Source organism: Vanellus vanellus (assembly GCF_965231255.1).
Source record: "Vanellus vanellus genome assembly, chromosome: 3".
Lineage (NCBI taxonomy): Eukaryota > Metazoa > Chordata > Aves > Charadriiformes > Charadriidae > Vanellus > Vanellus vanellus.
The window spans coordinates 106,860,000-106,932,088 of record NC_138907.1 but is presented as its reverse complement, the minus strand read 5'-3'; the positions used below and the strand labels follow the sequence as shown (position 1 = coordinate 106,932,088).

Genomic DNA, 72,089 nt, shown 5'->3' with positions numbered 1-72,089 from the left:
CCTTTATCTTTAGCTAGGTCTGAAATACTCGGTAATGAATGCCGTTCTTAACATCCACCAGAGCACCCAAAAGATGCTGAAACGAATTATTTCCTTATTTCTCAGCCTTTAGTAGACAAGATGCAATGTAGCTGTATATATTGTGAGAACGCGCCTTTTATTTCAGAAATGTGCTTTTCCCCTCCTCTCTGCCCTAACCTGACTGCCAGCATTTGTAGAAGTTTCTGCATTGACGATTACTTGGTTTTCTCACTCTTTTTTTTTTTTTTTTTTGTTAAGGTTTGAAAAAAAGGTAGAAGATATTGACCAGAACCTGGATTTCACAGCTCCTGAAATTTTATATGGCTGCATTCAGATGGGATCCTTCTCTTGGACTTCTGATTTCACAAATTAAATGGGTGATGTTTAATGGCTTAATGTGTAATGGTGAAAAGTTTGGTTAACAACCTGCTTCACAACTATATAAATCTCCACATGGTGTGAATTCACTTCTCATTTTCAGCTCCCACTGTCATATTAAAAAACCAAAACAAAACAGCAAAATATGGAAATCATCACTAGTAATGCAGGACTTGCGCTATCCTGTGTTCAGATGTCTCCGAACTAGGTAAAAGAAATGCAGATCTCAAACGCCTCACAGATATGCTACCAGAAGCAAAAATCTTTGTGAAGTCAGAGTTTATACAAGGAAATGGAATCAAGACTATGACAGTAGACATTGCAAAATTTAAGATTGGTAATTGATATACTCCATAGGCAATGTTATTTCTGTTATCCTATATTTTTCGACACTTTTCTCTAAAGTATAAGCTGACAGATTTTCCCTGTGACTTCTACAGATGAAAATCACCAGAGACTTGGCTCCTGAACCATCTCTTATACTAAGGAATACCGCTTGGTTTTTGCGTTCCTCATCTTTATTTGTAGTGGTAGGAAGCCTTTAGCAAACAGGTGGGTCTTGTAGTCTGCTCCAAAGACAATCTCACCGTGGTTGTGTCTAATCTTTTTGTTTCTCTATCTGAATCAATTCACAAGGGGATTTAGAAAAATGCTCTGAAAATACTAGTAGAGTATACAGTATTACTATATACTATATATACTACTATACTAGTAGAGTATATATCATGCTGACAGAGTAAGCAAAAGCTCAGCAGTGCAAAGAGCATGAAGAAAACAACATGACCTTGTGTTTTTGTAACATATCTGAGGCTGTGAGAGCAAGGAAGGGAATAAAGCTTCTTTTAAAGGAGATTTAAGATTTTTCCTTAATGGAGGAGCTTGGGTGCACCAAGATGAAACCACAGACTGAGCATCAGAGCAATCCTGTTTATCAGAGTGCATGATAAAAATCCTGCAATAATCAAGCTACTTTAGTGATGGGATTCTCACGGAAAAGAGTGCTAGCCACAGCAAACATCGCCCAGAGTAACAAGAACTACCAACAGAGTGATATATCTGTTTCCACATCAGGTGGATAATACTATTGAGCTCTCTTGTATGTCTGCTTTAGTACAATGTTTAATTACATACCACATACAGCTCTTCCCAAGCTGCGCTGAGGAGCAAATCAAGGCAGGACACTGAAGGAGGCTCTTATCTGTAGCAGTCTAATTTCCTGAGGGAATAAGAAGGTCTCCAGTGAATGAGGCAGGGTACTTCTGGAACAAAAAAGCTGATCTCAAGCTTAAGGCAACTGAATCTTTTGCTCACCCTTGTTGCTTCCAGCCTCCCAGCAACTGTTTTCTGTCTTTGTTTCTTCCACAGAATTCCTGTGTGATGCCAGGCTCCCTCTTAACTAAGTATGATCACTGTGTTCCTGTTTTCTGTCTAAATGCCCCTTTGTCCCATCCTAAGCCAACCAATTCGGTAGACTTGCCTCAAAGGCATGAGAACTTTATACCTGAAGAGAAAAAAAGGCTGTCAGTACATTTTACCTTGAGAAAACAACTGTATTTCTCTTTTGCTCTACTCTTAGTAAAAAAAAAAATCGATTTCACTGAAAATTTCCAAACTAACAAAAATTAGGAGGAGCACCTGACACTTATGCTATGACTGCATTAGTAAATAAAATACTCCAGAGACGGTTCTCTATCACTGAGTAGCCAAGTATCACAATAAGGTTTGCAGGCATACTGCTAAATTTTCTTACTTCCCAAAACAGAATGGCCACAGCCTGACTGTCTCCCTGGCTTGTGCTGACCGAACCATGCCCAGACACCAGCTGGGAGACTGCTGGTTTGCGTGGGACAAAATTTTGGCAGGATGTAGGCTAACAATTAATAGTATTGGCAGTCAAGTGCCCTGGCTGTATTTAGCCTCATTGTGTAAACATAGTCTCCAAGTTTCATAGAATTCATAGAATTGCCTAGGTTGAAAGGGACCTTTAAGATCAGCAAGTCCAACCGTCAACCTAACACTGCCAAAACCATCAGTAAACCATGTCCCTTCTTTTAAACACCTCCAGTCATGTTGACTCCACCACTTCACTGGGCAGACTGTTCCAATGCTTAACAAGCCTTTCTGTGAAGAACTTCTTCCTAATATCCATCCTAAACCTCCCCTGGTGCAACTTGAGGCCATTTCCTCTTGTCCTATCGCCTGTTACTAGAGAGAAGAGGTCGAACCCCACCTCTGTTACAACCTCCTTTCAGGTAGCTTTCAGAGAGCGACAAGGTGTCTCCCCTGAGCCTCCTTTTCTCCAGACTAAACAATCCCAGTTCCCTCAGTCGCTCCTTGGCCCCTCACCAGCTTCGTTGCCCTTCTCTGGACACGCTCCAGCACCTCAATGCCTTTCTTGTAGTGAGCGGCCCAAAACTGAACACGGTACTCGAGGCGGGGCCTCACCAGTGCAGAGTTTCAGCTCTGATGGGTGTAAGTACTAACGTTATTAACAACTGAGAACAGCATCTGATCATGGAAGTACGATACATCTGTAAAAGCAGGCAGAGATGCAAGTACTGATCATCCTGCCCTGAGTTACTTCTTCTTTAGGGGCTCTTTTCAAACAGCAGTTTCATGTATTCTTTTCATGAAGTTGCCATATGAGTTTTATAACTTTTAATTGAAGCACTCTGGGATCAGGTCATTCATTATTTCTATTTCATTCAGGTATTAAAAAAGGGAAACACATAAGAATTTTTGTAAGTAAAATAGTTTGAAGTCTGCCTTCCTATGACAATATCACCCACAGTGCTGTGGATGATTTACATTGATTCCACATTTTCAGTTAATTACCAGTATCATTAGGATTTATTCCATGAAATGACAGTAAAGCTATATTTGTATTAAGTATTTGATTAAATCTCCTTCTGAAACATTTGGTGTTTAGACATGGTAATAACAGAATAGCAGATTTTAACATTGTTTAAGCATTGTAATTCTGCTGTTGCTGTTCTTAATACCTACCATAATAAAAATACCACACACCTAAACAGCACTTTTCTCTGTGAAGGATGCCTAAACATTTTACAAACCATCCATCATTCTTCACTACAGATACGAAGGCTCTCTGGAATTGCCTCTGGCATGTGATTAATGGTAACAGGTTCAAGTCAGTCTGAGTCAGAAAATAATTTCATACTACACAAAATGGGCAACAGTTTACATATCCAGGATAAAGTTATCTGAATTAGAGTCTGAAGCAGTCTTTCAAACTAGTATTTCAGCACTTTCAGAAAAGCACATGGATTGTTTCACAAGTAAAATTATTTAGGACCACACTTTTCATCATACATTCCTCTTTGCTGGCACAATCGCCTTCCTCTCATTTTGAGGCTGCCATTAATTGTTAATTCCGGGGCAAGGTTATCGCTTCTGGGTTGGATAGTACACACACCTAATACCTGAAGAAATAGCTGCTGGAGCTGCGCTGTTGTCTTATTCATCTGGCTGACAGCAGGATCAGACTTGCACCACAATCACCAGCACTATCTACAAGACTCTGCTTTCTGCGCAATGTGCTGGATGGATGTAAACAACTTGGTTGCTGGGAGTTGTTTATCACACGGTCTGAAGTGACTTGTAGCAGCTACAAAACAAAGCTACCGAAAAAGATAGCTAATATTACTTTAGATAAATGTTTGTTTGTTTGTTTTAAAATTAGAATTTAAAGCTTGTAATGACAATTCCTAAAGGGTATAACACACTTGACACCTCAATTCCCTTACGCCAACACATTTATGGGCAGATTTCATAATGTATATGGGAAGTGACATTATTAAAAAAGCACATATGAAACTTACTCCAGAGAAAAGGCAGCTTTCAAGCAGAATACTTATGCTAGATCAAGCCATTTGATGGTGGCCCACAGAAGTTTAAGTAACTTTACCAAGGACAATCAGTGAGATAATAGCTAAATGAAAAAGAAGATGTGACATTGCATATATGATAAACGTGAGCAGTGATAACTTCAAAGAGGGTAGTTATGCAGGTGGATAAATACAAATAATTGATTAAGGAAAGACAGTATGACATATCTTTCCATTGTGAAAGTGGAGCTGGGATACAGCATATAACATTAACGAAAAATCTCAGACTACATTTATGATTTTAAAAAAATCCCACTAATAACTAAAAGTTTTCTGAGGACATCAAGCTACTGAGTTACTGTATTTGTACATAAACAAACTGTGCAGATTTTCTTCCTAAGTATCTACATGAGCTTATGTCTGCAAGTCAAGTGAAAACCTACTAACAATACATCAAACTCATTTTTGTTTCCAGATGAGAGAAGACGGAGGGACATTTGGCTGAGACATCAGACAACACAACAATTAACAGCATCATTTCAGAGCTCACTGAATCTGGATGACATCTTACTAGATCTCTTTTGTGCTTAACGCTTACTTGTGAGTGAGGCTATGTGCAACATGTTACACTGTTTCTCTCTTCAAGTTACTTTAGTTCATTTCACACTCAAGTATGCAAATGTCCTCAATAATCTACAAAGCTTCAGGCCTGATTCTTCAAGGCCTTGCACTTTTATAGCAATAATCCACTTCATGGATGACAGAAAATAACAGATGACACCACAGCCTTGGAGCCTTTTCTGTGCTAGGCCTGACACTGATACCTCTCCAAGCCAACCTATGCTATCTGATCTTGGCTTCTGCGGACAACTGATTACTTGGGGATTACTAGAATGAACGGGGCTCCCATCATATCCCACACACATTGGAAATTTGCCTTCTAATTTAGAATTGCCAAGAAGCTTATCATGTTCAGAGGGAGAAAGAAGACCAAGTTATTCAGTAGAATAAGAGACACTTTCTGAAACTCAACTGAAATCATCACCCCAGCCTGGTAAGTGAGTTTGATTGCCAAGGGAACCTCCCCCATGACATTTCTGGCCTGCTTCCTCCTCACACACCATTAAGTTGAGTTACTCCTGACTTACTCCAGTGGTGACCTAGAGAAGTGCGCCCTTTGATTCCAAATTCACCTGGTTTAGAAACTATCAACCAAGGTGATCCAGCTGATCTTAACCAATGAGAAAGGAACTGAAGCAAAAGGAGTTTCATGGACAGTCCAGCTGAAAATGAATTCATAGTCAACCCTCACAAGCAACTAGAGTGCTAGCAGGGACTGTAAGTGAAATCGTTCCGTTTCAAGTATACATTGGAAGCAGATGCTATTCAGCAGTTTTTATCCTGCCGGGGGCAATTGGGGTACAGCTTGAGCACAGATGTTAGGCTTTGTCTCCTCTGCATGGACCTGCCCTCTCAACAGCAAACCTTCTATTCTCAACCAGTTGAACCTGTGCATAGAAACAGCCTGTTGAGGAACACCAGCAAAACTTTCACAACACAAATGCTCCTTATCTCCTACCTCCTCAGTTTGGAATTTAATCTCCAGGATTGGTTCCTCAATGCACTGCACTATATTTGGTTCCATGATATAGCTAATTAGACAATTTGACATTAAGACAGTGTCTTAATCTTCTTGTGCCTTAATGTGCTTCAACAGTTCAAGCATGAGCTGTTTGGCTTTACTTCTATTTTACTTTCAAATCATCCTATTGTAAGCTTTAGTCAGATGTGTAAAAAAATACCTGTGATACCGCCAAAATATTTTCCTCCTTTCACCATAAATATTATAGCCCAAGTCCTTAGGTCCCAACATGTAGTCTTGGGAAGCCAGTTATACCTTGCAAGGCTTGGGTACTGGAATATTCTCTGCAATTTGCAGAGCAAAAATAAAATGCCTCATACTACTGTGCAACAAAAGGCTTCAAATAAGGCAGGTACATTAGTTAGTATATGCTAAAAAAAACCTGATTTCTGAGGGATTTGCATGTGTTTTATGTCAAGCATGTTTTTGGTTGAATCATTGTCCTTTGAGATGTACTCGCCTAAGAGTTAATGTACCGCCTACACCAAAGAAGAGGGTAGCTCATGTAGACATGTATTCAACAGGTCTGCTCTTGTTCAACCTGAAAATCTCCTTCTCTGCAGACACAGAAAAGTTCCTGGAACGTAGCTTTGCAGTGCCCAGGAGAGTCTTCCTGCTATTCCCAGATATCCTTGATTCTCTTCTTTCCCTGAGTGAAAGGACCATTTGAGCTTTACCCGGAGTCTTCTGCTCTTGATGGCTGTGTCAGGAAAGGCGAGTGCACAGAATCTCTCTTATATGCAGACACGTTATTCACCAGACAGGGACAACAAAATTGTTCATATCTGAAAGGGGGCAGAAAATAAGCAGGTATTATCATTCAGAATCAGACAGAGATATGTCCTGAAATACAAAGGCTCACATTAGGATTTTTTTCTTCTCTGTGCACTGCTGCCACCAAGAAGCTTACAATATCTTATAATTACCTCCTAAGGATGGAAAAAAAAGGCATTTTCGGGAAGCAGACATGACTACAAAGTCATTTTTACAGGCTTTGGAAACTACATTTTGAAAAACAATAATAATGCCATTTTTTAAAGATAAAAGTAGATCCAAGGACAGTCCTGGGAAGGCAGGGTTGACACACCACGTGTTTTGCTGGATTCAGGTTATGAATGCTTTGAATATGAATAAATGCTTATAAGAGTTAAGAATGATTATTGCTGCACATTCATAAAGAAGTCCCTTCCTTCTCAACAGTACTAATAGCATCTGCAGTGCTGAGACTCATAAAGCATTACTGTTGGCTTTCAGGATGATTCATAGGCCTATTTTAACAGAGAGAGGTATCTTACATAGCATTGGGAGTCAGCAGTTCCTCCCTTCTGATCTGGGCTCTGATACAAAATTTTCTTTATAGCCTTGAGCAGTTCATTTAATCTTTCTGCCTCATACTCCACATCTGTGAAATATGAAGTTACCGTATTCAGCAAACAGTAAAGAAAGGTCATGGTTTCTCCCCTCCAAAAATATTTCCCTTAGGACATACCTCACCTCAAAGTCACATGAGAACTGAAAGTTATCCTGTGGATTTTGAACCTTTTAGGCTGGGTTAAAAGGTGGCCTGTGCTTGATGCTACAGAATTTCTCTCCACAGAAATACCTACTGGTGAGCTCAGAACCTGAATCCCGGATACACACCCTATCTGACCATAGCACAGACCCGAATATAGACAATTCGGATGCTCAGTGAGCTTCTGCTTGAAGGTGGAAGGAAGAGTACACTTAAAAGACAATATAGATGCAGCTCTTGCAGTTGGGAAGAGGGCCTCAATGCCCAAATCTCTACTCCACTGTATGATTTTATATTAAATAAATAAATAAATAAATAAATAAATAAATAAAAAGCAGGCCTCTCTGTTTCAGCCATAAGCACTGCTGTAGTTTAGTCCCACAGAAAACTCTGCAGCGTGCCAATTCAGTCAATGCCCACTTTGTTTTACAGGAAACTAGTCCATAGCCCAGACTAATATTCTACAAAACAAACTGGATTTTTTTTTCTTTCAAAATACTAGCAGTATTAAAAGGATAGCTCCATAGCCCAGAAGAATATTCTACAAAATGAATGAGATTTTTTCTTTCAAAATGGTAGCAATATGAAAAGTATACATTTGTGACTAGTCTAAGAATTTTACTTCACATTTTGTTAATCCTTAAATACTCCATTCTTCTAGTCCTTAAAGGTCCAAAGTTCCCATTTGCTGTAGAAATCATATTATGGTATCACAAAACTAATGACTCATCAGCAGTCATGGGATGTTGACAGATATGGGATGCTCCATAAATGACACTATTGGGAACCTGGCAAGTTCAAATGAGAGTGTACTGGGTCTGGCTGGGATGGAGATATTTATCCTAAAAATCACCACAGTAAGAAAGATATTAGATATTCAGAAAAATTATCCTAAACCAATGAGCAGTGAGGATTAGGGAATTTTCCCTGAGCAGCCGTGAAGTCCTATACAGATATATCCATGCTATTGCCCCAACATGGTATCTCAAGTCCATCAGGAAAGGAAAAGGAACCGTCAGCATCAAAAATCACATCCTTCTGCTCCTCCGCACTGGCTAATGACATCAACCAAACCAAAAATTTTAGACCATTGTGAAAGGGGAAAAGCAGCTGCAATCTCTCATCCCATACTAACGCCACAATTTCATCTCTCTGAAGTCTTTCAGTCTTTTTTTTTTTAATTAAATGAGTCATACAACATAGTGTCTACTACCCTCTGTGGGACAGCTGGAAATGAAAATTTGATTCTTAAATTCTACAAACATATTTCACCATAAAACCAAACGGCTCTCAAGCTCTATGCATACAGTGATTTGTTCAGGAAGTTGAGGAGCAAAGGAGTGGAGCCTTTGACCTTAAGACCCTCTGTAATCATCCAGTCAGTAAAAGCTACATTTAGCCTTTGTTCAGATTGATGAAACTCTAATAAATACTCTTTCATGGAAGGGCAGATTCTAACTCAGAGTAATTATAAGCTTTTCTATTAGATTTAGATCAGTTTCTCTAGGTCCTATATCTTGATAGCAGAAACATATGGTACTCTAAGTACACTTTATTTTTTTCTAATTTCATGCAAAATCTCTTCTAAAAAACAATCTCTGTGATTCTCTTTCATTCAATTCCTTGAGTAATATTTATTTTTACTCGTTGAGAAACCACTATTTCTAATGTATACTGTTGCCATCTAGTGTCAAAAAAACAGCGGTGTATTTAAAGTTCCATTTTGCATTTTTATCAGATTAAGCACATATTTGTATGTCTCCACTAATCTTTAAATTAGTTTGATTCTCTTCTGTACCCATTCCCTTCACCTTATCAACCATCTGTGATAAAGGCCACCCAGCTTCTACGATGTCTACTAAGTTCTCCAAGGTCAGCTAGTGGGAATCAGTGTCCTGGTTTCAATTCTGTTGGGCCACCGTAGTCATGGTATGGCAGTTGGGAACTATGATGGGAACTGAAATTGTTCCCCCAAAGCTGAGAGGAATGTGGGATGTCCTGCAGGAAAATGAAAGGTGATCACAGAAGGAGTGAATCTCACCTAACTAGACATAGTTACAATTTACCTTTTAGGCTCCCTCTTCAGTCATTGGAAGGACACAAGCACGCTCAGGAAACAATTCATCTCATCCTAAAAGGTGTAAACCAGGTCAAATTACTGATGTGCCTTAAAATTGCCCATTCCTTCCCCCCAAGAATACAGCCAGCATCAGGCAGCAAGCTCAGGTGGAGATACCTAAACTAGAGATGGCTATAGTCAGATAAGATGAATCCTACCTTAACTCTCTCTCATGAGGTTTGAAAAGAATTTACTAATTGTCCAAATTTGGAGTTGAGCCTGTCATTTACATAGCCCTGTTCAGAATATTCCTCATGAGTGGTAATGAGATTTTCAAGTTATGTGCTCACTGAGGGCATCTAGTACCCTCTGAATCTTTTCCAATCATTTCAAGAGAGGTCTACAGAAAGCTAGAGGAAGAAGGACAATTTGATTCCATAACTGATTAAAGCGAAGATACAGCAAAGCTGCCAAGACAATCCCTTTAGATCTGGAACCCCAAAGCACAATACAACACCATAATTCATCATAATGGCAAATAACTGGAGAATAGGGATCCAATTGTGGCATTTTCCTGTAATATTTAGACAGACAGCAGAAAGGTTTTTATTTTTGGTTTGTTTTTTTTTTTTTTTTAAGCCAACATTTTTCATAGAATTGAATCTACATTAAAAGAGAAATTTTGGCTCACCCTAGTCCACTGGAGTCTTGCCACTGATCTCAGTGAGACCAGGACTGCATTCTCAGTGTTACCGCTGCCTAGTCTATCAAGTAGCTCAAACTTATGGAGGACAGTGACACATGAAGGAGCATATGAGGTGAAAGCTTAAGCCAAAAGAAAGAGTGTCTTGGAAAGAGTAAGATTCAAGAAATGTGCAACTTTTTCCTCTCTTTTTTGTCAAGTGTTCCTGTCTATTAAACGTACGCTCCCAGGTCTCATAATTCCTGTGACTCTCCCCACATGTGTTTAAATGTCTGTTAACACAGTTAGCTCTGCTTCCATATGGCACAGCAGTGGCACTTAGTTGCTGTGATTAACTCTAAGCATTGGCTGAGAAGGTAAATGAAAAGACATGCTTTCTGCTGAAGCGATTTGTCAGTGAAGTTCTGCAAGCCATATGTTTCTCTATCTTCCTCCAAATATTTGTGCTGATGTTGCTAGAAGGCGATTTCATCCAAGGAAAAGGAGATGCGTGATAGATTGTGCTGTGATAGATTAATGAAAGTATATAGCACTTGCCTAATACATTTTCATCCTCTGAACTCAGTGCTTTACAGACACTGTACTGCTGCTGCCACTAGAATTCATCAGACTATTCCTCCCACCACCAGGACTGCCAGTTTGTGGGGCCCATTACATTCTTGCAGTGTAGGAAGCTGTGAAGGCTTTGCTAACGTCTATCTCCTGGTGGACTTTAGGCTCAAACTATGTACATAATAAATAAAATTGTAAAAAAAAAAATAAAAAATCAGATCAATGGCTGGTACTGCATTAAATTAAACGGACAGCCTCAAGTAAGGGCAAATAATTTCAAATTGGTTTTAATTCAGTAACTTTTCTGACATGAAAATGAAATAAATTCTCCAGGCTGGCATAGACATATTTGAAAAATCCAAATCCTGTCTTTGTCTCTTTACGTCTATAATTAACCTTCTGCCTCTCTTTCTACTACACTTATATCAGCTGGGATACAATAAATGGTGAGGATAAGGATGCGCTGGTCTCAAGTAAGGAGGACAAAAACCATACAGAGCACTCTCTTACCTGTCTCATTCCTCCTTCTTCACCCACAGGAAGGTTCTGCCAACTTCTGGATTTGTGTTATGAGCAAATATGCAGGCAGTTCAACTGCCTTAGCCCTGAAGAAGGCTGCGAGACCAGAACATTCCAAGTACAAGGCTTTGAACCAGGTCCCAGGAAAATCATGCCACATTGCTAGCCATGTTGACTAATCAGTTAGAGCATAATTACAGGTGAAAACTGCCTTCAGCATCCTCATGGGAAAGGCACTGGACTTAAGACAGAGTTCTCAGTGCTAATTTACTTTCTGTGATCTCATGAAAAGTACTAAGAGATGAACGTTCTAGAAGGGCAGCGGCTGCAGGAGCCATGGGATGTGATTGAGGCTGCGCTGAGAAAGAGATGCGAGCTATTTTGAAAGTGTACAGCCCAAATCTTGTACCCATATCCCCAAACACTGGGGTCCACAACCTGGGGGTTCCACTGATTCTTGGGTGCAGATATTTTGGCAAATAGCTTTTCCAGTGTGACAGAACCATAATGTTATGGAATAACATAACCTGTATTCAAGAGACGATGCAGCTCCTTCTTAACTTCTTACACAACAGCAGCATCTTGGGGCCAGTCTTCACCCTGCCAAATTCTGACTGAAGTTACTGTGTCCAGTTCATCTCACGGATATAACCGCAGCAGCACCACTTTATTCCGGTTACTGTCATGAGATTAACACTCCCTAAAACAGGTAGTTTCCATAACAATCATGGAAGTGACTACCAAAGGAATAAGCATCCAAAACGGTAGTTGTATCCAGATGAAACTTCATCTGTCACTAAACGAACTCAACCTAGTCCAGCTTTTCCCCTGCCCCTCTTACCTCTACTATGCCAAATACATTTTGTACAGATTCCAACTCTGGAGCTGAAAGATCTAGTATCTAAGTTATAAATGACTTCTTCCCTCATATTTTTTATTTAATTAAATGAATAAAATATAAGTGTGCTATAAAATAGATACACAAAAATAGTCCATGGCATGCATTTACAGTTTAGAACTGTCAGCAAATTTAATCAGGAAATGATCTCCCTAATATAAATGAATACAGGAAAGCGATTAACTGTTTTTAATTTAGCAACAACAAATTGTAATCTCTCTCAGACAGGTAAATCAGAATGATGTGCTAACTTTAATGATCAATAGGTAACTGCTGCATCCTCCCAAAGTTGAAGAATTAATTTAAAGGTAGATACTAACAGCGACAATTAATTATTAGTACAATCATAAATACATTTTGTTAAGCATATTGATTTAAATGTGATGAAGATCCCATAGAACAGAATTATACGGGGTGCAATCCTGCTGCCATTATCTACAAAAAATTCCTTTGAGCTTCAGTAGTTTTCACAACTGGTGGCATAACGGAATGGGACCTTTGTAACAATCACAGAATATATTTACTAGTAGACAGTAAATTATCCATGGCCCAGCAATGTGCCCTTGTTGCCAAAAAGGCCAATGGAATCCTGGGCTGCATAGGGAAGAGTGTGGCCAGTAGGTCGAGGGAGGTCATTCTCCCCCTCTACTCTGCACTGGTGAGGCCACAACTGGAATACTGTGTCCAGTTTTGGGCTCCCCAGTTCAAGAGGGACAGGGAACTGCTGGAGCGAGTCCAGTGAAGGGCAACTAAGATGATTAAGGGATTGGAGCATCTGCCTTAAGAGGAAAAGCTGAGAGAGCTGGGACTCTTTAGCCTGGAGAAGAGAAGGCTGAGGGGAGACCTTATTATGGCGTACAAGTATCTAAAGGGTGGGTTGAAGGAGGATGGAGCCAGACTCTTTCAGTGGTTCCCAGTGACAGGATGAGGGGCAACGAGCACAAGTTGGAACATAGGAAGTTCTGTTCAAATACAAGGACAAACTTCTTTACGGTGAGGGTGACAGAGCACTGGCACAGGCTGCCCGGGGAGGTTGTGGAGTCCCCTTCTCCGGAGATTTTCAAGCCCCACCTGGATGCAGTCCTGAGTAATGTGCTCTGGCAATCCTGCTTTAGCAGGGGAGTTGGACTAGATGATCTCTAGAGGTCCCTTCCAACTCTGAAAACTCCGTGATTCCGTGATAAAGGATCTGACTGGGCCATCTTTGAACAAGCTAGCTATATCTTTAAACAAACTGGCTACATCTTTACTGTACTTTATAGAGTGCTCCAAATTCCAGTTCATCCCAAAGACCTACTGCCAGTGACTGCTAACCTCCCCCATTACATGAATTCTTTAGCTTTGGTAAGGGGAAACAACTACCTATAGACCATGAGAGACAGCATATCTTTCAGATTTACATGCTGCCCTGACACGCAGCCTGCATTCTGGTTGTTTTCTACGAAGGATCCTCAGGAGTTCTCCTTTGTTATCTTTTTGCAAGGGCAGCTGGAACATCCAGAGCCTGCACAGCGCCAGATCCACACAGCAGGCAATGCGCTCTGTGGGATGCTTTAAGCACTGCACACACCCAAAGTTTCCTCTGGGGAATACTAGTGGCATACACCAGAGAGATTGGAGATGCCTGCTACATTATGTCAGACGTAAAAGAATGGCATTTTGCCCTAAAATTCATTTTCCAGATGTTTAATATGACAGTGTGGATGCAGTCACTGGGTACCATTTTGTTTTCTCAAAGGGTCCCCAGGATGATCTAGATGCTAAATACCGTATCTTCAAAAAAGCAGAGTATGACCACAGTCTGGGGAGACAATACTGGTCCGGGGCAGCCTTTGTTCTCAGGTCAGAACTGGGAAGAACAAAAACCTCCACAGAACCCAGAAACCAGCTGAAAGGAGACAGGCCACCAGCCCACAGCTGTCTGCTGTGTGTGCAAGTCCTTTGGTTTTTTACTGAGGAGCAGTGTGGGACGTACACTGTCTGAACCCTAGAAAGTCAAGTTAGGAAGAAAGAAGCAGGAGAAAGGGAAGAGAAAAAAAATAGCCGAGGAAATGCGGTTCCTGTTCCATTCTCTGAGTTTTAAAGACATTTTCTTATCCTTTGGGTACAGATAGGTGATCATTGCTGCAGTAAATGTTCGTTTAACTAGGGTGCTTGCAGGAGAAAAATATGTAAATGATTTTTTGCCTCTAGATGGTGGGTAACTGTACACCTAGCTCAACAGCATTCCCAATGCTATCAGCAAGACTATTCACATTGTTTATTGCTATTTGCTAGCATCAGTTTCCAACTTGAAAGGCACATTGCCCACTTCCTGCTGTTTCTCTAGGCTAATATGGGTGTTAATGAGCCAGTTTTATGTTAAGAGGCTTTAAAAATGATTTAATTCTTTGCATATTGCTTGTGTTCAAATAATGAATGAATGAAATCTACGTGTCTTCCAGCCCTATGTGTTTCTGAAAATGGCTGTGGTTAGTTTAATTATAATCCTCCTTTTTCTGTCAAAATGCTCCAGGAAAAAGAATTTTGCTACACACAAGGTCTTTAACTGTTTCCTAAAAATTCCTATCCGTTTCCATAGATTTTATATATATCTATAAAATCATAATCCAAGTTTCCAATAAACATGTAAAGATGTACACTCAGAATTAATAGTTCTAAACCTTGCTGAGAACTGGATAAACAGACTGCCAAGGAGTCTTGCTCTGTGTAGCAGAATAGTCCCAAGAGCTATGCAGAAATCTATTTGTGAGTGAAGAAAATGCCGCTTTTGTTTTTTCCTTCTTACAAGGTAAAACGAGAAAAAGATAAAACCACCAAACCACCAAGGAAACAAAGCTGAAATCTGTGCAGATCTTCCCTGACTGTTTTTAGTCCTAGGCTGGCACTGAATTTAACTATAAAGTTTAGAACTGTAGTTGCATACATGCCGTTGCTTTTCTTCTGTATAAACAAGCGTGATTCATTTCCTTTGAAATAAAGGTCAAAATCCTCCTTGACTCCTTTGGGGCTTGGATGGCACTTAAGGAAGGCAAAGTAGTGTTCATATTAATACAGTCAGCAAAGAACAAATACCCAAATGCAGGAAGTTCAACCCATAAAGCTTTACTGGACAAACTCACAATCACAATAAAAAGCTGGCTTTTCAGATTCTTCAGTAGGAAATGTGAATTTAGGGATTGTAATTACATGGTGAGCAATACTATGAATAAGGATCATAAAAGTATATTGTGCTCCTATTTCACAAAATAATTTCACTCTTTAAGACTTCCTCTGTTTAGTCCTTCCAAAGGGAAACTTTTACAACTACAGATCACATAGGATTACTAATCATGAGGACTACTAAAGATGGGATATAGAATTACTGATCATGTACTAATCTCTGATAGATTTTTGAGTAGCTAAATTAGCTGTAAATATACAATATATAGAGTATATATTATAAAGCAATCTCTGTAATAGTCAACCTTCAGGTTTTGTTTTCACCCATTAGAGTCACTTATCTTCACATCTTTCCGTGAAAGGATAAAATTATTCTGAACCACATCACTCCAATACCTTCCCAGCTAAAGGCTTTGCCAGCTTGCTTGCTGTTTCATCTTTGGGTCAGATTGATAATCCACTGGTGCCACTCTCCTTCAAGAGCACTGCAAATTACTCTATGAAAACCAAAACCAAACCCCAAACATTATGTTATTTATAACCGCAATTTATTTCTCAAAAAAAGCCTAACAGGCAGGCTTACATGTGCGCAGACTGCCAAAAACACTAATTCCCAGCTGCTGTGAGGAGGTGGTGCATTTTAAATATGACAGTGACTCCTTCTGGCCAAAGCCATGAACAGCCTGAGCTCAAGAACGAGCAATGGCTTGGAAGAGAAAGCCATCATAACTCAGAACCTCCTGAGAAAGGAGAGAGTGAAAATGAGAGGTTGCAAAGTCAGTACAGGACACCTGAAAGGGAGGAAAGTGTAAACTGTATCTATCCATCTACCTGTCACTATTAATGGCAGCCATAACACATCTCAAAGAAAGTAGCCATTAAAACCCAATCTGATACACAAATGTCTATGATGACTCAGTGCCCCAAAGCTGCTAAAACATCACTTCTTGTCAAAAAGTCACACACTTTTGTTCTTGTTTCAAATCTTAGAATGAGGTAATAAACATAACCCTTGGTACTAACTACGTTTGTAATAAAAAATGAGCATCAGGGCACAGCCTGCATCCCACAGAAGCAGACACACATGCCAGCAGAATTTACAGTGTTCCAGTGTTCTTCATGTGATTATCCCAAAACCCTAATTCTTCTACCTCCCTCTACAGAAATAATTGGTTTTATATCAGCATCTCCCCTTCTTCCTTGTTCCTCTTCCCCTCCTTTACACTATCAAAATTGCAAGACCATAAGACATGGAAACTGAAAACTACCAAAACCTCAATAAATTAAGCCATTCAGTTCAACATGCAAAATTTACCAGAGAAAAATTTCCAGTAAGAGTGGAAAATTTGGCATGGAATGCTACAGGCTCTTCAGGAGAGACAGGCAAGGGAAACGAGGAGGCGGTGTTGCCTTATATGTCAAAGACCAGCTGGAATGCATGGAGCTCAGCCTAGGGATGGATAAAGAGCTGACTGAGAGCCTGTGGGTCAGGATTAAAGGAAAATCGGGAGCAGGGGACATTACAGTGGGGGTCTGCTACAGGCCACCCGACCTAGACGACCGAGCGGATGAAGCCCTCTATAGACAGGTGGGGGCGGCATCACATTCACAGACCCTGGTCCTCATGGGTGACTTCAACCACCCCAACATCTGTTGGAAGGGTAACATAACACAGCCAGGCATAGGCAATACAGGAGGTTCTTGGATTGCATTGATGACAACTTCCTTCTCCAAGTGGTTGAAGAGCCAACAAGGAGAAGAGCTATGCTGGACCTTGTTCTTACCAACAAGGAGGGGCTGGTAGACAGTGTCAAACTCAAGGGTAGCCTGGGCTGTAGTGACTATGAAATGGTCGAGTTTGAAATCCTTGAGGCAGCAAGGAAAGCGTGCAGCAAACTGACCACCCTGGACTTTGGGAGAGATGACTTTGACCTCCTGAAGAATCTGCTTGGTATGGTGCCATGGGATGAAGCACTGGAGGGAAGAAGGGCCCAAGAAAGTTGGTTAATATTCAAAGACCACCTCCTCCAAGCTCAGGAGTGATACATCCCTACAAAGAGGAAGGCAGGCAGAAAAGCCAGGAGACTTGCATGGATGAAGAAGGAGCTCCTGGACATGATCAAAAGCAAAAAGGAGGCCTATAGGGAGTGGAAACAGGGGCGGGTAGCCTGGGAGGAATACAGAGGAATCCTTCGAGCAGCCAGGGATCGGGTTAGACAAGCTAAAGCCCAGATAGAACTAAATCTGGCCAGGGACATTAAGACAAACAAAAAATCCTTTTTTAAGTATGTCAGCAAGAAAAGAAAGATTAGAGAAAATGTGGGCCCTCTCTGGACGGAAATGCAAGAACTCATTACCCAGGACAGAGACAGAGCTGAGGTACTCAATGACATTTTCCCTCAGTCTTCACTGGCAAGGACTGCAGCCGCACTGCAGAATGCAAAGGCGAAGATTGGGAAAATGGGGAACCACCCACTGTAGCTGAAGATCACATGCAAGATGACCTGAAGAACTTGACAGTGCACAAGTTCATGGGACCTGATGAGATACATCCACAGGTCCTGAGGGAACTGGCAGATGAAGTCACTAAGCCACTAGCCATCATATTTGAGAAGTCATGGCAGCCTGGCGAGGTTCCTGCCGACTGGAAAAAGGGGAAACATAACCCTGATTTTCAAAAAGGGAAATAGGGAAGACCCGTGGAACTACAGGCCAGTCAGTCTCACCTCTGTGCCTGGCAAGATCATGGAGCAGATCCTCCTGAAAACTCTGCTGAGGCACATCGAAAACAAGGAGGTGATTGGTGATAGCCAGCATGGCTTCCCAAGGGCAGGTCATGCCTGACAAATTTGGTGGCCTTCTACGAAGGGGTTACAGTGGCAGTGGATAAGGGAAGATCAACTGATGTCATCTACTTGGACTTGTGCAAAGCGTTAGACACTGTCCCACACGATATCCTGGTCTCTAAATTGAAGAGACATGGATTCGACAAATGGACCACTCGGTGGATAAAGAACTGGCTGGACAGTCGCACTCAAAAGAGTTGCGGTCAACAGCTCGATGTCCAAGTGGAGAGCAGTGACGAGTGGCGTTCCTCAGGGGTCGGTACTGGGACCTGTACTGTTCAACATCTTTGTCAGGGACATGGACAGTGGGGTCAAGTGCACCCTCAGCAAGTTTGCCGATGATACCAAGCTGGTTGGCGAGTTACACACACTGGAGGGGAGGGATGCCATCCAGAGGGACCTGGAAAGGCTGCAGAGGTGGGCCCAAGCCAACCTCATACAGTTCAACAAGGCCAAGTGCAAGGTCCTACATCTGGGTCAGGGCAATCCCAAGCACAAATACAGGCTTGGCGGGGAAAGGCTGGAGAGCAGCCCTGAGGAGAAGGACCTGGGGGTGCTGATTGACGAGAAGCTCAACATGAGCCAGTAGTGTGTGATCGCAGCCCAGAAGGCCAATCGTATCCTGGGCTGCCTCAGAAGAAGTGTGGCCAGCAGGTCCAAGGAGGTGATTCTGCCCTTCTACTCCACTCTCGTGAGACCCCACCTGGAGTACTGCATCCAGCTCTGGAGTCCCCAACATAAGAAGGACATGGACCTGCTGGAGCATGTCCAGAGGAGAGCCATGAGGATGATCCGAGGGCTGGAGCACCTCTCCTATGAAGACAGGCTGAAAGAGTTGGGGCTGTTCAGCCTGGAGAAGGCTCCGGGGAGATCTGATTGCAGCCTTCCTATACCTAAAGGGGGCCTACAGGAGAGCTGGGGGAGGACTTTTTACTAGGGCATGTAGCGATAAGACAAGGCGGAATGGCTTTAAACTAGAAGAGGGCAGGTTTAGATTAAACATTAGGAAGAAGTTTTTCACTTTAAGGGTGGTAAGGCACTGGAACAGGTTGCCCAGAGAGGTTGTTGAGGCCCCATCCCTGGAGGTGTTCAAGGCCAGGCTGGACGTGGCCTTCGGCAACCTGGTCTAGTGGGAGGTGTCCCTGCCTATGGCAGAAGGGTTGGAACTTGATGATCTTCAAGGTCCCTTCCAACCTATGATTCTATGATTTTCCAGTTCTGAAATATAACATAGGTATAGTATCAAAGTAGTTGAAGTAAGAAATTGGTTAGCTTGTTTTAGAAATTACTCTTGAGTCTGCTATGTCAGTGGAAAGACACACTAATTTTAAGGGTCTTCAATCAGATTTTTTATTGTATAAGAATTTTTCTCTTTCTTTACTATACATCTCCAGTTCACTTTAGAAAGGAACCCTGAAACAGGACATTTATGAAGCTGGAACCACACTTCTTTGATACCACTGAGCTCAAGTGCAGTAACTGAGTGTATGTGTAAACTAAGAACACATTTATTTTTACCCTGAATTACTTTGTTAGGATTCTCCATCTCATGTAGACAAAGCATTTAGATTAAAATGTGTTTATTGGCTTCCATTACATTTTTGATAAATCAGAGAGCCTGATGCTATTCTCACAGTACCATAAGCAAGACAATATAAGCTGACTAATACAGCTATTATTTAAGGGTGCTTCATCTGTATAAGCAAAAACTAAGTACAGTTTAGTATTTTTTTTAAATGCTTTCTCTTTTATTTCCTGAATGGATGGGTTTATCCAAATGATGTTACTGTTATATCAAATACAGCTTCTGCTGTTGAGATAATGACAGTTACCGATAGCACTACTAATTTATTTTGGTTTTATGCAATTCCATTAAACGGTCATAACACAAGCGTAGCTAGATGAGATAGAAGCACACCATGGACAGACGTTTTAATTATGAGTAGATATACAAAAGGTCTGTAGGGAATTTCATTCTGTTTTTCAGACCACTTCTCCAAGGTCATTTTTAATTCTTAGCATATCTTTCCACATTCTTAGAGATCCTGCCAGTTTCCTACTATCTACCAATTTACCACGCATACATTCTATACCATATACCAGCTCACTAAAGAGATTATGTTGGTTCCAGAATTTTCCACCAGAAGTTAAAGTTAAATTTAAAAAATAAAATGTCTTGATGTCTTGTTTCTATTTTTTTTTTTTTTAAATAGACTCTGTATTTGCCCTTTGGCAGTTCTGCTGTACTTCTCCAAACCTCCGTATATTTTCCACATAACTGCTAGTATCTTTAAGATTGCTTACTGTCTGAGGAACCCAATTTATCAGGTCCAGCCAAAGTGATGAACACCTAATTTCTCTACATACACTCTAGCTATCTTTCTCTTTCCCTGAAAACCCCTATTTTTCTCCATGTCTGGAAACCCACTCTTTGCAGCTAGCAGTCCAGTTAGCCATCTCCTTTAGCTGAGCATTTTAGTAAATACCAATGCGTATCACTTTGTAGAACAGTAGACAAACAGTTTAATACTTTTCTTAGCCTTCCCAGTACCTCCAGTAGTTTTCCTTCAGTTCCCTCCAGGCAGATTCAACTACATCATACAGTCCTGTGACGAAACGAGAAAAAAAACTTCACTGAGAGGTTCAAATTAACAATTTATTTGGACTTCACTCACAGGTCCAATTTTCGTCACTATTGCAAGTTCTGGGTGTACAATGATGATTACACTATTGCAGTTTAAAAGAAATTAGTGGGATACACTATTGCAAGCTACAAATGATCCCGACAAGTAACAACACAAACCACAAGCGCGCTGGATATTAATACCTTAAATGAGTGCACCAATTACAAACTTAATAGCATGCCATATACCGTATGTATGTTTCTTAGTCACTTACCCTCTCTCAGGTCAGGTCGCTCAATCCCTGGGAAGTTACCCTGTACAGCGTTCTGGACAGGGGGGACGGATCTCCTACAGGCCAGCTGCATCGTTGGAGGATTCTCCATTTTTCTCCCCAAACCCTGCAGTTAATATTTCCTGACTCTGTGAGGGTGTAGGATTATGCCTGAGTGGATTACACTGTCTGGGGGTATTTACCTCTGGTGGTGTGACAGCCAAGTCTCTGTTGCCAATTTGTGATGTCTGGCGCTCAAAGTCACGGGAATAGTTGTGGGATGGGACTCAGGGCATTTCGTTTGTTAAGGGCCATTTAGTTTCGGTTCTTATATGCAATCTTGAGATAACCCCGGGCTGAGCTGTTTTGCAGCTCCCCCCAAGTTATCTCTGCATAGACAAGGCAAGGCCGAGATGAAGCTGAGTGGGATGACAACTCCCTGCATCTCACCTATTGTGCTCTGAAACCGGTTTGGCTGAGTGCTCCCATACAAGTCCCCTTCATACACTGATTAAGCGTCTCTTTAAAATTAATTAGATTTCTTTGTTCCAATTATTCCTATGGGAAAAGCTGAGAGAAAGAAGAGAGGAAAAAGAGAGAGAATCTCTCTCCTATAACAATTAGGTATCTTCTCATTTATAGACTAATTTTATATCTATTTTAATTACTACAACATTGTCCTCAGTTTCAATCCATTTTCTCCTTGAGCTGTACGTGCCTCACTTTTGCTGCAGCAATCGCTTTCTCTTACGAACATATTTCAAGCTACCAATCCAAAACAATTTATTGGTTGTATGGAGAAATACCAATATGGTGAAAAGCTGGTAACTTTACAGTTACCAGTTACAGCTGGTAACTTACCAATATGGGAAGTCCGCTTCTAAAAACTGTTTTTTCTGATTAAAGGTTTCAAGTAGAAGGTTAGAAAATCTCTTGCCATCCTTCATTAGCATAAAAGTAATGAACCTCACTTGTCTAAGTAATTTCTATAGCTTGAATTGCCATGAAATTCCACCCCATACTGCAAATCCCCAAACTATTTCATTTCCTTTCTAGTTATCTCTCTCATATATAGTGAAAGCTCACATTGTTTGAAAAATGAAAATTTCTTTTCCAAAACTTACTTTTGACCTCACTTTTCCCTCACTGCGGATGAGTTAGTTGCAGTATCCAACCTGTCATTGATCAAACAGTGTAATTTCTGTTGGTGTCCCAGCGCTTTCAATTAAAGATTTGTCTCAAGATATGGTACATGCTGTTTTTCAGATTGTTTCTCTGGAGTTTCACTAAAATCATGTTTTCCACTGCAACATTGAAACTTCTTTTATTTCTCCCTTAATGTTATTTCCCAGCAAACTGTTTCCATTTTTTTTTCCTAGAATAATTACTAGTTTTCAAAAGTCTTTGCCCTACACTATATAGTGTTTATTCCAACCAAAATAAATCTGGGTTTACACTCAACAGCGCGTTATTATAAAATAAACCATTTTTAATATTAAAAGTCTACATCCAACATTGATTTATGAATCTTTGCTGAAAATAATTACATCTTTGAATGTAATTGTTAATAACCTACTGTGTATCTGTGAATTCTTTCTTTCTTTCTTTCTTTTTTTTTTTTTTCCCCCACAAAGCTCATACGTTCCTTTTCATAAAGGCTTCCCATTCCCCTTTGGGGAGCAACTTGTCTGATTACATTTCCATCCCTGCAGAGTGGGGGGCCGAGAGGGATCCCAGGGCCAGCAAAGCAGGGGCTTTGCCAGCCAGTGCCTGTCTACATGAGGCAAGCATATGAGGGCGGGCTCACGGATGGTGGCCAGCTTCAACCAAGACTCCAGATCATCAGCCAAGTGGTGAGGCAGGTCCAAGGTCAAGCCGAGAAGTCAGCCTGCAGGTCCAGGTCGGGACACAGCTCAGCAGGTTTCGTGGCCAGGCCAGGCTGGTTCCCCACAGGGCTCTCAGCAGCCTCTTTCCACTGTCCCTGGGGGGAAGGGGGCTGCCCTGGGCTGCACCACCTCCGAGCTGGCCGAGCCCCAGCAGCCAAGCCTCCAGCACAGGGGATGCTCTCTAATCCATCTATAGTCATCCTAACGCACTTAAATATTTATTGTCTCATAATTTGGGGAGAGTAATAAACACAATGAAGGAAGAGAAGCAGCATTACCTCTTGTTTTGGCAGTACTGATGATAAAGATTTAGAAAAAAAATGATGCCATCCACAAAAGAAACTTCTGTAGAACGGTGTAATGCACTGGAAATCACACATTAAGTAATATTTAGGACAATGAGGATTTTGTCCAAGATCTGCTTTTTTGTGCAGGTCAGAAGCTTTCTTGAAAAATGAAACTATAAGCAACTGACTCCTTGGAAAAATGACAACTGCTTGGGTTATGTGTTCTTTTCCAGTTTTGTTTTACCTATAAAATACTATGACTTCTGTCTTCATTATTGTCATGAGCTCCCTTCCGCTGTCTAAGGATTTTATTGCTGCTGCGTCACTTTCCTGTTTCTTTTCGTTAGCATTAAATGTTGCTAAGTAACCAAATCAGGCTGGGGTATTATTTGGCATAACTATTCTATTCTTTAAAATATGTATAGAGATTACTCAGCAAAATGAAGATTGCTCTCCCAAAGGAAAGGAGGCCAACTGCATCCACCACAACCCTCATTTTCAGATGATTTTTAAGAAAAAGTGAAAGGGAATCCTATAAACGTGATGTGTATTTCCAAACCCGGTAGTTCTGGAAATACGCACATTGATGAAAAATTGCTTCACTTTCCCCATGAGGTTAACCTAAGCCACCCTAAATAACACCACTTTGGTTTTAATCATGTTTCTCAGCTCTTACAAGCAAAGTAACCTAAAAGTAAAATAGTTTGACTTTCCATCAGCACAAGCTCATTTAGAGAATTCACCTTTGCTGTACCTTATTAAATAGAAATGATAATTTAAGCAATTTTATAGATAAGAAATTGGAAAGATCAAATTTACCATTTTATTTAGCTCTCCTAATTTCATGTTAATGCAGCAATGATCTAGACTGTCTCATCTGTACTACTCATATGGACCTACTATCAACAACAAGGGTAACCATCTCGATTGCAAACAGGAGATGATCTGGGTTTAATGCCATCTCCACTTTACATCTCTCTGAAATAATCAAAGCCAGTAATAGTCACACTGCAGACCAGTTTGTTCAGTTTCCACTGTGAAGGTTAAAATTGTTTCAGTATTAAAATAGAGAAGGTCCAGATGAAGACTGGGACATCAGAACAGAAAAATTCACAAATAACTTTATGAAGAATGTCTGAAGCAGAAATTCTTAAGAATTGTGTGAGTAGCTCAATGTTGATTAGAATTGTCTTAAAAATTTCCGCATTCCATTATGCTTTTTTTATGTTTCAAATACCCCCAAAATGAATAACATTTTCTTTTGTACATTTTTAACATAGACTTGCACTACACATAAAAAATATTTTTAAATAAATTGCTCAGTCTTAGAACTTGAATCCCCCAGATGAATTTTTCATAAGTAGGAACTTGGACTCTCAAGATAACAACTATTCTTTCCATGGGAAATATCTCTGAATTTGCTTGCTTGAAAATTTATCAGCCTTAGTTAAAAAAAAAGGCAGATGGACAGAAATCATAAATACTAATTAGTAAAAAGGCATCTGTTAGGGAGCACAGAGCTAAAATTACACTTGCAATAGAGAGGATGGCTCAATACTAACTACAGGCAATAATTACTTTACATCTGTGTGTTGACTTAGCACAAGATTTTTATACATTTGGAATTTAAACACATATACACAGAGTCTTATACCAAGTGACTCTGTACTACAAAAAAAATATTAATACCACATTGTTGCAGCTCACTCTAATGTATAATTAATATAAATATGCTGAAGCCAGCAGGTAAAATACTATGATAGCTGGATATGAGTAGCAGTGAATATTCAGGAAGGAGAGTTGTCATGGAAAACCTCAATTACTTATGCACCTCAGCTATTAATGACTTTATTAAATTTGCAGCGCAAGTCAAAAAATGTGACTGCCCAAGCTGGGAAAGCACACTTGTTCTTGGCCTTCTAGAACCTGTACCGTAAAAGAGAAAAATGGTACAAGAAACACATCACTTCCTCTGCTTCCTCCTTCCACATTGCATCCTTCCTAAGGTGTGAGGTATTCACTCAAGGTACCATCCACCAGATGGGCTTCATAAATAAGGGAGTGTGGAGGGTTGACCTTGGCCGGCTGCCAGGTGCCCACCCACTTGCTCTAAGTCTCACTCTCCCTCCCTCAGCAGGACAGGGGGAGAAAATAAGATGAAAAAGCTCATGGCTCCACATAAGGATGGGGAGATCACTCACCAATTACCATCACAGCTAAAACAGACTCAGCTTGGGAAGATTAACTTAATTTCTTGTGAATTAAAAGTAGTGAATTATTAAAATAGCATAGTGAGAAACAAAAACAAAATGAAAAACACCTTCTCCCCAATGCCCTCTTCTTCCCAGACTCAACTCCACTCTTTCATTCCTGAGTTTTCTGCTGCCTCCTCCCCTCCACGAGTGCCACAGAGGGATGGGGAACAGGGACTGGGGTCAGTTCATAACACACTGTCTCTACCACTCCTTCCTCCTCACGCTGTTTCTCTGCTCCAGCATGGAGTCCCTCTCACAGGATACAGTCCTTCACAAACTGCTCCAAGGGGAGTCCTTCCCACAAAGCTGCACTTCTTCATGAAGTAAGCTCCAGCTTACTCCCTTTCAGTGTTTTAGTGCTGCCTAGTCTGCAGGGAAACACAAGAGTACTACTACTACATCATTCTTTCTGAACTGCATCCCTTTTGGATTAGATGTTTTACTACAATGCTCTACTAGTGAAACTCCACCTGCCCTAAAAGACCAACCCCACCTGAGCTGCGAGCTAACTGTGTACTCGTTGTATGTCCACACGCCACAGGATACCTCAAGAGGTGGAGAGAAAATACAGAAGGAATCCAGAGAAAAAAGGATTTTTGCCTCATGATGAAGGAATTTTCCAGATCTAGATCCAAAAGAGCAAAAAAGACCTTTTCATGGGCTGGGCAAGGAGTGTTACAAGTTCCTGGCAGAAGAGTGTGGTTGAGACATACATTTACGACAGAATAATTCAGGCCAGTGAATGTGACACTGCAGGCAGACACAAATGTCTTGCTAGCTGTGTCTGGTTGAAGGCTACGCACAGCAGCCAATGATGTCAGCAAGAATCTAGATGAGTTGAAGAAAGGAGACAGGGGGGCTAGCAAGGCTAAAACCATCATGAGACAGCGTGCTGCCCCACAAAAAATTCCAGACCAGCATAAACCATGAATATTGACCCACATCCTTTTCCAGTGTGAAGCTGGGAAACTCTTTTCAATCACCATATTTTCCAACGTGACAACCAGGCTGGCAGAGAGCACGACCTACAGTCTTCTACCATGCAAAGACAGCACCTTTGCCGTGGCTGTATTTGTGTCAGGACTACAGGGTCTTGAAAAAGATTAGAGTATCATCTTTTTTTCTCTCTTCATGAAAAGAGATGGATCCTACCACTAAAACAGTAGTTTAATTACTAAAAGTGATATACTGAGAACATAATCAATCCCAGGTCAAAAAGAATTACTCATGTATCTTTCTCAAGCCTAAAGACAGAAGAAACCTTTCTAAGAAACCCGAGCCTACACAGAATTCTGTGCTTTTATAGCACTCAAGTTATTTTATAAGATCACAACCTCCATTTTCATGTGGGAAAGAGATGCAAAAGGATTAGGGAATGCTTCCAGGTAGGGGCATGTTGCAGCAATTGCAGTAGTGTCAATCCCAAGCGTTCAAATAATTAAAGGTTAATGCCTTGTTCTACAGCACAAAATATTTCAGACCAATTTAGGTGTTTTAAAACACAATTTTATTTTTAGCTCCTTGACTTTCTCTTTTTATAACTTTCACCACATTCATACAGGGAAGAATTACTGATTGTTAAGCGAAAGCTGAAATGTTTATACAATCATATATTCATGACTTAAAGCTTTAAGAAACAAGGAGCTCCATAGGCTTGGTTTCCAACCAACTGGTCTACCATTTTCCCCAAATTCTTCCTTTACAAAAATAAGCCTAGTGTAGCTCCAACCCTCATGCAACATCTCTAAGCCACCAAAAGAAAACATGCCCCACCTAGGGAGGATGTACTCGACAACTGCAGCTAGCGAAGGTATTGACTGACCCACACTCACCAGCAGCTCCCAGACACCCAAATCCTTCATGCTGTCCCCAAGACAGCCCTGAATTCACAGAATGATTTGTGTTGCAAGGGACCTTTAAAGGTCACCTAGCCCAACCCCCCTGCAATGAGCAGGGACATCTTCAACTAGACCAGGTTGCTCAGAGCCCCGTCCAACCTGACCTTCAATGTTCCCAGGGATGGGGGATCTGCCACCTCTCTGGGCAACCTGTGCCAGTGTTTTACCACCCTCATTGTAGAATATTTCTTCCTTATATCTAGTCTAAATCTTCCCTCTTTTAGTTTAAAGCAGTTTCTCCCTGTCCTATCATAACAGGCCCCCTAAAAGGTTTGCTCCTATCATTCCTGTAGGCCCCCTTTAGGCACTGAAAGGCCGCAACAATGTCTCCCCAGAGACTTCTCTTCTCCAGGCTGAACAACCTCAACTCTATCAGCCTGTCCTCATAGGATAGGTGTTGACACCTTCCTCCAGCCACCTCTTTTCATACGATCTACGGTAACTTGATTATCCCGGAGACAACCGCTCCTGCTTCAAACCCAGCAGAAACCAGCCCACGGCTGTGAGCACTGGAGCGCAGGCCAGGCAGGCAGCACCACCTGCTCTTCCCTGAGTGCCTTACCGGGACTGAAACACCCCCTGGCCGGCCACACGCCGGCACCGCCACGCTGAGCACCCATTTCTGCCCTGAACGTTAAGAAAATCCAGTCAGCGCCGGGCCAGGCCCCGCGGCCGCGGAAACACGAAGGGATCCTCCACCTCAGCGCCGCGCCCGCAGCCGCTCCTCAGCCCGGCTCGCGCCCCGCCCCCCGCCGACCAAAACATTGACACGTGCACCTCGCTCCCCCCCCTCACGTGACCCGCCCGGCCCGCGCCCTGCCGATGACGCCACCGCTCCCCCCCTCACCTTCCGCCAATGGAAAAGGGCGCTGCCGGGTAGCAACAAGGGCGACGGCCAATCAGCGGGGTGGGGGCGGGCGTAGAGAGCGCAGCCCCATGTTACTTCCGCCAATAGTCCCGCGGCCCGGGCCGAGCGCGCGAGGGGCTGTTGGGTCGGGAGCGGCGCTGCCGTTGTCGTGAGGTGAGGCGGGGGGAACCCCGGGCTGTGAAGGTGGCGGGGGGCTGTGAAGGTGGCGGGGGGCTGTGAAGGTGGCGGGGGGCTGTGAAGGTGGCGGGGGGCTGTGAAGGTGGCGGGGGGCTGTGAAGGTGGCGGGGGGCTGTGAAGGTGGCGGGGGGCTGTGAAGGTGGCGGGGGGCTGTGAAGGTGGCGGGGGGCTGTGAAGGTGGCGGGGGGCTGTGAAGGTGGCGGGGGGCTGTGAAGGTGGCGGGATGGCCGGGGCGATGAGGGCCCAGATGTGAGGAGCCGGCTGTACAAATGAGGCAGGGAGAGGTGGTGGGATTGCGTATGTGAGGCCCGGGGGTTTGGGGCCGAGTGTGGACAGAATGGGCAGGTATGGCTTGAGGTGTTTGGGTTTTAGGAGCTGGAGTAGTTCTGGATAAGGTGTTAGGGTGGGGATGGGCAGATGGGTTTGGGGCTAGGAATGACAGGCGGTGTGGAGGGAGCTAGGAGAGGGGTGTCTGGAGCCTGCCTGGAGGAGTGGGGTGTTGGGATATCAATAGGGTGCATGAGGATGGAAGAGTTGGAGAAGCAAAGGCTGGGACAGCAGCAGGCTGGAGGGAAGAAGCCTGGGTTAGGTAGCTCAGTTAGAGAGGAGGAGCATTTGTGCCTGTTGGAAACTGAACTGCATGGCCTGGATGCTCTACAAATTGTTGTATGTGGAAATAGCAGTCAGAATAGGGGTGGGCAAGAGCAAAGCTGAGGAGTTGATGAATCATGGTCTTGCAGAAGTTTGAGACTTGATTTGAGATAGTCATTTATATGGAAAGACATGGGGTGGGATGAAGTGTGTAACTAGACTCTGACCTCTGAGTCCCAGTGGTTGACTGTGACTTCTCTTAGAAGAAGGTAGTCTAGAAGTCATCTGCTAGTAGTGGGAGTGCAAAGGAGCAGCTTCTATTGAAAGCTGAGCTGCTGAAGAGATTTTTGTTAGCATGCTAAAGAAAGAGATGGGTGTGCTGTTGGATTGTTAGGAAAGAGCAGAACCTTGCCTGTTCCCATCATGTTGGCAACAGTCTTACTACTTAATAACAAGAGTGGTTAGGGTCATAATGACATGTTCTTAAGTATACGAATATATAGACAGATCTACGGTACAGTGGCAGAGTAATAGGATGACTTGCTGCAATTCTGAATGGCCTTGCATTGATACTTGCTCATGTGGCGAGTTATCTACCTTGTGGAAAGCAGAACTCCCTTACAAGTGCGAGGATGGCTGGAGCAGTTACTGTAATCTCCAGCTGTACTAAGGGAGCATACACAGCCGCCTTCTCCTTCTGTGCTTCTTTCTGGTGTTTCTTGTTTCCTCAGTCCTTTTTCCCTCTCTTCTGAGGAAAAGGTGTATGATGCAAAGTGAAGAACTTTTGTTCTTATTTGATCGCGTTTAACTTTGTCCTAAAAACAATGTCTTGTCTAAAACCCTTGCTGTTAGCTAATGACCAGGTTACTTTCCCAGTCCTTTTTTGCTTTAAAGAACCGTGTCCCACTGCATTTTCCCCAAAATCCAAGTCTAGGGAGCTCACCTTTTGTTGTGGTGAAAGTTTGAATGAGTAAACAGCTGCTTCCTATTACTGAAGTTATACTACGTAGAGGATGCTGGAGCTCTTGAAAGCAAGCTCTTGTCTGGAAGCCACAGGGATGCTTTTGTGCAATGCTGTACTGGGAAGCAAATTCTGAGCGGAGGCAGAGTAAAAGCATGAATTTTCTTACCTGTTCAAGCAGTCATACTCTATGATCACTTCTCATATGAAAGGGATGCGTAGGAGAGATGTTTATGATACACTGCAGCTTCTTAAAATTTGGTCACTTATTCCTGGACAACAATCAAATCTACACTCCGATCCTACAGGAATTGAGAAGCAATGGGATTTTTTTTCTTTTTTTAGTTGCATATGTGCTGTTACTAAAAAGAATACTTTTACATTTCTGACTGCATGACTCCAACTGACTCCAACTTTTGAGCACGAGTACAGGTCACTTTGTGGAGTTGCTACTGGTGGATGTACTCTTAGCTAGGACAATAGTGAAACTATGTCTTCGACTATCTGTTTCTTTGGAAAAAAAATTAGGTCAACATGTACCAACCTCACAGAATTACTGTCTTTTTGTAATCTTCCACAAATGTTTAAGTAATTTTTAAGAAGTTAAAGTAATCTGTGGTTTTTCTAATAGCTTTTTTTTTTTTTTGTCTTAGGAAGGTAATGTGCTGAATATATCATACAGATACAGAAATGATTCATGTCTCTAAGAGCTTTTTTCTTGAGTATGTTTTTCCTGGATTTCTGGAGCAGACATCAATAGTTTTCGGTGGGGGTAGGGTGGTGCACTTCCTGATACCATTGTTATTATTTTGAAAACACTTTATATAATTTTTTTTTTTAGAGGGGTTGATAGAACATTTATTCTGTAGTGAAACCTTGCAATGAAAGACCATCACTTCTCAGGCTGTAGAGATCTGGAAAGTAGTCTGGTTTAGAGCATGTAACTACTGGAACATGTTGTTTTAAATGCCACTACAGCTCCCTAGGAGGAATTTATATGTAACACTTAAACTGGTGGCCTGATACCTTGAAACCACAGTGTTTTTTTCCAATGTTTGAGAATTTATAAAGCACAGTAAGCATCCTGTTCTCTAAATTATGATTAGCTTTGGAATTCAGATACTTCCATCCACTTGAACAAAATACTTCATCTTTTCTTGTATTGTTTTCAGGAAGCTTTTTATTTCTTTATCCTCACTTTTTTTTTGGTAACTTATCCTGTTAACTTCTAACAGTACGTATTCCCACTTTGCTAGCAAGTATGTGACCTTGTTTTTTTCACTTCCTTTTCCCAACAATACTTTATCAACGTAAGTTTTCTTCAACTATTTTAAAATCTCTTTTCAAGTTATCCCATTCAGCCTATAACAATCTCTGTGGTTCTGAATTCTCTCTAGATTTTAATTTTTGAGTAATGACATGCACCTACAATAGTGTTTTATTTTTATATCAAATCTACTGACCAGGAATAGAGAGCTCTGTATCTCTAGACATGGTTCAAAAACTTATGTTTTATGGTTTTGTAAGAAGATGTTTTTCACTTGCTGTCTATGGTTTTCTGAGTCTCTTTCAGTGATTTATCAAGTTTTCAGGTAAATTCTACTTAGTTTGGCAGGAGTAAAAGTACTTTAACCTGTGTTACTCTGAAATGCACTCATGAGCACCAGCTATTTAAACAGTTGTCTCATAAAGACAAGAGGCCTTAATTTCAGTCCAAATGAGAGGAGTTCTAAACAACGTAGGGGGAAAAAAAAAATGTTATGGTTCATATAACTCCTAGGAAGCAGTAATAAGATTGGAAAAGCAGAGAGACATGAATAGAATTTGTGGTGGCTAGAGGAAAGGATGTGGTAAATTTTAGAAAATATTCCTGTTAGATGCAGAGGAAGGTTGAGTTATGAGTAGGAAGGAGACTTTAAGTCAATGCTGAGGGCTAGACAATACACTTCGTTTTGTGTGGTGTGCGGTTTTTTAATTAAAAAAAATACTGTCTCATTTGTATTTCTTCACGATTTTTATGCATCTGTGCCTTCTCCTGTTCTAACTAGTATATTGGGCAGATGCTGGTCAAGAGTGTAAATGGATAAATAAATTCATAGTCATGTTTGACTCATGTGGCTTAATATTTTTTTCAAGTTGAAAAAAATATTAGAAAATGCATACTTGTTAGGAACAAAGCTGTTTGCGTTTTATATTAACATATGTTTCAAATATGATAATGGTAGCTTGCATGTGAAGAAATCTCTAGTTAAAATAAGGAGCAACATGTATGCATGATGAATGGGAAGAAGAGGGCAAAAGCTAGCAAGGTCAGAGTCTTCAAAGTGTAGAAAACTTTTGTTCAAATTCCTGCTTAATGTGTCAAAAGTGAACCTCTCTTTTGAAAAAGAGTAGCAGAACGCTGTTTGAATGATACACCTATTATGACTTGCATCTATTTGTAGGAATTTCAGGAGACGTTTCACAATTGACTTCATGTTGCAGTCTCAATTTGTCCTGGTATCAGGTTAATGGCCTACCATGGGAGGTGACCCTCAACAACAACTGAAAAAATATTTGGTGAAATGGAGGTTCCTTTATTGAAACATCACGATACAGTGTAGTGCAAGCTCAGTACTTATAAGTCTTAGAAGAAAATAAAAGGAGTAACACTGATTTTGTGGCCTGTCAAACTCTTTACCAACCATTTATTTAGTCAGGTCTCAAAATCGCTAATCTGTTTGATCATGGTGGAGCAGATTACACAGGATACAATTTCGCTCTTTTTGGTATCATCCCTTTCTTGGACTACCATGATTCTTTTCTTTGTGCTCTAAAGAACTAGGAAACCTACCTTGATCTAATAAATGCTGAAAGACAAGAAGAATGAGGTTACGGAATCAAAAATGTACTTAAGAAACCACTGAATCTGTTTCTTAAAAGGATGCTCTACAGAGAACTTTCTTTCCTCAAGGGAATCATTATATTTTTATTTAAGGTTAAAGAGAAAACTGAAATAATGACAAGAAGGTTTGCAACTTTTCTTAATAAATAATACACAAACAGTCTTCTTGTTGCTTGTAGAGAAACCATGCCATTTTTGGGCCAAGACTGGAGGTCCCCTGGATGGAGATGGGTTAAAACAGAAGATGGATGGAAACGATGTGAATCCTTCAGTCCTGCACTTGAGGATGGGAGTAATCAGCTGAATGATATCAGTCACACTGTGTAAGTTTAAAAAAAAAAAGTGATTCTGCATGAGTTAATAGCAGGTAGGAAGACAGATTGACTTAACTTCCATTCAGACTGCAAGTGTTTGTGGTAGATGAAATTCATCTGCATATGATAGAAGTGTACAAATGTGTTTTGTTTAGTTAGGCAGACAGGAGACCCCCATGGAGACTGTCTTTTGCCACTGCTCACGAGTTGCTTATTTTAAGTAAACAGATCGCATCTTAAGTTGTATGTCTTTAAAAATAAAAAAAAAAAAACTTTAAAAAATTCCAAACAAACAAAACCCTGTTAAGTACTATTTAAACATAAAAGTGATGTTTATAAATTGCAAGTGCAACAGGCATATTGAAATGTTACCTGGAAGTGAATGAAGACTTTCTGCTGGTTGGGTGTTTGATTAGGACTGTTTATTGGCAGTCATGTAATGCCTTTGCTCCAAATACACAATTAGTGGTAGTTTAATGATAATTCCCTAACACAGTATATGACTGTATGTGCTCCTGTAGAACAGGTGAGAAAGATATTAGTTAAATAAAGATATACGTGTGGCAGATGCCCACAGGCTGGTGTGATATAAATAGCTTTGTCAAAACAAATTTCTACTTGGTTTCTCCAGGAAGAAGTAATTCTCAGTGATAGCGTTCTTGGTCATAAATTCCGGCATCATGTGCTCATAATGAGAAAAAGGAACATTCAATGTTTTGTTCTTAGGCCAGTAAATGATACAGTAACTGATCTGATTTAGAGGGAATTTACTGGGAAGCTAGCACTTGCTGTACTCATACACCTGTGTTTTCTGGATATGTGAAATAAACCTCAAGAGAGTTATCGAGCAGTGAAGAATTAAGTTTATCTTGACTTACTGTTTTTTTCGTGCCTTTTTTCTTTTTGTATTCATCTGTCACTGATATTATTTGGACCTCTTTTTCCACACAGTCTGACCATTGTGGGTACAAAAGGCTATGCTAGTCTGGAAGAGCATTCAGTAAGCCTCCAACATATAAGTTGTCTTAAATACCTTTGGAAAAAAATCTTTTCTTCCCTCTTTATTTAATAATATAGTTGGCAAATGAAAGGAAATCTAATTTAATTTTGATAGCTATTTGCACAGTTACTAAATAATTATATTTTGTAGGTTGCTTTAATGAATATTGTTTAGCAAGTATGACATAAATGATCATTGGTTTTGTGAATATCATTAAGACTTTTGTTCTTCTGATGCTAATTATATGTTGAGATATATTTATCTTTTCTCCAAAGAGCAACATGAGGTATTTTTATTGCTTCTTCAAGCAAAAATGCTAGATTTTTTTTTTTTTATCTTAGTCTTGAAAGAACTTAGTATTGAACTCCTCTGGAGTTTTCTTGCTAGAAATAGATTTAAATCAACAGTTTGTGGAAAGATACGAGTATTAAAGTTCAAAACTAAAATAGGTATGTTAATTTGAAGGGACTTGCCATGAAATGCTCGGGGGGTGGGGTGGGGGTTTCATTAAATCTGACATGTTTCATGATTTGGGTTTCTTAAACTAGCTTGCCAATTTGGCAGAATCTCAGACTTGGGGACCAACCTAGTATGCAGCAGATGTCCTCATCTGTAGCGATTCCCCTGTTCCTCATCATCTTGCACATCTCCTACTTAGTGAAGCCAAACCACACCATATTTTGTAGCCCTATTGTTTTTTTTTTTTAATTCTGCTCCTGTCTATTCAGTTAAAAAAATCTATGTCCAAACGTAGACTACAGAATTCAAGTTGGTACTTCTTGGCAAATTTGAACTTTGGATCTATGACTTAGCCTTTACTGCGAAACAGCAATTAATGTATACTTGCACAATATTCTAGAACAATTTAACGTGGAAGGTACCTCTGGAGGTCATCTGGTCCAAACACATGCTCAAAGCAGGGCCAACTGTGTTCAGGTTGTATATTTCTCTTATCACAGATTGTGTCCATTACCCACTTTACTTGTTACTGCCCACCTCCTCTAACCTTACAGTCTAGCTCTGTCTTCTTTATACCCTTGTGTTAGATATCATCAGTAATCAGATTTCCCTCCACCACCACCTCTTGACACTGAACAAACTCAGTTTCTTTTACCCTTGTACATTGTGCATGCCAGTATCTAATCACCTTGGTAACTCCCCACTGGACTTGTTCCAGTGTGCCAATGTTTTTATTGTATTGGGAAGCCCCAAACTAGACACAGTACTCTGGATGCAATTTCTCATGCCAAATAAAGGGGGATGGTTACTCCTTTCAGTCTGCAGGATACACCAGACCAGGGTGCAGTTGGTTTTCTACAACAACAAGGGCACGCTGCTGACCTGTGTTCAGCTTGTTATCCACAAGACCCCTGTTTTCTCTTCTGTAAAACTGCTTCCCATCCAGTCTGTACCCAGCATATACCTGGGCATGGGGTTCTTCTATGCCATGTGCATGGTTTTGTATTGAAGTACAGCAGTGCATTGTGTCTTGCTTGCTAGTTCTCTGGGCAATCTTAGAATCATAGAATGGTCTGGGTTGGAAAGGACTTTAAAGATCATCTAGTTCCACCCCCAGTGCCATGGGCAGGGACAACTTCTACTATAAGGCCCATCCAAACTGGCCTTGAACACTTCCAGGGATGGGGCATCCACAGCTTCTCTGGGCAACCTGTTCCAGTGTCTCACCATCCTCGCAGTAAAGAATCTTGAGCTATTTGGAAACGGTTACCTGAGTACATTGAATAGACAGCTCAGATTAGGATATCTGTTAACATGATATAGCAGTGAGTAAGGGTGAAGCTCGACAAAATGCTTCCTTCCTTGTGGAAAAAGCATATAGTAAACAATATATAAGTACTTATCTCTTTGTAAACTGCCCTGTGAATAGGGCTGATGGTGTATGCTAGTCTGGCTGTCCTAACAGGGTTTTATTTATTTTCACTCATTAAATGAAATAGTATTTTTCAGCAAAATACTCTGTAGAAAACTATGCTAAAGGTAGTACTTCAGTATTGTATTTCAGGGACCAGTTATGGCAGTTTTCCTTTAAAAAGAAATGCAAGCTATGTAGTTGGCTGAAACCCTGTTTACTATTACTTGTATTCTCTGCTGTGAGAGAAAGTATGGATGGAGTTACTTGCCAAACTTTGTCTTTTATTAATTACGAATACTTTCCCTTCAGAAATTAAAAAGACCTACTCATAAACACATTTAGAAATAAACCTTGAAGACATGTAAATAGCTTATGTAAATTGAAGGATATGTTTTTATTAAAATAGAACTTTTTTACCTTATTCAAGACATCCAGTGCCTTGGTGAATCCAATTGATAAATCAGTTAAAAATAGTGAACCTAATGATAACCATCCTTGAACAAACATAACCACTTTTGCAGGAACAGTTTAAGTGATTTGGAATAATGTTTCAACAGTTGCACTTTAAATTAGTTCCACTTATGGAAACTCAGATGGAAAAAAACAAGGCAGTTCTGTACCTTTTACTTATTTGGATAATTAATATTATATAAGCAAAGAGTGCCTTGTATTCAAGGTTTACAGTAGCTGGAAATGCGATTGCAGTAGTGCTCATTCGAGCTCTGTGGGATGAATGCTGGCCGTGACTACCTGCAACTTCTACATTCTAGCATAGATATATATTTCCATTGCCATGGCACTGTCCTTGAAGCTGGGTGGGGAAGAGAGAACAGCACTGCCTTACAGAATTGTATGGAAATACCTCTCAATAGCCTGTGACTTAGGAGTAAAGCTGTCTTACGTTTTCCTTTTGAGGTAAAAGAAAAGAATCAGGCTAATAAGATTCTCATGCTGGTGATATTCCTTTTGTGTGTTAAACTCATATGAACTACTTGGGCTGGCAGAGTAGTCATTTGAGTCTACGATGTCTCTTGTCTAATTCTGTAACTGAAATACGGTGTTCAGAAAAGTGTTTATCACACAGGATAGAAGTCCTTGGATTTAAATCTAGTCTTAGATAATTTGGGCATTTGATAAATATATTGTAACATTATTTGTTGCAGGCACTTAACCTCAGGATTTTCCATGCATGGTCAAGCTGTAAATGGCTTTGAATCTCTTCTAAAACACTTAGTGTGTCTCTGTAGGTGATTGCATGACTCGAGGGCATTCCTTCCTCCATGAGAAAAGCATGGGGGTGAGGAAGAGTAGTTGGAGTTCAGATAAGCCTGTCAAATTTTTCAGCACTTTAAGTGTCATACCCAAGAGGTTATTTAAATACTGCTATGAAATTAATTTTTTGAAAAAGCTGAAATTCTTGCATGCTTTATGTAGGGTATTGTAGTTCTAAGGACACCAGGTACTTTGCTTTTAGAAGCTTTAGAATATTTTTTATGAAGGGCATCATCAAGACAAGAAAGTAAGAATAGCTGTAAATTGGCAGTATTAGGTATGTATTTAAATCCTTCCAGGTGCACTCAGATGTCATGTGCAGTATTATGGTAAAAACATTAAATTAAGACTTCTGTTACACCATATGGCATGTGCAGCACTTGATTTTGTTTCTTGTGTCTTAGCTTGGTGTTTGGGGGGGAGGTGGGGCAGGGAGGGAAGGGTTGCTTTTGGAAATGGTGGAGCAGCTTTGTTACTTATGAAGTAGCTTGCAAAATTTCTGGAAGAAAGGCTTACAGTTACTGGGGGAGTGCCTGTATCTCTGTCCCATTCTTCTGATGTCTGTGGGACCCTGGCTTTCATTGTCGGCAAGAGACTTACAGTTTGTCAAGAATGATGATGGATAAGTAGGGAAAGACTCTCCACATGAGGTGGGACAGAACATAAGGAAATAAAGCCTCATATGAGATGACCCTGAGGGAAGTCAAATTTGTCCTCTCTGTAAAATGACATGCAGGATTCCAGGAAAGTCACAGGCAAATTTGAATGTCAGGCAAAGGTGTTTGAAATAGCACTCTTCATCTTCGCAATTCTTTGTCTTAATTGACTGTCCTTAAGCTACCTTGCTTGTTTATCTGATGCTTGAGGAAGTGTATATTTCTGGGGGGCAGTGGTGAACTTTAAATAACTTCAGGTATGTTACTGCTCTAAATTGCTTTCTAGGGACACTTCCTCTCCAGGAACAGAAGAAGGAATCCTGCCAGATTAACCTTCCTCTTCTAAAGCTGGCCTTCAGGAATGCCACCTTCCCTCCTTTCCCCATTGTGCTGGGTCAATTGGAATGGGTGTGTTTCTGTTTTGCCTGAGTTATATTGCAGAGTGTCAGCCCGTATCTCTCTAGTCTTGTATCTCTTGTTAGGAAGATAAAGCTAGGTCTTGGAGCTTTGCGCTCTATTGATGATTCTGCAGTAACTTCTTATGTGTTGCAGCAATCTAGTCAATATGCTAAAGCGCAACTAAATTAACGATTTTAGTTGATGTTCTGCTTTTGTCAGTTGATGGTTCCTTTTCTCCAAACTCTTGCTGTTTGACCAGATATCAATATTCTGTGCAACATTGCCAGATATGAAGTTGTTGAGTCTTTATTCTCTACTTTAAAAATGGTAAGACATGAGCTAAGGCCCTCTTCTTCCATAGACCTCTGTCTGAATGCAGAGGTATGTTAGGTTTTTTCCAGGATGTAAACCGAAGATGAAAGCCACTTTCTATTTCTGAGTCTTTTCTACTTGTGTATCTTTAAGCTGAGCCAGCATTTGCTGATTAGAATGATTAAAAACCCAAAGCTTTTCTGTGGTGGTGTTTAGTCATCCTTCTTAACAGATGGTTCAAGCCTGAAAATTTGAACTGTAAACTAGCAGCAATAAACTAATAAAATTTGATTGTTGCAACTTAATGTCCAAGTACAGGTTATTTTTGAATAACCCGGTGTCCTTCAGTTTTACAGTGTTTAGCTGTTGCTGGTTCAATTTGAAGTTCAAACTGATATTGATAGATTCATCTGGCAAATTCAGATTAAAAAATAGTAATGAATGGGAAGGCTTTTGTATACAACTTTCTGGTCAAAGAATAATAATGGGGAAATAAAATAGTCCTACAGTTAAGCTTCACTACCATGTGTCCTTAGTTATTCTGGTTATTTGTGAAAGACTGTGGCCTTCATATGAAGTATCTTCCTCCTCTGATAGGAAAGTGAATACCTGTTCTAAGCTGTATTGCTGTTCCTTGTAATAATCTGTAAAAATGGAAAGCAAAACTTTTGTGAAGCTGTGTGGACTTTATGTAGCACAGGCAGTTTTTAAATGTGTATGAATTTTAGAAAAGTTAATTTATCCAACAAAACTGTAATAGTTTCTTTATATATGTTTTCATATATATATACTCACACTATCTGTATATACACTATATGTAATTATTCAGTATAGTCCTCAGTGTTGGGTTACATAGTTGACTGTCAGAAGTGACATAGGTATATTGATTTTCTCTGGGACAGAGGAGGATAGACCACATGGTTCTTGATGCCATACAAATCATTGGTAAAACATTATTGTGACACCTATATTGCAGAGTGTTGTGATTCAAGCATTTATTAAAAGAAAGACTTTCTTTGCCCCAAAGCTGACAGTAGTAAGAGAGATGTCTGTCTTTGCTGGCTTTCTGCCTATGTGAGGAAGTGCAGTAATTCTGCACTGACTTAGCTGTGTGCTCAGTTTTTCAAAGTTTGGTCCATTTCAAACAATGAAATTTTTTTACACCAGAGCTTTGCAGACAGCCACCTGTCCAGTTAGTACTGTCTTCTCAGTAGTCCTTCCTAAATGTCAGTAATAACTCACAAGATACCTATTAGGAGTACACTTTGTGTCAAAGTGATTAAATACATAAAAATTCAACCCCACTGGGAAGAAAAGAGCAAGACAGCTTTTCTCTTAAGATACATGTTGCTATAGATGATCAGGTAGAGGAACATCATTAAAAATATGATTATTTTTTTTTTTTTCAGCTGGCAGACTTTAATGCAGAGAATTAGAAGATGTATGCATCTTAAATACTTAATCACTGCTGTTCTAATTGGATATGTTTATTTCAGCATCTTAACTGGTGATGACGAAGATGAAGAAATATACAGTACTGAAGATTGCGAGTTTGCAGCCAAGAAAAGGAAAAAAGATCACTTCAGGAATAGCACAGACTCGCAATGTAAGGCTGGGTTGGTTTTTTTTTGGTTTTTTTTTTTTTTTTTCATTTATTTTAGAAGACTCTTGTAGGTACAGCAAAATTTTATAATAGCTATTCATATTCATCTATAGAGTAGCCTTCTGAGTTGTTTACTTTTGTATTGGCAACAAATTCTGGTGTCAGAAGTGATACATCTTAACTGAACTGTGGCATTGATCATCTGTTGTGGGATTATTTTTTTATTTCAAAGATCCAAAAGTAATTCATTTAAGAATAGTAATTCGTGAATAGTAAATGCCTTCTGATACTAACAACTTTTGCTGACTAGTTCTAGATTCAGTTCTTCTGGATGCTTATGGAAGCTTTTGCTTACCAAAGCAGCTGGGTTTTTTTTGCTTAATTCAAGTTCTGATTAGTGTTACAGCTCTAGAATCAATTTATAAATACATTTTGTCATAATACCTATAGCTCTTGGTAAAGGCTTTATCAGTATTGAATTTCTTGAAAATAGTCCCCTTTTAAAGAAAAATAAATTAAAATATCAAAGCTACTTTTATGAGTTCTCATTTTTAAAAGATCACCTGTACTTTAAACTGCAAATATGTGTATGACAGCAAGTAAACTTATTGAAGTAGAGAATTTGGTAAAGCAGGTTAAAAAAAAAGGGAAGATGATAAGCAACTTTTTGGTGTTTCTAATGCTTTGATCTTGAAATGACCTCCATTATTTGTATGTTCCCAAAATTGTAACAGAGATGGTCTTGCAGAAAGCTATAAGCTTCTCCAGGCTTGTCTGGATGTAAAATATTTCAAAAGATTCAAGTGGCTGTATGTAAGAGCATGCTTTCATTTGATGACATACCAGACTCTTGAAAGCTGAAGGTCTGCCTAGTTGCCTTTGTTAGTCTTGTATAGTTCACTTCCCTGCAGCATTCTGCATCTAGTTGAAGCAAGTGGATGCAGAGCCGGCACCTTTACAGAAGAAAATAGATTAGAGGGGTGGAGTGTTCAGAAACAAAAAGGTTGCTCGTTTTTGTTCTTTCCTGTGTTAAATGCTAAGGAGCCTGTTGGATTAAAAAAGATCAGGGATTTTGTAGGAGAAATTGACTGTTGTTGGTGTACTGTTGACAAAAGTTGTTCTACATCTACCAATTGTGTGCCAACTCCTACGTTTGATTTATAAAATTATTTAACTTTTCTTTTGTCTTTTGAAGTACATAATTTCTGAAAACTTGTAGTCATCCTCTTCAGCCTTTATAAACTTCCTTCCTTAGAGCTGTTCTACCATCTCTTCTATCTTATGAAGCATTTTATTGAGGATGGCCTGTTTTGTTCACTTACTTTCTAGAAGGCATTGCTTAAAGTGGGAGCCTAAAAATTCTTATACTTTGTTTTTTATTTTAGGTTTTTATCGTGAAAAGTGGATTTATGTTCATAAAGAAAGCACCAGGGAAGTAAGTTCTGCATGCTGTGGGTCAATTCCTACAATCTTTGTGCTGCTTAACTGACAAATAATATATTAAAAAAAAAAATGCATTTCTGCAGTGTCGTCTTAGGGTTTATATTCATCTCTCTTCATTGGCAATGTAGTACACCTGCACATGGTGAGGCAAAGTCAGCTAGCAAAGCGACTCTTACATGGGGTATTATGGCAGAGATGTGGGAATTTGCAAGCATAGACATAATAGTTCTCTACTCCTCCTCCAAGTCCGTCTGTCTATCTGTATTGTGTGTCCTTGAAATAAAATTGAAAGTATTTGCAAAATCAGAGTAATGTGTCTGCAGGCAGCTGCTTGATATTTTGGAATCTTGGTGTGAATTTGAATATAAGTAAAACTTCAGTTTCAAAGTTTACAAAGAGGACCTTTGTATTCCACAAAGTCCGGGTGCTTTCAGTTTGGGATACAAACTGTATCCTGCAACTGTAAAGGGAACATGAAAGATCTTGGAATGATCTCTTGGAAAGCCAGGAGTTAAAATACTTCCATTGTATGTAAAATAAACTGTCTTGAAGTTTGAATTTCATTCCTGTGTTGGTTCTTATGGTTACCTGGGACACATGGAACTTGGACACTGTAAGGCTATCTTTCATCCACAGTAATGCCAGCCAGGATAGAGGGAAGGAGGTGAGTGTGGTGACCCCTGGCCACACAGGCAAAAGTTTGCTTTGCATTTTAGAGCTGAGAGAGACCATAAGGAGCTCTGTACTTGGGAAGAGCATGGTGGTGTGGAGAAGAGCTTACATAGAGGAGACACTGGAGGACTTTGCCTTGCAGGCCAGTGACCTGGAGGCTGCCCTTCTACATCTGAAGCATATTGCAAAGCCTTTCACCAGATTCATAGCCCTCTTTCCCAGTTTTATATTCATCTGTGATAGATGTAGTTATTTACATTGCTCTGCAAAACTGTTAAGCGTGCTTTTTGTGCTATCTCAAAATTAGGGTAAGAAGGAAGCGTGGACGACAGACTGTCATGTCATTATGGTGTTTTGAATGATAAGGTTGTTAAGCCAAGTTTTTTTTTCAAACTACATTCAGGCCAAAATACAAATTGCCTAAAATCATTCATTGCTGTCCGTCATAACCTGTCTGTTGGGATTATTCCCCCTCCCCTCCCCCCCCCCCCAACTTGTGAAGAAGTTTGTGTACTAATGATGTGTGATTATGTGCTTGGATTTCTTGTCCATTCAAAGAGCAGACAAAATATTTTGGTGTACAAATTGACTTATTCTTGTAGCTGCTGTTGTCTTCTAATTGTTGACCATTTGTCTTTCCTGTTTGGTTTTTTAAAAAAAAAAAAAGGGATGGTTAGAATTAATCACTAATCTTTTTCAAGTAATTCCTTGTATAAATTCAGAAGCTCAGAGTAAAAAGTTAAGTAGCAGAATGGAAAAAGTAGCAAGGAATAGGCACACTTGAACCAAAAGTTTCAGAGCAACAATTTAAACTAATCTAAAAAATAATTTACATAGGCTCAAGTTGTTCTTACAGGTTGTAAACTTACTTGATTTTGAAATGGCTGTCTTGCAACTAGGAAACTGTTTTTCCAAACTGGATACTGAATTTTAGGGCGAAATGACAAGAGTAGGAAGGTCTTGATAAGAAACATGTGAAACATGCTGTAAGAGAGCACTGAAAATAAAGAAAACCATAACAAGTGCAGGTATCTAGTTGAAATGAAGTAGGAGATGCTCTTTGAGTAATTTTGTCATGATGATACATTGGGAAAGCTAGAACTGAATCTTCTTAGAAATGTGCTTCCAGCTGTTCAAGGGAGTTCTCATGTTGATGTATTTAAGTGTGGCCTTTTGATAACTGTTTAGCCAGAGAACAGCCACAAATATTTAAATTTCAATAAAAGTTTTGTTGCATGCAAGTGTTAATTCACTGCTATTATCCAACCAAGCTGTGCATACTGTGAAGTGTGCAGCATGTGTGGATCACAGGTATATTAACTGTATGAGCAAGCAGTATGACCAAGCAGTATGACCCCGAATTCAGTCATTACCCAATAGGCAGTAATTATCATCACTCTGCAGTGAATAGTTGACCGTCTCCTATGGTACATCCAGGGTAACCTTTCACTGGATTGCAAAAAGGAACATTAGGTTGCACTGCCGTCTTTTCACCATCATGTAATTCACTGAGGAAGTCTATCTAGGAATGAACTTCAAATAAATATTTATCCCCCTCTTTCCCTGGGGTGATAAGCCATACTAGCACACTGCTGTCTGCAAGCATCTCTTTCCCCAGTAGCAGGGTTTTTCTACCCTCGCTATATTTACTCCAAGGTTCCTGTGTGGCTTTGGCTCTAAATTTACTCAGCTTATGTGATCCCATGTTTTTTCAGGCTGTTGCTACCACCTTAAGTAGTTCCACAGCAGTCTCTGAAATTTCCATTTTCACCTCAAGAGACCTGTGCAGAAGCACCAAAAGAGAATGCAACTTCTCTTGCTCTTAGTACCTAAGAAGAATTGTGCCTGAACTTTTGGCACCCAGAAAATAAATTCTAGATGTTGAGACCATTTGTTCTTCCAATCCCAGGAGCAAGTAGCTGTGTTCTTAACCTCTAATGTGAACATAAACTCAGTCAGTTAATGCTTATGGTTGTAAGCTCAGAGCGCTGCACAAACAAGCCTTACCTTGTGCTGAGGCAAATGGGAGGTGTGATAGCCATGAGAGAGTGCCAGCATTGTGGCCATGCAGAAGTGAAGTAGATTCCCAGGACACTTAGATATCAGTGATTACAGATTGCATGATTATTATGAATGTAAAGGCCTTGCTGTTAAGTAATATTGCCTATGTACCTGATAATTCCAAATAGCGTATCTGGTTCCATTTGTTCTACAAGTCTTCAGTCCAGATACATTATATGTCCAGGGAGCATGGTATACATAAGCATCAGTTGCATGGCAGAGTGCTTTTCTGAATATTTTCCTCAATTTTATCTTTGTTTCTTTCCATTTAAAGTGTGTTTATTCTTATTCTCAGAGACATGGCTACTGCACTTTGGGAGAAGCCTTTAACCGCTTAGACTTTTCAAGTGCAATTCAGGACATCAGAAGGTTCAATTACGTGGTCAAAGTAAGCTCTTTATTTTACATGCATATTTTAAAAGTGCATTTGCTGATGTGTTTGTGTACAAAAGAAGTAATTCAGCACTGAACAGCTGATGATTTATGACTGTATAAATATCCTGTTCGTATGTAATTTGTACTGCATGAAGCAACTTTAAACTGAGTAATTTTCCTTTGGTGAAAACTCATTATATTGCTCTGTGAAAGCCTATAGGTTGAGGAGGATTGTGGTGGCCAGTGTGCTATGCATTTACAGGGAAACACTGATGGTAGTTTCAGTTGTTGCTCATCAGTCTGGGTAGCGAATTCTCTTTAAAGGCAAAATAATTCCTATACAACCAAAACTAGCAAAGTGTAGTACATCTTAAATATACTCTACTATGTCTTAAATATGCATAAAATAGCAATTTCCAGAAGGGTATTTGATGTGTAAAATATTCTGTGGTTTCTGTTTCTTCTGCAGCTTCTTAATAGTCCTGTGATTAATTTCATTTTATTTATTTATTTTTATCTAGGACAAGATATATATGTATTTACCTTTGTTAACATCCCTTAAAACTCAACACTCCAGCTTTTTCAGTCTTCCTTTCTTTGTCTTCCAGAAATGAGTTATTGCAAGTTTTCTTTTATAAATAATGTAGTGACATGAAGTTTATAGAAACAATTACAGTATACTAATGTCATGATTCCTTGGAAAGTCCCTTTCTCACTGTGTTAATTTCTCTGGGTCAGGTCTAATCTTAAGTTGAGAATTAAGTGCATGGAACCTGTAGGTTCTGTACAATAGTGCTATCTGCCTGTTTTCCAGAACTAAGTAACTTTTACTTTAGAGAGTCCCATAACGTTATGCCTTAAACTCCTCAATGCCTAACCAGCTGCCCACTTGTAAATACCTGTTCTGGGAGATACTGGTCTTTCTGTCTAGTCCCAAAGGTTTTTTTGTCATCTAACTTGAGGTACTAAAGTGCTTGTCCTAACTCCTAGAGAAGCTCAAAATGTGAGATATATCAGGACTAGAGATCAGTTCAGTGGTGAGGCTGTTCACAAATAATGTAGTGGTTGGAATGTATCCAGAGCTTGAAAAGACACAAATCAAAATTAAATAAACATACCAGGAGAACACCCTTGCCACTAGGCCGTGGAGTATTTGGAGAGAAAACACATTCTAGCCATCCTTGTGAAGCTGAGACAGTGTATTATACTTCCAGAAAAACAAAGATGCGGGACCAAAGGAAACAAAGCAAAAAGGATTTGCTTCCAGGCTAGTGGTTAGGGTACTTGCCTGTTTTATTCACCTTGCAGATTTTTTGGTATATGTATTATGGTTTAGAAAGTTGCTTTTTAATGCTGTTTTGAGAGCAGAAACAAGAACCTTGGTCTTTTGCAAGACCTTTCAGTCTCAAACAGTAGGAAGAAAAAAGAGCACCTAAAAAAGATGAATCGTGTTATAAATGGGGTCAACCTTGAGCACCTCACTTGAATGGTAAACAGGTAGAATGAATCCAGAACTAGAATCTTACATAGTTTTTAGATGCTGCAGTTCATATGCTGGGTTGCTGAAAACAGTTGATCGGAACAACGTGCAAAGTCTGGCATAAGCACATTGACCAATTTCCCTTCTGTCTGAGAAAAAACATAAGTTGGTTTAGTTAGCCAGGCTTAAGATTGTTGAGAAAGTAGCAATACTTCAAAATTCAGAAACTTGGCTTTGTGATCGTAAACCATTGCTAGAGTAATGGCAGACCCCAGGAAATTAGGGTGGGTTTAGAATAGTGGGCAAACTTCCAAAATCCTTTTATCATTTAAAAATTTTTGTAATTGTAAAACAATTCTAAAATTAAAAAAAAATCACATAAATTCTATTATATCTCTGCATTAGTTCCCCTGAGGTGATGGAAGCAAACTGACTTTTATCAACAGGTATAGAAATTACACATCTAAGACCTTAAAAGTTACTGAGCTTTTAATAAACATGATCAATATGAATGCCATCTGCTGCTCATTCTGTGGCTGTAGAACTTGTTGACTTGAGAAACATTTGTGGTGTTGTATCTAATAAATTAAAACATCTGTGTGGATGTCAGTAATATACAAAGTTGCAACAGATTTTGAAAAAGGATGTTTAATCTGCTCTATCGGGTCTTAAGCCAGTCTGCAACTGAGACCTAATGTAAGAAGCTGGTCATCCCATACCCATCTGCTTTATACAAGTTATTTCCCTGAAGTTTCTAATGGTGGAGAAGTTCTGTGCAGATCTCATTTAATGCAGTGCAGCAGTTCCTATTTCTTCTCCTCTAAGGATTATTCCTAGTTATGAATGAACACGATGATGATTACTTTTATGCATGTTGCATTTAGGATAGCAAGATAAAAATCAAGAAGATGTTTTTTAAATACCAAGCCCTACTGGATAGCTCTTCTTTGATCCCAGACCACCAAGGTGATCCATTTTGATTCTCCAGCTAACTAACAACCTCCCAATCATTATTAAAAGTTAATATAGATGTCTGCCCAGGACCCCTGTGGGAGGAGGAGGGTAGGATCAGCCATTTTTATGCACTTGTTTGTGGTGTAGTATAATGATCATTTCTTAGCTGTTAAATGTCTGATACATTGAGTTTGATATAGGTGGTCTCTTTCCAAAATGTTTCCATTTGAATAAACAGTTGATCCATTCAAAGTTATAATCTCTAATAGACAACATAAGCTGTGGCTATGCCTGTGTCAAATCCTTGTACTCATGAACCTGCTAAAATTGTCTTAATCCCTGCATATTAACCTTCACTGAATTGGAATCTTCATTCAAATCAGCCAGGTGGAATTTGTTTCTTTGGTTTGATCTTTAGTCTGAGTGACATAACTGATTTTTTTTTTGTTGTTTTTAATTAATCAAGAGAAATGTAAATACTTGCTTGAATTGCCAAACTTGGCAAAATTGCACAATTGGCAAACTACCTCTAGGTGTGCTCTAATTAATAAATCAAACTAAAAGGCTTTGAAAAAGCCAAGGAAGAGGTCCTGATATCTAGTCTCAAAAACTGTATAAATAGATTGCTTGTATTTAAATACATCAGGAGAATTACTTCCTCCTTTCATAGCACATAATGTTTTGTCAGGGATCATGCAGAGAAGCCAGAAGGAACATTATTAAATCGGGGGGAGAGCAGGTGTATTCTCTCTTCCTCCAAAGGAAAATTAATGTTGAGTGTAGTGTCAAATCAGTGTTTTAGAAATGAAGATACAAAATAATTTTTGGCAGACTTGGTCTTTGTTTACTCTCTGTGCCAATAGTCGATGCTGTCCTACAAAGCATGGCTCTGCAGGTTAGTGTTTCGAGCACTCTGTAGTGGATGTTGGTTTTTGCTTCCTGCTTTCCCTTTCTGATGTATTGAGAACACTTGTTCTGAACTCAGCATTATGAATTGCCATTGTTAAGCTCAGTACCACACTTCTAAACATTGCAACACTGCCATAACGTCAAAGTCTCTTTTACATTTCATACAATGAGACCACTTATTGTTGAAGAGGCAATGGTCCTTGGCAATGGGCCTTACCAGCTACAAAACAATCTAAAATGTAAAAGCAAAGGTGTCAGAATGGAGCAAGGGCTGCCTCCAGCAGCTAAAGCTTGGCATTCGTGTGCAGCAAGAATTTAAGCTATTCTGGTTACTTTCCCCTAAACCACTCCCACTGTTTTCACCACTCTTCTGTTCACAGTAGATCCAGAGAGAAACACGTGGACTGTTAGGAGATACTCACTATATAGTTAAGGAAAATTTACTAATACAGTATGTACACTTCTAATTATTAGATTACTGTGGTTTCCTCTACCGGGGACCTGATTGTGGGAGGAATACAGAGAGATTTTTCTTTTTTTCTCCCCCACAGTTTAGATAAAATACAGCATTTCCCCTCCATGAGCAGAAAGTAGTGCGCTAAGTCTATCACACCTTGATTTGACAAGTATGATACTGTCACTCAGAAATTGGAAGTCTGGTGATTGGTATCAGTTCACAGGGGTGTTGCTGACCACCAAATCTGTCAGGGGGTTTAAGACCTACCCACATCAAAGACCACATTTCATAGAATCATAGAATGGTTTGGGTTGGAAGGGTCCTTAAAGATCATCTAGTTCCAACACGCCTGCCATGGGGAGGGTCACCTCCCACTAAACCAGGTTGCTCAAAGTCCCATCCAACCTGGCCTTGAACACTTTCATGGATGGGCCATCCACAACTTCTCTGGGCAATTTGTTCCAGTGTCTCACCACCACCCTCATAGTGAAAAATTTCTTCCTAATACCTAATCTAAATCTCCCCTCTTCCAGTTTGAAGCCGTTACCCCATGTCCTATCACATGCCCTTGTAAAAAGTCCCTCTCCAGCTTTCTTGTAGGCCCCCTTCAGATAATTGGAAAGCTGCTATAAGGTCTCCCTGGAGCCTTCTCCTCTCCAGGCTGAGAGCCTATTTGTGAGCCTCCAGAACAGTCTCCCTCCATTGTTTCATTACAGCTTATAAAGACCATAAGTCATGTGCTCTATCACAGAGATAAATATCACAGAGATAAGTATTTGTGTAGTATTTTGAAAATGTGCATCTCTTCATGACTTGTTCATGGGATGCCAGTGGGAATGCCTAAAGCTTTCTGCATTTGTCTTGCTTTGTTTTCTGAACTCTCTAGTTGTGTTTTCATGAAATATGGTTGCAGTGCTCTAGGCTGTTTTAGGTGAATGTGTGTACTGAAAGCGTGTGTTTGAAACCATCCTTTACTTCTGTCATTTATATGAGTTTTAATTCTTTGTCTTAGCTCTTGCAGTTAATTGCAAAATCCCAGTTAACTTCACTGAGTGGTGCAGCACAGAAGAACTACTTTAACATTTTGGACAAAATTGTACGGAAGGGTAAGACCTAAGGTTTTGTAATCTTGTTCTGATCTAATCACTGTGACTAAGCTATCAGTTGATTTTTTTTTTTTTTTGTTAGCTTTATTACCATTTTTACACTGTAAGACAAAGCAATAGCATATTTAATTAGTGAAATCTTTCCTATTTCCCATTCACAGTTGCAATAAATTGCTTTCTCTTGATTATTGAATCATATCTGTTGAAACAGATTGGTGAAGTTAAATGCCAATTAGATTCTATTCAGAAACTGTTGGTTACTATTAAATTATATTCTATGAAATGTGAAAGCTTTTAGGTTAGTAACGTTTGGTTTTCAGTTCGCAGGATGTACTGAGATTTAAAATACATAACTGCTTTTCTTTATTGTTTATTTAAAGAAAAGCTATTACATAGTATTGGGGAAAAAAACCATTGGTAACCACACTAAATGGAGATGTAATACTATCTACTTTGAACAGAAGAAATCAGTTTTATAACTAGACATTTGTCATTAAATTTATTAAATGCATAACATGAAATGTTACATCAAGTTTGTCTGTGAAATTGTTAATTATTGGTCTTGTACTTATGGAACAGCATTAATGAATGTCGTGGGTGGAATTAGGGCAGCTATTTGTACACAAACAGTTGAAGTGCAATTAGTCCATCTAAAAAAGTGTTGATTAGCTTGAGCTAACTGTATTAGCTTGGTTAACTCAGTTAACCAAAATTGTATTTTTTTTGTTTTCCAGTCATGGAAGACCAATATAATCCACGATTAATCAAAGATCTTCTACAGGATCTGAGTTCTACTCTCTGTATACTGATTAGGGGAGTAGGAAAATCTGTGTTGGTAGGCAACATCAATATTTGGATTTGTCGATTAGAAACCATCCTTCTGTGGCAACAACAACTAAAAAACCTTCAGATGAACAAGGTACACTATTAACTCATGTGAAAAAAAAAATAATTGGGGGACGGGACTTATATTGAACATTGGTTTATGATTTGTAAGTGAACAAAGTTTCAAATAAGTCTTCAACAGTTTTACTTGTCTTTGTTTTTAGAGAATTATATGAAACTAATGAAATGGAATCAACTTAATTTTCTAATGTTTTAATAGCTCTTTTCTAATGAGGGCTGCTACAGTGCCTGTACTGCTGGTTTGTGGTAGAAATGTATAGATGTAATTGTTTTTCTCACCCAAATAAATTTCAAAACATTTGTCTCTAGATTGTCAGATAGAGATGGAAAAAACACCAATTTTTAATTCCAAAGTAAATGTTATACTAAAGAAATAAAAATCTAAAAGGAATTTTAGAGGTGGATCAAGAAACCAGAAATAAAAATTCAAGTAGCAATTTTACAGCTTTATTCATTAGTACAGTTGCTTCTTGTAAAAAAAAAAAAAAAAAAAAAAAAAAAAAGTTAATGACTTCAGCATCTGATCATGCGAACTTTGTTCAAAGCATGTGGTATGCTCCAGGTTTTTATTGTGGAAACTTCTGATGATAAGCAGGCAGTTTTTTTTAACCTGTCGAGGTTATTCCTGGAAGAAGAAACGCTGCAAGATAGTGCTCCCAGTAAAGTCATACGGTTGTTTCATCTGTTTGCTTTCAGCTATGAAATTGTGAAATTACCCTTGCTGTGCATGCCGGGTACCTGAATAAAACAGCTAATTTTGGAATAGGAAGGAGAAATGGGGAACCCGATCTCAGCAGTTTTCATATGCCGAGCAACCACAGCACAGTCAGTTTTGAGACACTGCAGTTGCTGTGTTTATTTCTTTCCAACGTGCTGCTTCCATCTGAGCTGTTTTACATTGGTTGAAATAACTGATGAGAAATCTTGCATCTGTAGCGCTTACATATTCCTGAACAGAACCATAGTCCCAGAGATGTTTATAACAGATGACACCATGGAAAGTCTAGTCTATAAGTGAGATGAATGGCTGTCAAATAAACTGACATAAGCAAGAGCCCGCTAGAGTACGTCTGCCTTGCAATTGGGCAGCTCTGCGAAGCGAGGCCGGCAGCTGCCCACACTCCCTCCCTCACCAGCTGGGACACCGTCTCCAGCCATGTCGGGCTTTGTGCCACCTGGCAACATAGGCTCCAGATTCAGTCGTGTATGAGTTGTGCTGTAGGCTAGCCCGTTAAAAAGAAAGTTCAGCAGAGGTGTATATTCTTAATGAAAACTTTCTCAGTGCTCTGATCTGTCACCCCCTGCAGAATTCCTCATCTACATAGGAGGGGAACCATCTCCAGACTTCAGAAACAAACATACTCTTCTGCCTCTGGCTTTCATAATATTTTAATTCTGTATTTCTGCTCTTCAGTCCTATACTCTGTATTATGTTATGTAGTCTAGTTGTCTTAAGGCAAATTGACATGTGCTCTCTTTCTTAATAAAAATTGAGGAACTGTAGTTATCCTACGAATTCTAAATAATTGGTTCATACCTTTATTATAGTCAGGGTTTTAGCACAATTCTCTCAAAGGTGGAATTGAATATATTGTCACTTTCAACACTGTGTACTCTTGAATTATTTTCTGAGAACAGAAGTGTTTTAAATCATTTGAAATTTAAACAAATAATTTGTTTATTTTAACAGTAGGAAAGCTATAAGTTATGAAGCTACAGTCTGTAGCTCCTTCTGTACCTGCAGTCATTTAAGTTTTCAACAGCAGCAGTTAGAAAATGGTAGCTAAGTAATCAAAGTATCACAGAATTAACCATAGATATTACTCAGTGGCTTTGCACAAACTAAGCTAAGACCTGAGCTACCTCTAAAGAATGTTATTTGTACCTTATACTGTCAAGTTCTTGTAGTTAAAAGTCTTCAACTCTTTATTTTCAGCAGGTCAACAATGGTCTTACACTTAGTGATCTCCCCCTGCATATGCTGAATAACATCTTATACAGGTTCTCTGATGGCTGGGACATTATTACTCTGGGTCAAGTGACCCCAACGTTGTACATGCTCAGTGAAGACAGGCAGTTGTGGAAAAAACTCTGCCAGTACCATTTTGCAGAAAAGCAGGTAATAAACTCTATCAAGTGCATAAATGTGGCCCTTATCTTTGCAATACGGTATACTAATAATGAAGTGCGAACTTACCCTTTCTGAGATAAAAATACAACAGTGTGCAGTAATAGTGAAAATGTTCTCTTTTGGGGTCTTGGTTCCTACTAAAAATTGTATTAGCATGTCTGTGAGTTTAGAGTACTATCAGGCTGTTGCCTTGCATTATTCTAAAAAATGTCTACCATAAGATGTTTTGGATCTCTTTTATACTGCACAATCCCCAACAAGTGTGGTAGAGGATAACTCTAAGGTGTTTCTAATTTTAGTTCCTAAAGTGGAACTTGTTTCACTAACTAAGGTAGGCAGACAGATTGCTCAAACTTCTAGGCTACGTAAACAGCGTGGTGAAGCCAAAATTGGATTTTTGCAAAAAAGAATAGAACAAATGCTTGAGATTTTGAAATTAAGAACAAAAAGAGAAATGGTACTTTTCTGTCACTTCCTCATAAAAAGCATTAAAGTAATCTAGGAATGCCTCCACAACTGTTGTCATTTTCTGACAATAATATATGCTGGGACAAAATCAGACTAGGTGAAAATAAAGCCATGAAAATAGAATTTACCTCATCAGAGCTGGAGAAAACTTTAAAAACCTAGTACATTCCAGACTGGAGGAAATGAAAATACATGTTCTTAAGTCTGACAGGTTGAAGTGGTACCATTTGATTGGTGACTACCAGATTAAGCATTCTTATAACAGGAAAGGTAGAAGTAAAGATCAATTAACTCATGTACAGTTGACCCAAATAAGAATTTTGGTGAGGTGAAAGGCTTTAGAGTGAACTTCATGGAGAATATAGACAGACAAAGGCGAACAGAAAAACCCTCCTTCAGAAGCAGCTCAGAAGAATGCAAGGTGAAGTTATGAGGGTAAGAAGTTTAAGCTTAATGTAGCAGTTGAATGCATTTTGAAGCTGGGTGAGGTAAGCTCTATTGACCAGTGAAAAAAAAAAATGGTTGGAGAAGAAGCTGTTTTACTAAGGTAATGTTGGGAAAAAGATCACTTGAGCATTTCAGTAGAATTAATTAGCCCTGTGCCTTATAAAGGACCCTTGTACGCAATGTTTCTAATGCATTCCTAAATGTTCACATTCCATTTCTTAATAGGTTACTAATGATAGAAATCTAATGATTTTATTTATTTTCCAATATCAAATTCTGCTTTTTCTGCTTAAAAGTGTACTACTTTAATAAGGTACAGGATCACGTTAGGTTGGTTTTCCTGTCCTCTGCAGTGTATTTGTTGAACCATTGAAACAACCACAAAAACATACTTGATATCTGAAGAGCGCTTTTGGAAAAAAACGAGAACTTTACACAGGGAAGCTATTATGAAATGAAGTGTAGCTGAAATCACAAAGGCTGAAAATCACTATTCTCCCCATCTAGGAATCGTCTTCTGAGTGAAGAAAGCCCTAAATGTATTAGCATTAATCCATACTGAGTGGAACAGAAGGCTTTTATAAATACATACTTAATAAACCTTGGCTGTGTATTAAGCTGGGGAGGAATAGCCATTGTGCATCAGCTGATCTTTACATGCAGATTATGTTCTCAAGAAGTACATCAGTTGCTGATTATTGCTATCCTTCTAGAAAGATCATAAATAAATGTGAAAAATAATCATGTATATACTTTTAAAATGAAAGAAAAAACATTATTTAAATCCATAGTTACTGTCTTAGCAGAAACCCCCTATTTGTAATGCACAATTTTTTACATCTTATTCCTGAGTGAGGTTTTTCCAAGTATAAAATTAATTACTTACAGCTCTAAATACTGTTTTTGTTATACGGTTCTTGACTATAATTAGAATAAATTCAAGACAGGAGAGTTAAAACCGCTGCGTATGGCCTACTTTTTCTTGGCAAATAGGCACCCTCCTATTTTTAGTGTTTTACCTGCCATTTTTTTGTGGCTAGATCTCTGTCACTGCTTTGCAGAGATGTATGATGTCATATTATTGACTTCAAAGAATTCCAGTTACAAAACTTCAATTTAACTACCTTTTTTTTTTTTTTTTTTTTTTCCCCCTGGTCCTTTACCTGGTTTGACTTGTTCCTTAACAATTTTAAAGGAAGATATTAATTTTATGTCCAGTTTTGTAGGCATTTGATTCCATCAGAGAAAGGTCACATTGACTGGAAGCTGATGTACTTTGCACTTCAGAAATATTACCCAATAAAGGAACAGTACGGGGACACCTTGCATTTCTGTCGACACTGTAGTATTCTGTTTTGGAAGGTAAGAGCTTTGAAATAGATAATCAGAAATGAGTTCAAACAGCTACCGGTGATCATCTGGAAAGAAAAATATTAAGATCACCTTGTCAGCTTTCTCATGTGAAATGTGATTGGACAACTAATATTTAACTCTTAAATAATATATGAAACTTCCATATAAAGTCAGTATTAAATTCCAAAGGTTTTTTTACGTAGCGTTCTTACCTCTTGATATCCGATTTCCTTGCAATTCAAGTATTAAGGTTAAGTGTCACGTGGAAAGAGTTGCAGTCTGAGTCTTTTTGTATCTATTTAATCTTATGCGAAGTTGTTAGGAATTTGTACGAAGATAACCATTTTATGACATCCCTTTTCTAATGAAGGCGTGGTAATCAATAAGTCTCTAATGAGAACTTACTACTATAGTATTCCTACCACGCTGGTGTAAAACTGTATTTTTATAGTCTTGCTTCTGTGCATATGAAGCTTGGAGGAATGTTCGAAACTTCAAAATGCCTTTTTATGTTGATTTTTGTTCACCATGAAGCTTATTCTGGCCTAGAGGATCATTTTAATTTCTGTAGGGCACTTTCATGTTTAACTTGTGTCTGAACACATAGTCTTGCTTTTACTTTGTGTTGCACCATAATCTAGCCTTCTAGTGAGACTTCAATTTTGCAGCTCAAAGACCAGATATGGGTAGTGCTAAGTGGACAGCAAAGAGCAAGAAATGTTTGAGGAATCTTGGAAAATACTCATATTGTGATTCACAGAAATTAGTTGCTCATGTGTCATCTTTCTGTGATTTTTAAGAGGAGTTGCATATCAGTGTGAGGTTTTTTATTTTCCATAGAAAAAAACCTAGGCTGTTTAATGGGACAAGCTAGCTTTTGGAGAAGTAGCATGTTACTGAATGATGTTACCTTGAAGATGAGTATCCTTGATATCACAGGAGCTCTTCCAGGTACTAATATGTTTTGCTAAATTAATAGTAGGAAAGCAGGTAGTCAGAATTGGCTTCTGCTGTGAAAAGACTGGGCATTTATTGAAGAACTTGTGTCAAGAATGACTAAGAACTGTTTATTACAGTGGAATATGTCTTTATCGTGTTGCCCAATATGTAGGGTAAAGTTTTCACTTTGAAAGCGGAAATTTTAAAGATAAACACACAGCATGCACATAGGTAGGCGGTTTTGATATCAGATTTGTTTGGATTGTCTGGCTTTGCTGTGTAAAGAGTCAACCCTTTCTCTCACTCCGATCTTACAGCACTTTGATATTATGAATGACTGAAATGTGTTTGGAATTAAATGTTTAACTTTGGAGATCCTGTGACAGTAAAGACATTGAACCTGTGCAGGCAGATGTTGTCTTACCTTGACTCCTCCAGTCTACTACTGGAATAATAGCACTTATTTGGAGGTTTTTAGTGAAACCCAACACAGTAAATTGTAAAGGTACTTTGTTTAGACTGATGAGCAATACTTACTAGATCACCATTCCAGTCCTGACTGCCTCATCCTGGAGACTCGGGCAGCTCTTAAAGTGACAGTGTGGTTATGGATTAATTGCATGCTTTTACTAAAATTCCATAGCAGGTGTTTGGGATTGGCTGTTTTAACAAGAGTGCAGTCAGCAGGTTGACAAAAGTGGTTATCCTTTTTCACTTGGCACTCATCTGGGATACTGGATCCAGCTGGGGGTCCCTAACACTGATAAACTGGATGGAGTTCAGGTGAGGGCCAAATAATCAGGGAGGTTTGAGGACTTGCCCTGTGAGGAGAGGCTGAAAAACAGCACGTCAGAGGAACCCCAGAGCCTGCCGTGAGGACAGCCAAGCAAGGGAATGGTTTGACCGTAGAGGCTGTGCAGTCTCCATCCTTGGATGTTTTCAAGACCTGACTGGATAAAGCTTAGAGCAATCTGGTTTGATCTCATAGCTTACCCTGCTTTGGGCAGGAGACTGGACTAGAGACCTCCTGAGGTGCCTCCCAACCTGCTTATACTGCAAGTCTGTGTTACAGTTTTCCTTCTCTAGGTCTTAGAATCTAAGCCTTGTTCCTATCTTAAAATAAATGTTTGATCAGGCTGAAATAGATTGTTAAATGAATTGATTTCTACAAAACTGGCACCCCTATTGGCAGGGACACTAAGAGAGGTTAATCACTGGTCTGAAAAACAGTCCCTCTGTTTACAGGGCACTGTGAGTATAGTAGTGCTTAGTCACTCTGAGTTACATGGGGGGGGGGGGGGGGGGAAGTAGTTCTGCTTTTTCCATGCACCTATATCTATATCCTTTCCCAAGCTTTCTAAACAAAGATAAGAAACAAAGGGGGTGGGGGGAGCTCTATTAGTTTCAGAAAAATTCTTTGCCAGGTGAAAATATTTCTTAACCAGAAAGAACTTTGACAATTCATTCAAGCTTCAGTATCATACATTTCATTTAATAATCTGTCTAATCAAGTATGAGTGGTTTATATATAATTGTATCTATAATGTACGGACTCTTGGTTCTCAACTGAAGCTTTTACACTTCATAATTCCATTGCATGCATATTAAAACAAACAAACAAACAAAAAAAAAAAAACAACAAACCACCAAACCCAAACTTTAAAATAGAAATCACAGTTACGTTACAGAGGAAAAGTTGCAAGTGTTTGAATCTTGAAACAAATGGAAGCACTGGATTATTCAGATAGCTTATAAAATGATAAAATTTAGTTTCTTCTCTTCATGGCACACTTCAAAAATTGGGCAGCTTTTGCTTTCAGGGGTATTCAGAAGAACATTCAGGCAATGTGCAGAATACTTCTTGGTATCGCACTTGTGGGTTTTCTTGCCCTCTCCCCTCTCCCCTCTCCCCTCTCCCCTCTCCCCTCTCCCCTCTCCCCTCTCCCCTCTCCCCTCTCCCCTCTCCCCTCTCCCCTCTCCCCTCTCCCCTCTCCCCTCTCCCCTCTCCCCTCTCCCCTCTCCCCTCTCCCCTCTCCCCTCTCCCCTCTCCCCTCTCCCCTCTCCCCTCTCCCCTCTCCCCTCTCCCCTCTCCCCTCTCCCCTCTCCCCTCTCCCCTCTCCCCTCTCCCCTCTCCCCTCTCCCCTCATTAAGAACAAAGCAAAACATTTGAATAGTTGCAGAGGAAAAAATACTTAAGTGATGAAGGCATGAAGATGACTAGCAGATGTTAATTTCTTTTACCTTAGCTGTGTTAAAACTAATAAGGACTGCTAGTGCCCTCCAGAAAGTCTTCTCAGAGAGAGAAGGGATGAATAAATGTGAGACTACTTAGGGAAATTATTTAAGCTAAGGGCCAGCCTTGATGCAAATAAGTTGTAGAAACTAATTGTGGGTAAACTTATGCTGAGAGTGAAGAGTTTCAAAGAACCAAAGCAGCGAGGTTCTGAAATAGCCACAAAGTACAGGCCTAACTAGTGATGAGAAGAATTTTCATCAGTTTATGAAATTGATAATAGAATGTAATTGCTGGCCACATGAGAGGGTTACACTGGATGACCCAGGAAACTTTCAGTCCTGCATTTTATGTCCTTTTAAAGAAGGCCTTGCGAAAGAAGGGACTGATGGCTACTGAATAGAATTAACAAGCAATTTGAGTAGGGAAATGACTTCTTACTTTTCAGTATGCTATAATAATCTTAGTGTTACTTTTAACAAGTCTTTAAGAGCTTTTCAGGCATTTGTATTCCTGTATTTGTTTAAAACCTGTGACCATAGTAATGTTAAATACATTAAGAAGGAATCAGTCATAAAATCAAACATGTTAGAAAAGATTTTAAGGTCACAGAGTCCAACCAGTTCCTAAATTCATTGTAGGAAGTACAGTGATATAATAGAACATCTTGTACTCTTCTGTGTTAAAGGAGGGAATGATTGTAAGACACACTTCATATCGAATGACTGTCTGTCAGAAGTGACTTATTAGTAAAGGATTAGTCCATGATGAAAGTGAGGAGGAATATGTAATTTCAGTAGTGTAAAAGTAATGGCAAACTATTTATTGACTGATGCCTCTGTGAATGCTTTTTATGTATACTATTTCTTCTGTTCCCCTAGGCCACGCTGCAACTGGGGGCAGTTCTTTTATTTTCTTGGCTCACTCAGTAGCACATTTCAGTTATCCCAAAGATGGCCATAGAAGTTGAAATACCTTTTCTTTCAATATCCAGGGCTTTATGTAACTTAGTGTAATTTTTTGGTGATACTCTTCACACTTGGTTTTAGCTGTCTTGGGGCTTGTGCTGGTTTTGGTTCTCCACCTGCTTGATTTTGCCAAGAATAAAAGAGTATTTTTCTACATGGCACATGAACCTTAGCTTCAATAAACCTTAACTCTGCTTCTTTTACTTTACGGCTCTCCTTCCTGCTTCCTTCTTCACGATCTCAAAGGACTACCACCTTGCTTTGTTACTCAAGGTATTTCCTGTGTGTCTCATCTGTTTTCATTGCGGACTGTTCTGTAATGTCAAAGTGAATAACGTGTTCATTTCTAGTTGTTTGATACTCTTTGTTTTGATTTTGTTTCCCCACATTAATTTAGCAGTAGGAATACTTTTGTTTCTTGTTTCCCTATTGGTAATGAATTAGTAGTGATGACTTTCTATCTCAGTTTTTCATCATATTTGGGTTTTATTATTGCCCTGTTCCCTGTTAATGCCATTTAAACTAGGGACCGTAATTCAGCTTCTAATGAGCATGGTGCATAGTGTCAGTGAGATCAGCCAGATTTTGCTAAGAAATAGGTTTCTCTGCACTTAGTGTTATAAACTGTTCCCACACTCCCTGATGTATTTAATTCAGTACTTAAATCTGAAAAGAGTAAACTGAACCTCAGGTAACTTTCTTTAATGCAAAGGTACTAAAATTGATTTTACGCTACTTGGAATGCTGTAGTCATACATGCTTTTATGAAAGTCTCTCAGAAAAGAAATTCTCAAAGCAGGCTGCATGTGACCTGGGGGAGTGGGGAGAGGCAACTATAACATTGCTTTCTGAATGAAGGAAGGGTGGAAATAACTATACAGAAAAGGACTGTCACTCCGAAGTTGTTATGGGAACTTCTTAATGTCCAGTTATGATCAAATTTGAGGAGGAAAACAACTACATTTGCCAGTAAACACTCCTCCTGGTGAATTCTCTTGTTAATTGAAAAGAATTCTGTTTTTATCTTTAAGTAGATACATTGAAAATAAATACGATTCCTCTGTCCAGGAAAGTTATGATTCTTCTTTTCAGTCCTCATCACTCTTTTCCACTGTAAAATTGCTATTTCTGTTGGGTTTTAATAACTAAAAACCCCAAGAACTGGTCTTACTGAGGTTTGGACCTGCAATTTCTGACTGAGCAAAGCTTTCAAAAGTGTTTTTATGATGATGTGCAGAGCAAAACAAATGGCGTGTTACAAATTCTGTCTAAAATATTTTGGAGTATAAATAAGCACTAAAAGGGGATAAACTGTAGCTTCCTTCCCAGAATCTTAATTCTGATGGTGTTTTTTCCTGGAAACTAGGAAAGTAATGACATGACACGACACTGACATGGCAATGGGTAGAGAAGATGATAGTTCATTCGAAACTACCTGTGAGAGTGTTTTCTGCTGAGGTGCATCTCTTCCTTGCAGATGTTGTTTCAAGGTGAAGGTGTTAGGTTTAACACTTCTGGTCTTAGTCTTCTATGCATTCTCATCTGCAACTTCCCCAGACGGGCAGCTCTACCTGAGGTCTAATCTATTTGATTGCTCTTTTTTGTTTGTTTTTCCCCTTGTGTGTCAAGAGTTTAACAACTGGTTCTCAGGTGATGTTAAAGCAATTATTAAAAAAAGTGGGGAGGATGAGATGGTGATACCACATGATATTTTCATGTAGTCATCTGTAGACTTAATTGAAAAATACAGGCAATATATCTATAGAGTAACAATTTTCATTGGAAAAGATAAGTAGTATTTAGAATGTTTCACCTGGTGCACTTTGGTACGGCAAAAATTTTGGAAGGGAATGTGGCGTCTTTGACAGTGCTTTCCTTATGTAAGTTTCCAAGTGAGAAAAAAAAATTCACTTGCAGGTTCTTTCCTTCTATTAATTGAATTGCATGTAACTTAATTTCCTATGGAGAGGAAAGAAAGAAGACTGCAGTGGTCTGTGATCTACTTACCAAGCATTTACTCTAGTTTTCTTGCCCCACATGGTGAATTCATCAACAGTGGTGGAAAAGGAAGAGAAACCCCTTAAAACCTGTAGAGGACAGTTTCTGAGCCTTACAATGTTATTGATCAAGGTGTTAAACCTCTCCATTGAACTGTCTGGGATGTTCTTCTCATTACACCTCTTAACATTTCCTTCCTTTAGAGGGTTCTAATAAGGTGCAAAACTGAACTTTTCATTTGAAAAGGAATTTGAATCTTAAATAATCAGACAATTGTGTTAAGTTCAAGTTTCTGTAATATTAAAGAAAGCAGTGCAGGTTTAGTGAATTTGTAATGACAAAGCCTTTCCATCCTGTCCATCTTCTATAGTCCTAACTTGCCTGGGTGCTAACTTCTGGTTTCAGGCAATGCTTTCAGGTGGGGAAAAGGTAGGAGTGAAAGAGGAAAAAAATGTTGGGGGAAAAAGAAAAACAAGCAAGGTAGAAAACTTTTATGGCTGGGACTTCAAACATGCTGTTCAGGGTTTTTATTTTGGGGGGGGGGAGGAGGAAGTGTCTGCTGCCCTTCACTTCGAAAGCAAGGAGCTCGTTTTCCACCCTGAAGTAGTAGTTGATTTTAGATTTTCATTAACCAGATAATTTAGGTTCAACAAAGCAGTTGCGTGGGTTTTTTTGTTTGTGGTTTTATTTTTTTAATTATGCTTAACAAAAATAATGGAAAAGGACTAGGAAACTTCTTTAAAGAGCTCTGACTCAGGTTCTGGTTTTGGTAGGGGGGAGAGGGGTTGTTTGTGTGTTCTGTGGGTTTGTGTTGTTTTTTTTTTTTTTTTTCTGAAATCTGAAGCTACTCTGCACTACCACAGTTAAACTGGAAAGGCCTATTTTCTTAACAAATTAGTCTAAAACACTTAAAGAAATATGGTGAATTCTTAAAAAGAGCAAGTTCCTATCAGTTTGTTTACGGTGCAAGTAGTTGTGTGTGCCTATATATAAATTTTTGCCTTTTTTTTTTAATTGGGGATGTAGGGAGATTGCAGGTATGGAATGGAAACTTACTCTTTTTTTTTTTTTTTTTTTTTTTTTTTCCTCCTTCATTTTGCAGGATACAGGACACCCCTGCACAGCCAGTGATCCAGACACCTGTCTCATGCCAGTATCTCCTCAGCATTTCATTGATCTCTTCAAATTTTGAGACATTGAGTAGCTGTTCTGTGTTTTGTGGACATTTTTGTGAAGAGTCAGGCAGGATATGTTATGCTTTTTGTGCAATATATTTAAGTGTAATGTTTTGTTGTAGTTTAAAACAAAAGATATGGGGGAGATTATCAGACAGGCTTATTTGGCATACTGTTTTTGTACAGAAAAAAGCTGAGGAGAAGACACATTAAGAAAATTCATTGTCAGGAAATCTGCAGTGGACTTTTTATTCAAGTCCAAGAAAGACCATTTTAATCTCAACTTTAAATCCAATCTTTTGACGCCTTAAGAGTTGGTTAAAATTATGTGGGGGAGTTATGAAAATTTCATGGAAGAGTTAAACTACTCTTAAAGGGACCAAAGGAGGGTTTTTTTTGTTAATCCTTCTTTCTTTAAGCCACTTTTTTCAAAACACCTCCATATAATTTGCACTATTATAAAGAATAGGCCAATATTCTCTTGGACCCTTAATACATCGGTTACCAAGGTGGCATTAATCCTGGTGAGCTAGTGAATAAAATGTAGCTGTGGTTATATCTGTTGTTGAACCTATGAATGAAGGAAACCAACCAACCTTTGTACATAATTATGCAAAAATATTTATTTTTCTTAAGGACTTTATTAAACATATAACCTATCTCAGCATATCCTGCGTAACTCAAGAGACAGATCTGGGGCTACTGGAAAGTAATTTTTTTGATGGTAGCTATAGCATTCATTTATACTGTTTGGTATGTCTCCAAATGCAACTGCATTAATTCATCTTCTAAGAAGAAGACTTTATTGAAATTTAATGAGAATGGAGTTGCTTGTTTCTAGACTGTACAGCGGCAGGACATTATGCTACCAACTTGAGGTTCTAACCTGACAAGTCTTTACAAGCTATGGGAAACACTGAAAGTCAGTCTGAGCTGAAGCATGTTCTGCCAAGTTAATCAGATGATAAAATAGCTTCCTGGAGAATTTCTTCTATCCTGTAGAACAACATTAATTGCTTGGCTTAGGCAGGTAAAGGAAAAAATGGGGAAGTTTGGGTTTGTCAGTGAAACTTAACAAATAATATGTAATGTACAGAAAAAATAAATCATGTACTATATTCTGCATTTGCTTGTTCTGAATCTAGTTTTGTACAGTGTAATAAATCATGTTTTTATCTATTATTCCTAGAAGTCTCTTTTGCATAGAGATGAATCCATTTGAATTTTAGAAGATCTTTCTATAACCTGTTCTCTGTAGCAATTGGTAATGGAATGAGGATACAAGCAGTCCAAGTGACATTGCTTTTCAGTAATTGGTTGTATTACCACTTTTTTTAATAGCTGGACTGTTAGCAGTCTGCACAAGAGGAGAGTTATTTTTCTCAGGAGATGATAGTTTTATTTGCTTAAACTTAAATTTCAGTGTTATACCAACCTTATCCATTGAATTTGCTGATAGGTGGATTTTTCAATACAGGGTTCTGGATTTTTTTTTCTTTCTTTCAATTAAGGTATTTGCTCTGGCTATTGTAACAATCAAGTGTAGAGCCAGTGGCATCCATTCTTATTCCTGTTCATTCAGAATGTTGCTGCAAGCCTTACTTTACTAGCCCAAGTACTGCTGTAGCCACTGGAATTGTTAGGGAACCAGCAGTTCTTCTTTAACAGCAGTTTGCACCCCACTTATTTTATTTAATGGTTGCAGACCACCTTTCCTGTCTGCGTGACCGAGGTAACCCTGACAGTGGTTGGTGATGGCTGGCATCCCTTAACTGCTCCGTTAACACAGTTACAGTTTTGCCACCCTTCAGGAAATTTCTTGTAAATATCTACATGGATGCTAAGTGCTTTCTTTGAGAGCTTCAAAGAAAGGTTCTAAAGTCAGCATTTGGTTTAATCCTGTGCTGAGCTCTTTGTCCATTGTGCTGACTGAAGGCCTTTGAGCAGGCTCTTCAGGGACACACCACCACCTGGGAAGCTGCCCACTACTGAAGATGCAGATAATGTGAGAACTGGAGAAGGGCATTAAGATTGCTGAGAGGGAGCTCCCTTAGCCTCCAAATTGAGGAGGGAGAGAGGTGACTTAAAATGGTTTGGAAAAATCTGTCTGTAATAACTAATTTTCAGTTCTTTTACAAATGACAGGCTGAAGGACATGTTCTGAGACATTTTCTGGTGTAGGCCATTAAGGGTCTGAGGTGGCAGTACCTAAGATGTACCTACTACCTTGTTGTCCTGTACCCTAGAGGCTTCATTTTACAGTCACAGAATGGGTGACGGTGGAAGGGACCTCCCTGCTCAAGCAGGGTTAGCTAGAGCCAGTTGCCCAGGACCATGTCCAGACAGTTTTTGAGTATCTCCAGGGATGGAGACTCCACAACCTTTCTGGGCAACCTGTGCCAGTGCTCTGTTACCCTCACAGTAAAGTGTTTCCTGATGTTCAGACAGCACCTCCTGTGTTTCAGTTTGTGCCCATTGCCTCTGGTCCTTTCAGTGGAGCCCAGTGACAAGAGCCCGGCTCCACCTTCCCACCCTCCCTTCAGGTATGTATTGATGAGATTCCCCCCTGAGCCTTTTCTTCCCTAGGTTGAACTGTCTCAGCTCTCTCAGCCTTTCCTCATAGGAGAGACTCTCCAGTCCCTTCATCATCCCCATGACCCTTTGCTGGACTCTGTCCAGCCTATCTGTGTCTCTCTTGTACTGAGGGGCTCAGAACTGGAACCAGCACTCCAGGTGGGCCCTCACCAGAGGAGGGGAAGGACCACCTCACTCCACCTGCTGGCAAAGCTCCTCCTCATGCAGCCCGGGATACCATTAACCTTATTTGTGGCAAGGACACATTGCTTGGCTCATGTTCAACTTGGTGTCCACCAGGACACCAGTAAGGTGGCTTTTTCAAACTTTCTTCCAGGTTAAAAAAAAAAACAAACAAACAAAACTAACCCAAAACAAAAAAGGGAGAAGAGATGTGCGCATGTGACCTGGCAAGCATTTCAGTGCAGGGCTAGTAGAATATTTTTTTAAATCTTAAAGATTTTGAGTGCAGAATCATGCTATCATGAGCACTGTTATAAGCACTTAACGCTCAGCAAAACTGAGCTTAGGGAGTCGTTCCACAAGCTAGTTAAATATTTAATGGATATCTGTGTTAGACTAGGCAACTAACAGAGCTTGATTAAAAGTGACTACATGGTGTGAAGTTGTGAGCACGTAAGAGGATATATTTTAATTGTGTCACCTCAGGCAGTGATTTTGATCAATAGAATCAAAAGGCAGAAAAGGACCTGGGGGTGTTGGTGGACAGCCGGCTGAGTATGAGCCAGCAGTGTGCCCAGGCAGCCAAGAAGGCCAACACCATCCTGGCCTGCATCAGGAATAGTGTGGTGAGCCGGACTAGGGAAGTAATCATCCCCCTGTACTCGGCACTGGTGAGGCCTCACCTCGAGTACTGTGTTCAGTTTTGGGCCCCTCACTACAAGAAGGACATTGAGGTGTTGGAGCGTGTCCAGAGAAGGGCTCCAAAGCTGGTGAAAGGTCTGGAGGACAAACCTTATGAGGAACGACTGAGGGATCTGGGGTTGTTTAGCCTGGAGAAGAGGAGGCTGAGGGGAGACCTTAGCACCCTCTACAACTACCTGAAAGGAGGTTTTAGAGAGGTGGGAGCTGACCTCTTCTCCCTGGTGACAAGTGATAGGACAAGAGGAAACGGGTTCAAGTTATGTCAGGGCAGGTTTAGATTGGATATTAGGAAGCATTTTTTCACTGAAAGGGTTATTAAACATTGGAATAGGCTGCCCAGAGAGGTGGTGGATTCACCATCCCTGGAGGTGTTTAAGAAAAGGGTAGATGAGCTGCTTAGGGACATGGTTTAGGAGTGGTGGTGTTTTTATCAGGGTAGGTTAACGGTTGGACTTGATGATCTTAAAGGTCCCTTCCAACCTCACTAATTCTATGATTCTATGATTTTTGTGAGTTTGTTGGGATTTTTTAATCTCTTCATGAGCTGGAAAGGGGAGAGGATTTCACCTTCGTGATAATGATCTTGTTAATAAATACCTCACCTATAGTAAAGAAGCTGTTTTGACAACCTGAATTAATCTCATTGCCCTTTACACCGCCACTTACTTATGTAACCAGGTATTGTCACCCATGGGAAGGGTTACACCTTAAAGAAAACCTCCACTCTGGCTCCTGTGAGCTGCCTGTCCTGTGCAAAGAAAGGCAGGTGCTCTCTCCTAAAGGGGAAAGTGTGCCTTGAAGTGTGTACCAAATCACTACAGGGTTTGTTTGCTCCACAGCTTTTATCCCAAGACCTGGATCTATTTATATATAAATTTTGCAGTGGTGGTGATAGGAAACCATGTTCTAACTGTGGACCCTATATGATCACTTTATGGTCTCAGGTGATTTGGGTTGTGTTGTGTTTGTCCTGAAAAACAACACTGATTCAAAGTCAATCAAGACATTCTCTGCCACAGTCCACAAGGGGCTTGAAATGACAATTTTGAAAAACAGGTTCTTCTGTCCACCTCCCAAACACCTTCCCCACCCCCAGTCATTATCTCCAAAACCTGTCTCTGAGACACTCCAGCCCGGTTGGATTACATTCTCTCCTGACAGTGTTATTCTCCTGTTTCTGGGAAAAGACACTAAAGACAGTAGATGTGGACCTGGTCAGAGGGCACTGAGTGAGCCCTTCTCCTTCTATTTGGATATCAAGACAGGACTGAAGTTCTTTTACCTGGAAAAAGCAGAGGAGCAGAACCCTCCTCTTTTCCTTTCCCCTGCTCCCCCATCCCTGGGAAATGATTAAACTCACTTCTGGAGAAGGAAGAAGCTGAAACGTCATAAAAAACCCTGGCTCAGGCTCAGAGATACCCACCAGGAACAGGCCTGAAGGACTAGTGGAAGGTGTGGAAGGCAGAAGTAATGCAGGCTGGCAGAAAGGAGAAGGGGGACCGGAGAACAGTAGCACAACATTTTGTATTTGCTCCAGCACTGGCAGAGAAAGAATTGTATTAATTAAAGTCTTATATATGAGCGTATTTTTGAACCAATAAAGTAACTCATACACTTGTAGAGAAAGGAAGCAATGAGTAAGAGGAAAAATTTATTATTTTTGCATTTATGCTATTGCTCTCAACCTCTAAGTCTTGGCATATATATGCATTTGTACGTATAGAATGAGATCGAGGCATATTTCTTAAGCCTCATCACTTGAAGTCAGACAGTTGCACCAGCAGCTGATTTCATCACAAACCTTCAAACATTACAAAATCGGCCATAGATATTTTAGCCTTTTATACCTAGAAGTCCTGTAACCCAAATTTAACCAACCAAGTACTTCATAGCTTCTTAGAGAAGACCCAAGAAGTCACCCTGCAATGGCGAGAGAGAAACAGGACACTAAGCCACACAGCACACTGAAAATGGCATCAGGCGCTTAACTTTTGACCAGCGAGAGAGTGTGAGACTTAACTCCAGCAAGGTCGAACGTGTGAATCATCTTCTGGGAGCTTATCACCCGCACTCTTTGAAAAGCTGAGCAGAGCTTTTCATATAGATCTTGATCAATAGGGTTTTGATTTTGATCAATAGGGTTTGTGTTGTGTTTGGGTTGGTTTGTTTATTTTTAATCTCTTTATGAGCTGGAAAGGGGAGAGGATTTCACCTTCATGGTAATGATCTTGTTAATAAATACCTCACCTGTAGTAAAAAATGTATTTTGACAACCTGCGTTAATCTCATTGCCCTTTACACCACCACTTACTCACGTAGCTCTTTCAAAATCCACAACAAGTCCCATGTCACTCCAAATTTTCACAATTAAAACGTGAATTTTGGGGACTCCCTGTCCCAAAAGCTACATTTGAGATTGCGTTGTGTCCCATGTCACATTCACTCTCCTCTCCCCTGTGCCGTGGCAGGCATTGATGCAGTTGCAGAGTCAGCCAGTCACTTCAAGTTGTTGATCCAACCAAAATCAGAAATTAGTATTATTTCTAGGGATAATTTTCATGGAACCATTCTGCCTCAGCCTTTTCAGCTTACATATAACAATTTTCTCTAGCCCTCAGTCAGCTTTTAATCATGGGGCGAGATGTTCAGGTACTCACCTAAGAAAAAGAAAGGGTCAAAGCATCAGGGCGAAATGCGGGCAGCAGCTGTGTGGCATCATATGACCAAGCGTGCACACTGCTGCACGGGTCCCTCGGAGAGGGCACTACAGGCCACCCTCCTCTTTTCCCAGTAAGTGGTCCTGATGAAGAGAATTTTTTTCCTTCCATAAGATCCTTAATATCCATTTAAGGCTGCCAGTTCAATACAAAGAATCATAGAATCGTCTAGGTTGGAAGAGACCTTTAAGATCATCGAGCCCAACCATCAACCTAACACTGCCAAAACCACCACTAAACCATGTCCCTCAGCACCACGTCTACCCGTCTTTTAAATATCTTTTAAATACTATTCCTGATAGATGTCAGGATATGGATGAGCCTGTAGTTGGAGTGCTTTGCATATGGCCCATGGCCACGCTGTTCTGAGCCATCGGAAGCTGCACAGAGGGTCACTGCAGACTTACTGGTGGGGCCAGAACCTCCAAATACGTGTGTGTGAGCCAACTCGGCAGAAGTGCATGAGGTGGGTGGCCTGGTAGCTCTTCCTGTTGCTAGGACACACGTACCTGCAATGGGCTGAAGGCCTCACACAGCCTTCATTGGGGCAGAGACTGGTCCATGGGCCTGTTAGGAGTGCACCAAGCTGGTGGCGGTTTGGGTTGGGGTTCTCCCCATCATCTCACTTGTTAAAGTTGTTGCATTTGATGGAAGGTGGCTAAGCAGGCAGTGGAGCCACACCATCCTGGTTAACGGTGGTCTCACTCGTGCCCAGTGACTGTTTAAACGTGGTGGGGATTCAGCATACGGGGAGGGGAAGGGTTGCAGGGTCTGGCCATGCGCCATGTGGCTGATTTAGGAAAAATCGCAGAGTTCCAGGCTGGGACACGCTGCTGCGGGAGCTGCTGCATTACACTCAAGCATATCTAGTTTTAGTGAGTTAGGAAAATACCACCAAAGCTTTTATAAATTAGCCAAATTCTAAAGGGACACCATCGAGTGAAGAAGGGGACTACAGCTTTATGGCTTTAAAAGGCTCCAGTAAGAAAAAGTCTAAAAATAACTGCTGTGAGAATAGCAGAGACCGAAACATGGGGGAGAGGTGCTCCAAGCACGCAGAAATTTGTTCTGTAGCCTAAGTGTTCTGTAGCAAAGGAATTATTCTTCCATTATTATTTTGTTATAAATACTATAGCAAAACAGAGCATTCAGATGGAAAGAGCGAAAAGAAAAAAACAGTAAATTTAGAATTAAGTGGCAGCTGTTCGTGTATGCCTTGAAAATCAATAGAAAGGCTTTCAGCTGAAGGCACGACTAACTACCCATAAAGTGCAACAAATAGAAAGCGCAACAAATAGAAAGCTGAACCTGTTTTACTCATCATTGTAGAAGAATGTACACACAAACCTGGGGGAAATAAGTATTACCAGCATGGCTGAAAGGCAGCGGGACGGGTCTGCATGTTGCACAGAGAACAGCCCAAGGGAATCGAAAGAAAAGAAAGGCAGTTTTAGTGGCACCCTCACCTCTGCCACCTTCTGAACCCACTCATCTGTCATGTCCTTGGGTACAGACATTATAAGTTTTAAAGGTGACCTTCATCCTACTGAACTTTGCAGGAGCTGGGAATTATGTTCCAGTGTCTTTTAAGGGGTTGGAGCTGAGCCTTGCAGCTGGAAGCAGATAAAGGGCACAAATGAATAGCATCATTAGCTAATACTTCAATATTTTGAACCATAATTTAACAACTATTTCCAAACACTTGATATTGTTTGTTTTACTTAATGTTGGTAAGCAGGACTAGGGAAGTGGTCTGTCCCTGTACTCGGCACTGGTGAGGCCCCACCTCGAGCACTGTGTTCAGTTTTGGGCCCCTCGCTACAAGAAAGACATTGAGGTACTGCAGTGTGTCCAGAGAAGGGGAAAAAAGCTGGTGAGGGGTCTGGAGCACAAGTCTTATGAGGAGCGGCTGAGGGAACTGGGGTTGTTTAGTCTGGAGAAAAGGAGGCTGAGGGGTGGGGGTTGATCTCTTCTCCCAGGTAACAGGCAATAGGACAAGAGGAAATGGCCTCAAGTTGTGCCAGGGGGAGGTTTAGGATGGATATTAGGAAAAATTTCTTCACTGAAAGTGTTATCAAGCACTGGAACAGGCTGCCCAGAGAAGTGGTTGAGTCACCATCCCTGGAGGTATTTAAAAGACAGGTAGATGTGGTGCTGAGGGACATGGTTTAGCGGTAACTTGGCAGTGCTGGTTAATGGTTGGACTTGATGATCTTAAAGGTCTCTTCCAACCAAAACAATTCTATGATTCTATAAAATGGGCATGTTCCAAATAATGCTTCAAAAATTAACAGATTCATAGGCTTAGAGGCAATAAAACAAACAAACAAACAAACAAAAAAAATCAACCTCTATCATGTAATTTGCCCACTAAGAGGGGAAAAAAAATATCCTGACACTAATGGCGAATCATCAAATCGTCTGAGACACCAAAAAGCAGAAGTCAAAGATGAATGCTGAGAACAAACCTCACCAATAGCATAAAAGGCTGGACAACAGAAGTTAAATTAACAAGAAATTAATTGTTAGGCAAGTTCACATGGTCAATAACAAAAATAATACCAGATTGAATCAGAAAACAGCCCACACTTACTGACGGCGAAGAGGTTAAGAGCTGAGAATTAAAACAAGAGGAGGTAAATTTGGCCTTTGCCTTCCTTGGAGGATTAGAAAGCTCAGATCATACCTGAGAGAGGAAAATAGGAAGCAGGAGAATAAATGAAAAGCCAGGTCACATCATCAGTATGTGGGTATGAGGGGAACATAAGGGCAGAATAAAGTCTTGAGTTGAGAAAGTCGGCTGCAAGTAGCACCTGAAACCGGGGATCTCAGAGAAGAGAGGGAACGATGGAAAAAGCTCTTAATCTTAGAATTTTCAGAGAATCTGGTAAGAGAGCAGAGAGAGGGGGCTGAAAATGCAGTATTTGAAGCAGCAAGATAGTGGATGGAGCTGTTTAGGTCAACTAGAACTTCAACAGTTTCATCCCACCACCACTTCAGTTCCTGTTGCAACCTGACCATATGCCTTCTTCTGAGCCTTCGTTTAAAGGTTCTACTACCCGCATTTACCTTCTACATTTTTTGATCAATTAAGTCTAATTTATAGGCACAGTAGCATGGAATAGATCTGGAGAAGTGCCTGCCATGAGTTACACACCATCAGTATTAAAGGCATCCAAAAAAAATCTACATTTTGTGCCCATGCACAGGGGATAAATATTCTTTCCAATTGCTCATCATGGCCAAAAATTCCATTCTTGAATGGGATAACTGAGAAAAAACACTAGGAAAAAGGACCAGCATGTGTTAGTTCTGATTCTCCAACACGAACCCCCTGGCCTAATAATAGATATTAATACTAACCCCCCTAGAACATTCTCAGCTGTTCTGGACTTCGTACTTTTCTTTATGCTGTGCTCGATCCCCTGATGTTAGAACATCTGCTCCTTCATTTGTCTTGAAAACCTTCCCCCCGTCCCCAGTGCAGCCAGTTCTCACTACATAGGCCAGAAGCTTGGATCCTCCACCATGGCTTTAGCTGCCAACAGGCCGTCCACCTTGGCCAC

General features: G+C 40.0%; 1 protein-coding gene across 1 annotated transcript; it reads left to right on the top strand.

Annotated features, from left to right (window-relative positions):
* The first annotated feature begins 28,295 nt into the window (after nt 1-28,295).
* On the top strand, nt 28,296-63,517 carry FBXO25 (F-box protein 25). The gene is made up of 10 exons (XM_082480443.1): nt 28,296-28,383; nt 33,023-33,166; nt 40,166-40,275; nt 41,658-41,707; nt 44,744-44,836; nt 49,636-49,729; nt 50,464-50,648; nt 52,572-52,754; nt 59,421-59,447; nt 62,275-63,517. Exons 2-10 carry the CDS (start codon nt 33,030-33,032, stop codon nt 62,362-62,364), a joined length of 969 nt encoding a protein of 322 aa, XP_082336569.1. The 5' UTR covers nt 28,296-28,383; nt 33,023-33,029; the 3' UTR covers nt 62,365-63,517.
* The last annotated feature ends 8,572 nt before the right edge of the window (nt 63,518-72,089 follow it).

What these genes read in the sequence shown, in the direction of transcription:
- FBXO25 (XM_082480443.1), top strand. Translation starts at nt 33,030, where the DNA reads ATGCCATTTTTGGGCCAAGACTGGAGGTCCCCTGGATGGAGATGGGTT. An exon ending in GGACAAAATTGTACGGAAGG is followed by an intron (nt 49,730 to 50,463) that starts GTAAGACCTAAG and finishes TTTGTTTTCCAG; the next exon opens with TCATGGAAGACCAATATAAT. An exon ending in ACCATTTTGCAGAAAAGCAG is followed by an intron (nt 52,755 to 59,420) that starts GTAATAAACTCT and finishes ACGATCTCAAAG; the next exon opens with GACTACCACCTTGCTTTGTT.